This window comes from Phaseolus vulgaris, chromosome 8, assembly GCF_000499845.2.
Source record: "Phaseolus vulgaris cultivar G19833 chromosome 8, P. vulgaris v2.0, whole genome shotgun sequence".
NCBI lineage: Eukaryota > Viridiplantae > Streptophyta > Magnoliopsida > Fabales > Fabaceae > Phaseolus > Phaseolus vulgaris.
Window position 1 is genome coordinate 43232455 of NC_023752.2, and position 72089 is coordinate 43304543.

The following is a 72089-nucleotide window of genomic DNA, read 5'->3' on the forward strand; positions in this document are numbered from 1 at the left end:
AATCCAATCTTGAATCTATTCTTGCTTCTCAAAAATGTGTTTTTAGCAAGGCTGGGTTGGGGTTTAATCCAAACAGCAAGAACAGATCTGTTTCAAAACTATTTTCAAGTTTATTTGAAAAACAACTTGTTGTTTTGTACAAGTTGAAATTTGCTTTTACTACATGAAAAATGGTCATATTGTTAGATTTTGCAGAGTAAGAAGGTTTTCTATTCCCAAAGGTATTTTGAAATGGGTTCCTTGGGTTTTTAAGGTTCCTAAGCTTCCTACTAACATCATTGGACCCACATTCATAAGGGGACCAAATCTTGCTTCTTTACCTTTTCTTGTAGGTATCCTTGAAAGCCAAGAATTACATTGGGTGTAAGGAATGAAGTCTCAAGGGAAAAAGCCTTAAAGTCAGTTCTTGTCCCTGCACTTTTCAAATGTGTACATCTAGCAGGGTTCTTTGAATGTCAAGAGACATCCTTGACACATGCATAATGGTTCGTCAAAAGAGAAACTTCAAGAATAAAGAGAATATGTGTGTTTTCATTTCTCAATTTATGTAAGTGTGCCTTAAGACCATATAAACATCTCAAAGTCTTCTTTTTGGGTGAATCTATTGGGGTTCTATGTGCAAAGGTATGAAAAATTGCATACTACATTTTTAGTCAATTTAAAAGGTAATTTTTTCTTATGAAAAATGTTCTCTTTGCTGTTACAGTAAAACAACCGATTGTTTTTTCGAAACAACCGATTATTTTGCCTTTGACACCTCTGTATAATGCTGCCAAATTTGCTTATGCATGGATAAACCTATGATGTGAGTTGATTTTAAGAGTTTTCACTTAGGTGACACTTTAGATTTATGATTGAGATTGTTAAACAATTAATAGTGAAAATCTAAGGAAAATCCCCACTGGACATTAACTTAACCAAGTGGTTAGGTAGATGTGAAGGTTCATTTCACAAAGGCAAAAGGAAAAGGAAATTATAAGGTGAAGATGATGACAATTATGGTGCAGAATTTAAGCATGGAAAGGAAGAATGAAAGAAAAGACCGAATAGAAACAAAGGAAGAAAAACAAGAACATATTTATGAAAAGAATGGAATGATAATGGAAGGAAAAGATGAAGGAAAAGGAAGCTTATGAGAAATGAAGTTTGAGATGATGAACACGCCACTTGGCTGATGAAATGACTCCAAGACAAGTGTTGGAAGCCGCCACTTGAGAGCTCTCAAATTCTCACAAGATAAGACTAATGACTAAGAGGAACAAGCCTCACTAGCATCTCACACCAAATGTGCAGAGTAACTTTTCTCTATTTCATTCAACTTGCAAAATACACTAGGTACGCCCCCTATTTATAGGTGAAGGAGTCTTAGAGAACAAGCTAAAGAGGTAGGATGGGAAAAGGGAAAAATCGGCAGCCTTAGGGTTTGACTAAGTCAAACCTGCATCCTAGGCTTGTCCTTCTAGAAACTAGGTCAAAATGCCTCCCAAAAGGGCTAGGAACAAGCTAAAATGCTACCCACACCCCTATTATGCTAAAGGTACCTTATTCTAGCCTATATTTGCTACTTGGACCCCCAAAGTGATCCCAAATTATTTACATAACTTTTCTCTTGTGGAAAAGACCAGAAGAAAGAACTTCTTATATTCTGGTTTGTTAGAATGTATGGCTTTAAATTAGACGGGGGGTGAATGGTTTAAAAAGGGTTTTCGCAATTTTTTAAGTCTAGAATGAAATCACTTTGAGAAAACTTGAATCAGAATTCAGTTTGTTGAAAACACAAAGCAAATAAGCAAAACACCATAAAAACAATCGGTATAAAACTGAATTTAAAGAGTTCAAAGGATAGAGAGATTGAACACACAGGTTTATACTAGTTCACTCTTAACCAAGAGCTACATCCAGTCTTCCCAAAAACCACTGGGGAATCCACTAAGCAATCAACCCTAGATTACTTACAACACCACCAAAGAAGTGACCTTGATCCCCTCAAGACACACACTTCCTTTGGCTCAGCACAACACCACTAAGAATGTTGATCTTGACAACCTCAAGATCACACAACACTTCTCAGCTTCACACACAGAGTTTCTTCAAAGGTACAAAGGATTACACTTGTTACAGAAAAGATCTAAAATCAATACAAGATGAAAATCCTATATCACACTCTCTTTGATCCAAGCAATCTCAAAGCAATCTTCAACTCTTCAAAAGTAAAATCAGTTAAAAACTCAAATATGTTTTTCTTTGATTAAAACTAAGTTCTTGTTTGTTACATAATCTGAACAAACTATTTATTGCATTCAAAGACTGGTCAAAGCATTTAAAATTGGAGCGTATTCAGTTATAAAATCATTTAATGCTCAGTCAAAGCACAAAACAGTTTTCTGTTATGGTCCCAAAACAAACAATCGGTTGAATGCTCGAATCAATCGGTTGTTTTGGTTTGACAACAATTCAACCATCAAAAACAATTTTCAACCTTTCTAAAAACACTTAAGTATAAAACAATCGGTTGTTTCGACAAAACAAAAGGTTGTTTTTCACTTAGTTTGAAAAACACTTTTCTTTTAAAAGGTTTGAGAATGCTTAAGCTTTGGATTCAATCAAGAGTGGATTTAACACATAAAATCTACCCCAGATCCTATCTAAAGACAGCTCAGCAACAACAAGCACATCCAGCCTTCCATCAACCTTCAAAGGGTTTGGATTCTTCAAAGCTTGAACCCTATTTGATGAAGACAAATCCCTGGTTGCTTGTGTGGATTTGATTGAATCTGAAGCAGTTCCTGCAAGACAAAGTTTAACCAAAGCACCATATCTCTGATATAGGATTAGAGTAAAAGCAGAAAGTATACTAGCAGTTCTAAAACCAGCAAAAATAAGGCTTACTTAAACATCCATAAACCACATAGAGTTTTGCATAAATTTTAAAAGATAACGAAAGACAACACAACATAAATCTCCCCTATTTGTCTTCACAAATAGACAAAAAGAAGAGATAAAAAGATAATTGTTCCAGATCATACAGAAATTTAAAATAGAAGCAATTAAACTGTTACAAGACCAAAAACAATCGGTTGTTTCGTGAATTCAACCGGTTGTTTTTCCTTTAATCTTCCTTGCTATACTGGAGTTCAAAGATCTGATTCTGAACAACTTCTATCTGTTCATCCAAGGTCATGAACTGTGTATCCATGCTGTTGAACCTGTTGTCTATACTCTGGAAGTTGCTTATGTTGGGTCTATTAATGTCTAAGTTCAAGAGGGGAGGGGTGAATTGAACATATAAAATTTTCGCAAACACAAATTGTTTTCAGTATATCAGAGGTAAAAAAACAAATTGATTTTAGAATGAAAAGATTGATTCTTCATAACAGACTAACACAAACAGAACTACATCAGATTGGGATTAAGATCAAATAGTGAAAGATAGCTAAATCAGATTGGTTCACTTTTAACAGTTTTGAAGAACACACACTATACCAAAAGAACAATCAAATTTATTCAACACAAGGCTTTAAAGACAATGAATCTTTAACATGAATTTTATGAAGAAAACTATTAGTTCTTAATTCAATTACAAACTTATATTCAAAAGCTTTGTTTATGATTAGAGAACTTTTCCAGATTAAGAAGAACAGTTTTTATTAAGCCCAAAATTAACAGATTTGATTTCAAATGAACAGATTTCGTTCTTGACAGAATTAAGAAAAAACCAGAACAAGTGCAGGGATGAGAAGAAAAGTACAAGCAAGCTTTTATACTGGTTCACTCATAAAGAGCTACATCCAGTTTCACCTTACTCCAAGGTGGAATCCACTAAAACCAGTTTCAATCACTTACAAACACAACAGTTCTTGAACACTACAAGAACAATACAACCAATGCTGAAAAACCCTATTTCAGCACACCTTGCACTCCAAGAAACCCTATCAAGGAGTGACTAACACTTACACCTTTACAAACAAGAATAAAGGAAAGATAACACCTGAAAAGAAGATGCAAGAACTCAAAACCAGTAGTTCAATTTGCTGCAGAACTGCACCAACACCTTCACCGAGATCAAAGTTTTCCTAGAAAAAAGCACACTTGAAGATCCCTTTGGAAAACCTTTCAAAAACTCTTTTCAATCCTTCTCCTCACATAGAAAGTGTTTAATCTCTGTCAAAAACGTGATTGCTCAACAAACTTTCATGTGAGAGAAGCTTTTCTTTATATAGAAAACAGTTTCTAACTACTTTTCAAAAAACAGTTGAAAAGCTGTTATGAAAACAACAGATTCAGTTTAAAACTAAATAGATTTATTTTTAGGAAAACTGCCAACTCAGCTAACTGAAATAACTGACTGAGTTGTACCTTTGGTGCCCTAACCAACTTTCGAAAAGCCTTTTAGCAAACCAAAAATAAACCTATTCTTTTATAGAGAAACAAATTTATTTTTGTGCAGTATCCTGATTTTTTTGAGAAAACTCTAAAAAGCTTTTTGAAAAACCTTTAACCACTTCAAGTGCTTGATCTAACCTTGACTAGGCATCTAGGACAGGTCATGTAGCAAAAGGCAACCTTACACATACACAACCCTAAATACAAGATCATTTAAACCCATTATCCACTTCAAAGCAAACTAGTTATTTTCTACATCAAACACACTAAGACTAGGTTAAGAAGAAGCTTCATCCATCTTCAACAGCTTACACACAAATCATGAAGATTTCTTTGATTTTCAGCAAATCCATCAAACCTATTGACACGGTATCTTTCAAAAGAAGAAATGGATGGCATTTCATCTCCTTGATTCCCTGCACTAGTTCCAGCACCTAGATTGGTTTCAAGTTGCTCTTCTTGATGAAAATCCATGTCAGCAGCTTGATCTTCTTCATCAAAATCAGCAACTGCAGCACTTGATGAGGCACCATGATCACCATCTTTGCTCACCCATTTGCCACCTATTTTGGTGAATCCCATCTTGCTAAGAGAGCCATTGTTCATCTCTTGAGTTGACTTAACCAACTCAGATGTCTCATCTTCCAGATTCACTTCAAAATAAAGCAGAAATTTAGAGATCAAAACAACATAGGGATAGTGATAATCACTTAACCTCATGGCTTTTTGCATGTGTTCTTTGATGATGTGGATCCAATTGATTATGATCTTCTTCATGATGCAGTAGATGTACACTAGGTCCTCTTTTGTTAGGACAAAATGATTGCTCCCCCTTGGAGTAAGAATCCAAGTTACAATAAGAGCAAGCAACCTTTCATCTAGCTTTAAGCCTCCAACCGAACAAGTTCTCACTTGGGCATTTTGATTCTTCAAGCAACTCTTGTAGTATTGGACTTCGTTGAAATCCTCCACTACTCCAAGATTTCCCTTGTTGATTCTTAGGCCAGCATATTTCAAACAAGCAACAACATTCCACTCATCATAAGTGATCTCCATGTCAACTCCCTTCACATGAAAAACAAGGTTGTTTCCCTCAAAATTGAGATTGGTGTAGAACACCCGAATCAAGTCAGGGTAGATGTTTCCCTTCATCTCCAGGAATCTTCTTAGAGATTGATCTTTGAGTAGCTTCCTCACATTGTCTAGCTTTTGGCTTTTCAGCCAATCAAAGGAAACAACTTTGGGGTTGTTTATCACCTTTGTGCTAGTTTCAAACCTATACCTTTCAATGAGCTCATTGTCTCCAGAAAACCAGCTCTCTAATCTCCCTCCAGATCTCACTGCTCTGGTTTTCACCCTCTTTGATGTAGGAGGAGTTGATTCCATGACAGCAGAAAAAGGGGCAAAGAGGATTCACACAAGGAGAGCGAAAGTTGTTGCAAGAGATGGTTCAATTGTGAGAGTGAAAAACTGCAACAGAATTTAAAGAAACACTGTACCAAACTACATTCAATGACGTGAGTGGGTTTCATTTTTTCAGAGAGAAAAGACTTGACCAAGACCTGCACAGAAAACGTCAGAAAAAGCAGAAAATCACATGGTCATCACATGTGATCTTTGACTAGTCATAAAGGCTTTAAAATTTTCAAGATTTTGGAATATATTCCTTTATGACATGTTGTAACTTCCTTCAGAACATAAACAGGCTTTCAATACAGATTTATTGACCCAAATCTTTTCGTAATTGATATCTGCAACCGACAAAAATTAAAAAGAAATTAAATCCATTCTTTCACAGTGCTGTCAGATACAAAACAATCGGTTGTTTCGAGGAAACAATCGGTTGTTTTTTTTTGCAGCAAAACAGATTTTGAATTTTTAATCATGAGCAGAAAGGATTCAAACCAGATGTATTTGAACATTTTAAAGGAGATATTTAAGCATGAATATGAATTTAAAAAGGAATTAAAGATATAGATAAGGAAGGTCTTATCCTTTATGATGTTCCTTCAATGAGTCATATGCCTTTTGATCAAGAAGCCTCTTTTGACTTTTGAGAGCCTTGGACTGATACATAACATTGATTCAACTTCAATGTTAGTCTTTTTCTTCTAAGAACCTGATCAGATGACTTAGTTCCACATATTCCTCTAGACTCCCTACATAAACATGAATTCAAGCAACAAGGTTTGGTCCCCTTACAAATGTGGGTCCATTTGGTTTACTTTTGTCATTTGAAACCTCACAACCTTTAGGCATCCATTTCATAAAGCCTCTGGGAACAGAAAATTTTCTTATTTTGCAGGTCTTTCTTCATGCAATAAAAGCATGTAACAACCGGTTGTTTCGACTTAACAATCGGTTGTTTTACTGGCTGTTTTGGAAAATTCTTTGAAAACTTATCTTGCTTGTTTTTTGGATTAAAACCTAATCCAGCTCTTCCAAAAACACAGTTTTGAGATGCCAAGACATTCTCAAAGTTGAATTTTCCTTTTGAAAGCTTATTCACAGTACTTACAAGATAATGCACTTTCCTTTCAAGATTTTCACAATTTTCGCAAATGAGAGTGTCACACTTGCAAGAAGAGTTTTTGCAATGTGTTTCAAGATTTTCAAAATCCCTTTTTGATTTTTCCAACTCTTCTTCGAGTGCCTTAACTCTCTTTTCAAGCCAGCTGTTAAGATCTTTCAATCGTTTTGAAAGAACCATTTGATTAGCTTCATCATGTGTTTCTTGAAAAGCTTCAAGCAATTCACTATAATTTTCTTCATTTAAAGAAGCACATAAACTTACTTCACTTGAGCTGTGTATTCATCATCTCCTTCAGCAATCAAGCATATGTTTGCCCTTTCTTCTTCACTTGATGATGAGCTTGATGAGGAGACTCCATTCTCATCCCAAGCTATGTAGGCCCTTTTTGACTTTCCCTTATTTTCTTTGTAGCTTGACTTTTTCTCCTTGCTTTCTTTGTTTGGGCTATCTGCCTTTATGTGCCCTTGCTCACCACAACCAAAACAGGTATAGTTATTGGAATTAAAATCATTGGATTTTTTGTTTCCATACCTTTCTTTGTTGGTGTTTTTGTTGCGATTCCTTTTCAAGAATTTGCTAAACTTTCTAGATAGCAAACTAAGGTTCTCTTCATCACTTTTATCACTGGATTCTTGCTTGCTTTTGTGCTTGACAACTTTTAAGGCAATACTCCTTACATGCTTTTCTTCACTTTCTTAAACATTGAGTCGATTCATTTCTAACTCATGTTCCCTAAGCTTGCCAAACAAAGAAGCCATACTCAGTGATGTTAGATCTTTAGATTCAGATATAGTAGTTACCTTAGGTTTCCAAGACCTATCAAGACATTTGAGGATCTTGATGTTTAACTCTTCTTTTTCAAAGGTTTTGTCAAGGCTCATGAGATGATTGATGATGTGCGTGAAACTTTTCTGAACTTCAGCAATTGTCTCACCCTTGAGCATTTTGAACATTTCATACTCTTGGATTAGAGTATGCTTTCTAGCTCTTTTCACCTCATTGGTACCTTCATGAGTTACCTCCAAGGTGTCCCACATTTCCTTTGCTGATTTGCATTAAGAGACCCTGGAAAATTCATCTGAATTAAAGGCAGAGGCTATTATGTTTTTAACAATGCAATCAAATTTGGCCTTCTTGCTTTCAGAATCAGTCCATTGAGAATAAGGTTTTTCAATGGAAGATCCATCTTTTTCAAATTTTGGAACAAAGGGGTCATTTCCAATTGCATCCCAAATACCTTTGTCAAGTGATTCTAAAAAGATTTTCATTCTGACTTTCCAAAATTGGTAGTTCAAACCACAAAACAGAGGTGGTCTGTTGATTGAAGCACCTTCCCCAAAAGGTAGTCTATCAGCCATTTAAAAAACAGTTTTACGATCACACTTGAATAAATTTCAAGAACCAAGCTCTGATACCAATTGTTAGAATGTATGGCTTTAAACTAGAGGGGGGTGAATGGTTTAAAGAGGGTTTTCGCAAACTTTTAAGTCTAGAATGAAATCACTTCGAGAAAACTTGAATCAAAATTCATTTTGCTAAACACACAAAGCAAATAAGTACAGCACCAGAAAAACAATCGGTTGTTTCGCAGAAACAATCGGTTGTTTATATCAGTTCACAAATATAAAACTGAATTTAAAGAGTTCAAAGGATAGAGAGATTGAACACACAGGTTTATACTGGTTCACTCTTAACCAAGAGCTACATCCAGTCTTCCCAGAAACCACTGGGGAATCCACTAAGCAATCAACCCTAGATTACTTACAACACCACCAAAGAAGTGACCTTGATCCCCTCAAGACACACACTTCCTTTGGCTCAGCACAACACCACTAAGAATGTTGATCTTGACAACCTCAAGAACACACAACACTTCTCAGCTTCACATATAGAGTTTCTTCAAAGGTACAAAGGATTACACTTGTTAAAAAAAGATCTGAAATCAATACAAGATGAAAATCCTATATCACACTCTCTTTGATTCAAGCAATCTCAAAGCAATCTTCAACTCTTCAAAAGCAAAATCAGTGAAAAACTCAAATTTGTTTTTCTTTGATTAAAACTAAGTTCTTGTTTGTTACATAATCTGAACAACCTATTTATTGCATTCAAAGACAAAGCATTTAAAACTGGAGCGTATTCAGTTATAAAATCATTTAATGCTTAATCAAAGCACAAAACAATTTTCTGTTATGGTCCCAAAACAAACAATTGGTTGAATGCTCGAATCAATCGGTTGTTTTGGTTTGACAGCAAGTCAACCATCAAAAACAGTTTTCAACCTTTCTAAAAACACCTAAGTATAAAACAATCGGTTGTTTCGACAAAACAACAGGTTGTTTTTCACTTAGTTTGAAAAACACTTTTCTTTTAAAAGGTTTGAGAATGCTTAAGCTTTGGATTCAATCAAGAGTGGATTTAACACATAAAATCTACCCCACATCTTATCTAAAGACAGTTCAGCAACAATAAGCACATCCAGTCTTCCATCAACCTTCAAAGGGTTTGGATTCTTCAAAGCTTGAACACACTTTATTCAACATGGTTTATAGCTTCTTCTTCTGCTGATGTTTTCTCGAGGTTTCGTGGGGCCCGGTTTTGTATACTAAGATGACTGACCTTTCTGGGAGGTGCTTGATTTTTCCTTAGTCATCCGCTGGTTGCTTTGGTTTGTATCATGCCCCCCAGGTTGGAAAGAATTCGTCTGTGAATTTAGAACTCCTGCAAATAACATAGTTAGTTTGTTCCCAGAGAAGATATTTCTAAGTTTAGGATGTGAAACAAACTTATGTTCATGAAGCTTGGGGAGTTCACATGGGTGAATTCTAGATATAGGCCATGGTTGTAGAGAATGTTTGGGGAAGAGATGATTTGTTTGTAAAAATCCTCTTAGAAGTGGATAACCTTTAAGAGATTTTTGAAGATCATCCCTAAACTTCTTTAACAAAGAGGTCAAGTATTTAGAATTATTTGGGAATCAAAAAGAGAAAGAAGAAGTATACCTAGGAGGTGCAGTGATTTTCGGAGGAGTCAACAAGATGAGACCCACTTCACTTTCCTCTTCTTTTTCATTTTCTTTTTTGGCTTTTGTTTTAATTTGGTCTTGATTTACTTCTTGTAACATTGTGGTTCTTTTATTTGGACAATTGACAATTATGTGCCCAAAACCTAAACATTTAAAATATTTTGTGCTTGATGTTTTGGTGGGCGACTTAGGGGTAGAGGTGGAAGGATTGTGTTTAGAAACTTTTTTATGAGAAGTGGTTTCTTTTGAAAAATTGGAAGGAGAAGTTTTTGTAGAATTTTTGTTTGTATCCTTTCATGAAGATTTGTAGAAGCCATTATGAGTATTTTTGAAAGTTGTTTTCTTCAAAAGTTGTGATTCCACCTTGATGGCTAGGTGAACCACTTTCTTTAAAGAAGAGTACTCATATAATTCTACAATATCTTGAATTTCTCTCCTCAAACCACTCACAAACCTAATTATCTTTGACTATTCACAATCATGCATATTAATTTTAGTCAAAATTGTTTCTAAGTCTTCAAAATATTCCTTTATCGTCCTAGGTTCTTGATGAAGCCGTTGAAGCTTCAACAAGAGTTCTTTCCTATGAGAAGGAACAAATCGCGCGCGCATACATGCTTTCAAATCATACCAAGAGACCATGATTGGCCTCTTGTTTAGCCCAATGTCCATTACAGTTTATTGGCACCATTGGTTGGCATAGTCTAATAAAACTAGGGAAGCTAACCTAACCTTTTGGTCCTCGGTGACCTTATACACATTAAAGAGATGTTCAATTTTAGCTTCCCATTCTAAATACAAAGTAGGGTCATTGGACCCACTAAAACTAGGTAACTTTACAAAATCCAAAGAATGTTGTGGTTGTTGTTGGTGTTCATGGTGCCGTTTGTCAAATTTGTGCACTTGCCAATCATGTTCGTGACTCCCATAGTGCATGGAATGTCTAGTTGTTATTGGCTGCTCCCATCTCCTTTCTTGATTTTGCATTGCTTGAGCTTCTTCTAGCCTTTGCAATCTTTTCACTAGTTGGCTTATTTCCTCATCTTTATGGACCATTCGCTTCTTGACCTCCACAAGTTCTCCCAAAAGGTGGGCTTTGTGATGTGATTGCGGTTTTGAAGAGTCACCTAAAGACAAATGACCCATAATTTTTTTGCACAAAGGAACAAACAAATAGTGAAAATAAATTAGTAAAAACAAAGTGAATTCAAGGTTGCGGAAATTGAAGAAAAAATGCACTCTAAGTACTCAACAAACAAGATTTCCTCCCTTAACCAAGGTCTTTCTTGTGGTTGAAAAACTCTCAAGTGAAAAATGTCAAAGCCTCAACACTTTCTCAAGGTAAATTCACCACAAAACTTGAGGAAAGAAAGAAAAGACAAACAAGAAAAGCTTAAACAAGAAAAGACTAAACCAAATTTGAATCAAGAGAAGATGACAAAACTTTGAAAAAGATGACAAGCAAGAAAAAGGCACACAAAAAGACTCTAAGATACTTACTAAACTTTTAACTATGAAACTTTTCTTTTTAGAAAAATGCTAAAGCAAAAGGATAAAAAAAATCCACAAGGTTGAAAACAATTTTCCAATCAAGTTGAATCCATATTTTAGAAAATGATTTTCTTTGCTAAGTGATACCTAAATATGCGTTTTGAATTGTCTTTTGCTGTTCTTTTTTTATATACTAATTTGACTTATGGAAAGAATGTCCATAGTTTGCATCATGCATATTTTCAAGAACTTTCAATTTTCACAAAAAAATTTGTTGGGATTCAATATAATTGAACACTTGAAATCATGTGTTTGGAACTTTAAATCTACTTCTACTAAAAACAAGTTTCTAATTACTTTGCAAACTTCACAAATAAAAGCAAGTAAGTACAATCAAAACAAGGACACCTAGAACACTAATGAACGTAAGACTCAAAGTAAAAGGCAAGATCAATAAAAGACATAACAAGAAACATATTCAAAACGAAAAATGCTATGAATATTAAAAATGGCCAAAAAAAATTTGTGCAAGAAATAAAGGGCTGGAAAATAAAAAGCAAGAAAATAAAGACAAGAATGTAAAGGTACTTTAATTTAAAGACAAGAAAGTAAAGGTACTTGAATTTAAAGACAAGAATTAAAGGTGCTGGAATGTAAAGAAATTGTAAAGTGCCAAATCAACTCAAGCAAATTAAGCATAAGAACCTAAGCTCTAATACCACATGATGTGAGTTGATTTTAGGATTGTTCATTTAGGTGACACTTTAGATTTATGATTGAGATTTTTAAGCAATTAAGAGTTAAAACCTAAGGAAAATCCCCACTGGACATTAACTTAACCAAGTGGTTAAGTAGATGTGAAGGTTCATTTTACAAAGGCAAAAGGAAAAAGAAAATTATAATATGAAGATGATAACAATTATAGGTGCGAAATTAACAAGGAAAACAAGAACAAAATGTAAGAACCGAATAGACAAAAGGAAACCAAAAGAAGAACATATTTATGAATTGAATGGAATGACAATCGAAGGAAAAGATGAAGGAAAAGAAAGCTTATGAGAAATGGAGTTTGAGATGATGAGCACAACACTTGGATGATGAAATGACTCCAAGATAAGTGTTGGAAGCCGCCACTTGAGAGCTCTCAAATTCTCACAAGATAAGATTAAAGACTAAGAGGAACAAGCCTCACTAGCATCTCACACAAAATGTGCAGAGTAACTTTTCTGTATTTCATTCAACTTGTAAAATACACTAGGTAGGTCTCCTATTTATAGGTGAAGGAGCCTTGGAGAACAAGCAAAAGGGGCAGGATGGGAAAAGGAAAAAATGGGCAGCCTTAGGGTTTGACTAAGTCAAAGCCGCATCCTAGGCTTGTCCTTCTAGGAACTAGGTCAAAATGTCTTCCAAAAGGGCTAAGAACAAGCTAAAATGCTACCCACACCCCGTATTATGCTAAAGGTACCTTATTCTAGCCTATATTTGCTATTTGGACCCCCAAAGTGAGCCCAAAATTATTTACAACATTTTCTAATCATTAAGAAGACCAACAGGAAGAACTTTAGGTGCTCTGGTCTTTGTCCAATTCTCCCTCTGGTGAGGTCTCCACTTGTATGTTGAGATGACTTCTCATAATGTAATGGTTTGCATCAGTAGGGGTGACTGCATCATTCCATTATGATTTTTCCTAGGCTTTGGCATTTTTCTCATTACTATTTTTGTATTTTTTTCTCAATATTTTTTTTCCAGATAAATCCTTCTCCCTAAAAATTAAATTTCCATAATTGTGTACCTCAATCTCCTTGTTCCTTGTTTTCAGGACATTGCATTGTTCTTTGGGGTTCACCTGTGTGTTGGATGTGAATCTTTTGTCTTGATTTTCTTATAGTTGCTTTGCTAATGCCCCATATGAGTTTCCAGATTATTTATGGAAGCTTCAATATTCTTTTGATTTGTTCAGGAGGCCTGTATAAAATTATCCAGCGTATTCTCTAATTTTGATGTTCTTTCATGGAATGCAGGATAACATTGTTGTTGTTGTGGCTAATAGGTGTGTTGATTGTTGGAGGAAGTGTTTTGCTTCCAACTAAAACTTTGATTGGGATTGTTCCCCCAGCCTTGCCTTCCTTGATTATTCAAATATTAACTTTTGATGATGTATACTAATGTTTTGAAGTTTTCCTATGCTTCACATAAAGGGCTATATAGTCATTGCTTGAATATAGAGATATTAGATTTAGATTTGATAAGGTGAGAGAGTGAAAAAAACCTATTTAGAAACTTTTCTTCAACATCACTCCAGTTGGTTAAGCTGTGATTAGGGTAGGATTTAAGCCATTATTTTAATTTTCCAACCAGTGAGATAGGGAATAGTCTTAGATACACTAATTCTAGGTCCCTTTCTTCAAATCCCATGGTAGCTATCAATTCATAGAAAGTGGATAAATGAGTTTAGGATCCTCATGATCCATTCCTATGAATTGATGGTTGTTAATTATGTTAGAAAAGGTTGGCTTCATATCTAGTGATCTAGTTGCATTGGGCATAACTATGCTTGAAAATTATCTTGGTCCTTGTTGTATAGCATAGTCGCCTAATGTCCTTCTTCGAGAATTAACAATTCTTCCTCCTTTAGTGTTTCTATTTTCAACAATTTCTTCTCTTTGGTTTGTGTGAGATTGAAAGTTAGGTGAGCTAGGATTTGATTCTTTTTCTTAATCTCATTTGCTTTGTTTGAGGTTCTTTCATTCAAACCTCAAAAGTTTCTCAATATCCTACTCAAACAATAGATATTCTGAAAAGAACTTTCCCTTTTGTTAGCATGTAATGGCACTCAAAGGGATTCTTTTCTCAAAATAAAATTAAAGAAAACTAAAATCAAAGAAAAGCTAGTGGTTTAAAGTGTTAATCTAATATAAAATAAGTTCGATATCTATAGTTAGATGTTAGCTATACAAGATTTACAATATATACTTATTCAAAATAAAAGTAAAAAATACCTAATAATAATAAATTCCCTGGCAACGACACCATAAATCTTGGTGAGTGGTTTGTGTGAATCACTAGTAAGATGTCAAAAATCCTTGGTGTAAATCAATTAAGCTCAAATAATATACACTCTTTTACTCGACAAAAGGAATGGGTCAACTGTAGTACAACTGAGGGTTGTCGTATTCACAGGGAATTAATGATATCACAATATGTTTTATCTTTTACAATGAAGGATCTCATAAATTGGAGATGGTTGCATATATGATAATAGTAAGAGTAATGTTAATAATAATAATAATATCCTAATAAATATTTCAAGAGATGAACTATTAGATCAATCACTGAAGCAAATAAATGTCAATATAGCACAAAGGTTGGAATTGGAATAACCATGTGACTTTTCTTTGTTATTGTTATTCATAGATGCAATATTTTATTTAAAATATATGTTCCAATTTTGGCCAAACCAAGTCGATTCTTCGTGCAAGGTTATCTAGAGCAGTAAACCACTATTATTATCTTACCTTTACATTATTGTTGTAATAATATGTTCTCGTTCTTCGCTTTTTTCGTTGTGTTTGATCTCGGATTCCTCATTACCCTGCGTATGGTTATCCTTTTACAATATAGTGTTGGTGTAGGAACAACTTTTACCTACCCCACGGTGGGCGCCAATTTTCGATTTTACAAAATGATGATTTTGATATTAATAATTACTCAAGAAACACAAATCCAATCTACAAAAAATTTTATGGAAGCAAAGTTGTCACTCAATATATATATATATATATATATATATACCAACCTTATAAAATTGGTCCAACATACCCCTCTTATGCGACTCTCTAACTCGAGCATGAAATTATATATTTATGGATTGTCCTATAGTGGGTGGCTCGCCTGATAAGGCCAGTCAATTCTCGATTGAATAGACTTTAAATAGCTCTGATACCATATTAAGAAGTGGACTCTAAGTCTAACTCAACCTTATAAAACCGACTTATAAAGTAAGGTTTGCACCTACTTATTTTATTATGAAATGTTCTTATCTTTAGTGGAGGTAGGATCTCCAACAATATATTTGCACAATAAAAAAAAAATAACCTTTTTCTACTTGAAACAGACTTGTTATGTTCTCTCATCCATAACCATGAGCAATAGAACATTATCATATTGGTTTTTCGTTATATTTCTTTTATCGAGTCTATGACTTGGAAAAAATTGAATTAACTGCAAGCAGAGTAGATTTACATGGGAAATTTTTGAACAAAAGCATATGTAACCATTCTCCATTCAACTCACATTTATGTTTGTGGAGTTATTGTTGTTGCACAAAGCATTCACATGTCTAGATCAACTCGAGACATGATTATATGATGCAATCCTAGCTTGCATCTTCATTTGTAGATTTTCTTCTTCATTTTTTTTTATTTGAATATCTTCTACGGATGATGGAGACTATTGCAGAAGCATGAAGAATTGTAGAAATTTGAAAGAGATGAAAATTATGACAGTGAATCTAAGTGAGGTTAGGCCAACACTTAGTTTCTAAAGTGAGGTTAGGCTTACACTACTAGGAGGAGTCTATAAATTTGTCTAGAAAGAAAATAACTCTAGAGAGAACTTTGAACAAGTAAAAGTGTCTCAATTAGACAACATTTCATTACTTAAATGAAAGTTAAAAATCATGTACAATATGTTGAAGATGGTTGCTGCCCCTTCAAGATTGTGTTTGATGAAGACTTGTATGTTGTGTTTGATGAAGACATTTATGTACTTTCCATGTATTTGTGCTTTGCTTTAAGAATGTCTTAGTTAGTGCTTAGAGGTTGTCTAAGAGTAGCTTTTTGCTGAGTAACTCACCTCATAACCACTGGCCATGTGTTAAGAACAAGCATAAGTTTTCTAAAACTGTTTTTCACATGTTTTACACAAAAACACGTTTTACTGCATAAAAATAAATCTGTTCTTTTCTAAATAAACAGATTCATTTTCTTCACTGATGCCTTGGCTAAAAGTCTTGTAAAAATTTGATTTTGTGCATCGGGTATTTTGACTAAGTCTTCTTCTTTTCAAAACGACTTCAAATAGTTAAACTTCCTCTGTTTTCGTTTTGAAAAATAAATTTGTTCATCTGTAAATGAATAGATTCTTTTTTGCCTCTGGTGCCATATCATACTTAAACGTTTTTTCAGTTTTATCTCAGCACCAGAATGGTTGACTAAGTCTCCTCACTTAACAGATTCTCTAACTGCTTTTGAAAATAAATCAGTTTATTTTATTTTCAATCTGTTCATTTTATAACAGCTTTAACTGTTTTTCAAAATTCTGTTATAAGCTGGCTGTCTATAAAATGCAAACTTGTTTATGAGTTTAATAACGATTCAAACAGTTTATACATTTGCAAAAAAACAAGTTTTGACAGCAGAGAGTTAAGTGTTTTCAAGGATTAGCATTTGTTCTTCAAAGATTTCAAAAATCAAAAAGTGCTTGTTCTTGGTTTGGTTCCAAAAGCTTGGTGTGAGGTGCTGCTACTGTTCTAGCAATCTTGCCTACTGGTTTAAGGCAGATCTTTGTTACCTCAATCAGGTGTAGTCGTTTCACTTCTTATTACTTGTAAAAGTTTGGTTGAATCCTCTTCTTGATAGGTGTTCTTGGAGAGTGGATGTGTGTGTATGAGTGCTGAAATAGGTTTTTTCAGCAAGAGTACCTAAGTTCTTGTAGGTTTCAAGAACAGTGGGAAGTGTACTTGATTGTACTGTGTGTTAGTGAATTCCACCTGTTGTTGGTGAAGACTGGATGTAGCTCAGGTTGAGTGAACCAGTATAATTGTTTGTGTTCATTCTCTCCCTCACTCTGCAATTTCGTTTCTGTATAATTGATAAAACAGCAAAGAAATAAATCTGTTCAATTGAAAATAAATCTGTTCTTTCTGGGCACTGTGCATACTGTTCTTGATTTCTGAAAAAGCTATTGTAATCTGATAAGAACATACATAATCTGCTAAAACCATTGGAACAGATTGACTGTGATAGGCTGATCAAGAAACTGTCAATATCATTAATTGAACCTTAAACGAATTGCTAAAAGTTGAAGCTTGCTGTTCTGTGATTAAGTGTTCTTAATTTCTGGAAAATTGCTTAACATCAAGAAGAACATTCATAGTCTGTTAAAGGCCACTGGAACAGCTTGTGTGCAAAGATCACTCAATTAGCATGCTATCAATTGAACCTTAATCACTTGTTTGAAATTGAAGCTTGCAGTTTTGTGTTTCACTGTTTTTCAAATCTGATATTTGTGTGTGTGCTACTGAAAATTTTCATTACATAATCTTGTGATTAATCTTGCTGTATTAAAAGCTTTTCAAACAAAAACAGTGCTGAAATAAATCTGTTCATTTTTACATAAATCGATTTATTTTCTGTAAAACTGGGTTAAACACTGTTTCTGCGAAGAAGTTTTAAAAGGTCAATTCACCCCCCCTCTTGAACTTTGGCACTATTAAACCCAACACAATAGACTCCTATTTATAGAAGAAAGTCTCTCAAAACATCTCAAATGAAAGTGTGACAAGTGTTACCACCTTATTAATGCAAATCCTCTCCATTGAGGAGAAGATATGTGTAGTCTCATGCCTTTTTTGCCTGCATTTCTATTTGCACTCCTCTTTTACTATTTTACACTCTAGTTTCTTTTCTATTTACATCCTTCCCTACTTTGGCCCGAAATACAAAGCTCAAAACTTCCTAACTACTTTATACAATTTTTACAAGGCTAAGAAGAAGAAAAAGACTTTACAATTGTTTAGTAAGTCTCGATCATCGTCTATCTTCTTAGAGAGCATATGGTTTTCATCATTCCCTCTCTCTTGAAAAGGATTTGTCCTCAGATCTGAATGATGCTCAATGATAGCAGCCTCTGTTTATTTTTTTCCTCCTAGATCAAATGTCAATCTGTAATAGACATGAAACAAATATGAGATAATTTTCTTTATTAAAAGAAAAGAAAATATAACATAAATAAGGTCTTTTATTTTTATAATTTTTTTAAAGAAAAACATAAGGCATTTTCAAAAATATTTTTCATCACTTTGTGTTTTTTATTGCCCAAGCTAGGCAACAACATCACAAAGTGTGGTTTTTGAGATTTTTGTGAAGAAGAATTCAAAGTATTGTAATCCCCCTTTAAGGATTCTTTCTCAGTTATGCTTGCAGGGGGTGTCATAAAAGACTCTTCTTCTTTGTGGATTTCCTCTTCTTCTTCCTTTTCAATCAAACATTCATCTGTATTTTCTATGGATGAACAATTTATATCTATATCTGGTTCAGCTTCAGACATAGATTTTTCTTCCAGCACATCCTCGTAAGGTTTTGTAATTGAAGGGAAAATTTTATCAATATCTGATTCAGCTTCAGAAAAAGACTTTTCTATTTTTCTTTTCCTTTCATCCTATTGTGACCCTTCATACCTAGATTTGGAGGGGTAATCCTCCCTCTTAAACTCTCTCTTGGAATATGATGTATTAAGATAGTCTTCCCTAGAGGTAGTCCTTTTTGTAATTCGGTGTTCTATCCTAACACATTGTTGAACTATTTCGTCTAAATCTTTAAAGTAATTAAAAGGAAAAAGTTCAACCCTATCCCGGATTTCAAGGTTTAGACCACTTTTGAATCTATCAATGGTTTTTCTAGGCTCTTCTCTTAATCCTGCCCTCAACATAAGTAACCCTATTTTCTGTCTATATTCTTCTACAGTTCTACCTCTTTGTTGAAGTCTGTGAAGTTGATACAAAAACTCTCTCAGATTTCTCATAAAAGTCAGGATTTCTTCTACACCTATACTCCTTATGATGTTTGCTCCTAGATTTTTCTTCATTTTGCATGTATTGAGGCAAACATGGTTTTGAACTCTTACAAGAATGTTTCTTTAGCACTAATTTTATTTTTATTTGTTTGAAATCAACAATTTACAAGACGGTTGAAAGGTCAAAGTATTTTCAAGTTCACTCCTAGGAAAGAGAGGTGAGTCACTAAGACTACTTAAGTACCAAGTCTTTCCTAGCTAGAGTTCCCTCAGTTATTTTTCACCTGTCTTCCTTAATGGAAACTCCAATTATTTTTTCTTAAAAAGAAAGTTAAACTTCGAAAAGGCACTAAGACACTAATTCTAAGTGAGGCTTAAAAGCACTTGTGGACTTCTTAAGGCACACTCATTTTCTAAGCGTATCTATAAATAATACAAATGGAACCCACTCACAGGGTAACATTTGCCACGTGTCACTCACAGGAAAATCAGCCAAAAAATATTCAAAAACAGTTTACCAAATGTAGAAAATCTGAAGGAAGGAACCAATCAAACGCTGACAAATGGCGCAACCAAACGAAGCCACGTTTATGTGATATACACCCCCAATCCTCTTAACCTCTTCATTTCCTACGTCTCCAAAAGCATTCCCTTCTCCATTCCCTCCAAAAATCTCAACTTACTCTCCTTTACTTTCACCGATTTGGCCACTGCACAGCTTCTAGTCATTGCCTTACCAACACCGTAGATATCTACTTTTAGGTATGTTTCACTTGACGCAATTTTTGAATTTGAAAATGGCTTTCTAAGGTTATATAAGTTCTCATAAACAGAAACCATTTCATTTCTCATTTTGTCTTTCATTCTTCCGAATAAAAGGTTAGTTTGTCTTCTCTTTTCTTCGGGTTTCTGAGGAAAACTCACAACTTTTAACTTTTTCAAAGAACAAGTAATTATTAAATCATTTGTTTTAGATATTTTGCGTTTTCTGCAGTTATTTTAATGTTCTTCGTTTTCTGTTTCTTATCTTCTTCTCTATTCTTTGGGTTTCTGTGGAAAGCTTCCAACTTTAACTTTTTTAAAGAACATGTAATTATTTAATCATTATTTTAGATATTTTGTGTTTTCTGCAGTTATTTTGATGTTCTTCGTTTTTTGTTTCTTATCTTCTTCTCGGTTCTTCGAGTTTCTGAGGAGAGCTATCAACTTTTAACTTTTTCAAAGAAAAGCTAATTATTTAATCATTTTTTTAAGATATTTTGGTGCATCTATATCATACCTCTTCAGATTGTTTGGCAAATTTATTTTTATTTTTTTTGCATTTTCGCTATTGTTACAGTTTCTGAGCAAAGTTTTCAACTCTGGTCTTTTTGGAAGAACAGGTTATTATTCTACCATTTTTTTTTCAAGGTGCATCCATATCATTTTTTTATGTTCTTGGTTATCATGCCTAATCATATGAATCCATTTTTTGTAATGTTTTTTTTCTTCTTCAGAACATGCAGAATCAAATTTAGATTCAGATTGGGCTGAAATAATAAGAAGGCCAACCAAGGGATGTTTTTTCTCCATGAACATTTGCGATGACGTATGTTTTGTATAGGTTTTAAGTTAACTACCATTACTGTTCTTTGAAATATTTTCAGCATTAATCATAGACTTTTATTAATTTTTTTTAAGGATATTGCTTTTATGGATCGTGCTTTTGGCACAGAGTTTGCAACCCAACTTTGTGCGTTGTGAATTCTTCAAGACAGTAATGGCGCAGTACATTATGTCACCTACAACATGAATTTTTTGTGTCCGATTATTAGCGATGGGTGGTCAAATTTAGTACATTATTATGAATTTTAACATCATCATCGTATAATTTTTCATTATGTTGGTGGGAATTGCTTTCATATTACTGTTTACAAAGAAAATTTACACAATCTTTTGTTTTAGCTTTTATGAATGCCATTAATCGTGCTCTACCGCTATCTGACGGACCATTCCATCATTTCACAATAAACACCACTCTCTACCAATGCCATGGACCTTTCCTGGTGATAGTTATCTTGCTAACAAATTTCTGATATGGTTTATTTGCATCATGTTTATAACTTGGTCACTTTTTAATTAGAATTCTTTAATTGACAATCTGTGTAGGAACTTCCTCCTCCGTTTGGCACATTTATTTGCTCACGGGTGTTCAATACTGTTGTTCTGCATGGTCCTTTAAAGCAGTTCACATGCGATGTTTTAATCGATCAATGGGAAATGGGATGTGTAGAATTGGGTAGTGGTTGGAGGGAATTTTGTGCATTACATGTTCTTCGATAAGGTGACAAAATGTATTTTGAATGTGATACTGAGAAGCCCTCTAATCACATTCGAGTCATTGTGGTCAGGGACGAATCATATATATATTTGTGGTTATATTTAATTTTTACTTAAACAATGTTTTCCCTTATTTTTGGTTATTTACTGTATCAATTTTATTATAGTTTTTTTGTTGGTTTTATTGATTAATTTTAGATTTATCATTACTTGGCATAATTCGTTGTGTTCAACTCCATATGCATGTTTCCATATAGAAACACACATTATTATTTCAAATTGCATGTTAGCAGAATAAGCACCCCATCTTAGAGTATTGGCTTCGGCAAAGGAACAAACTCGGTTGCTGATAAGACTAGCTTTGTTTCATTTAGGATTTTTTTCATTCAAATGTACAATTCAAATGTTGCCGAATGGAAATATAAATTAAATCTAATGTAATTTTCATTTAATATGTAAGTTGTATTTTCTTATTTCTATTTTAATTTAATTTTAAAAGTGTTGTGAATTTATTTAAACTTTACTCACTCCTTTCCATTAAAAATTGGAGCCCTGAATATTCATACTAAATTTTAGTTAATAAATTAAAAACAAAAATACATATTACATATTAAAGGGGAGTAAACATCACAACTAAATGATAACGAAAATGCAGTTATTTCATTCATGAACAATTAATAAAATAGAATAATTTTTAATTTTAATTATAAATGAATAAATGAACTTTATACGACTTATACAAAATTATATTTTTTCGTAAAATTGTTAATAAATGACCACTTGAAAATTGTTAACAAATGAAGCCAAAATTAAAAAAGTTTCCTGTTTTACTATAAGTTTCTCATTCTCATTATTTTCATTATAATTGTCTCATTTTGAAGTTTATAATCACTACTCTTGCATAATACGACTTATACAAAATTATACTTTTTCGTAAAATTGTTAATAAATGACCACTTGAAAATTGTTAATAAATGAAGCCAAAATTTAAAAGTTTCCCGCTTTACTATAAGTTTTCCATTCTTATTATTTTCATTATAAGTGTCTCATTTTGAAGTTTATAATCACTACTCTTGCATAGCATTTGAAACCGTTTTTAAAGGCCCACTTTTGCAGAAAAACATTACCTATTATGTTCTTTTGTTGCATTTCTATTCTTTTTTGTTGTTGTGTTCTTCTTTTATGGAAAACCACCTCCAGTAATCCTGCTTTCGTCCAGAATCAAAGTCATGCAACGAAATAGGTTATATTTTGTTCCCTTTTTATTCTTTTATACTTCATCTTTTTCCATGATTCCTCCATTTACTCTTCAAGTAAAGTGCTTTATCATCCTTTTTGCACCTAAAGCAATTGTTGCATTCTTTTTTTATCTCTTCATCTTTTAATTTATGTTATTGGCTTTTTCACATTTCTCTTTCAAAGTAAAATTATCTCCTAAATTTGTAATTAGGGTTTGGGGTTTGTTTATTTAATACGCCAATAAAGTGTATTTTTTTTCCAACTGTATCATTTTGTTTTCCACATTCTTTTGATTTCTTTGATGTTCTCAAATACATTTTTATGGTTTCCATTGTGATATGTTTTTTTCTTTCATGCCATTTTAGTTTTGATCCAATTTTTAAAGACATTTTTGCTTTCCAACTCTTTTAAGGCATTTACTGAAATCAAAATATGTTGTTTGCGTAGATTTGTCCTCTTTTGTTATTTCCTTATTGGCATTTCTCTTTCAAAATAAAATTATTTTCTACATTTGTAATTAGTGTTTGTCATTTGTTCATTTAATACACCAATAAAGTGTATTTTTTTTCTATTTGTATTCTATCATTTTCTACATTCTTATTATTTCTTTGAAGTTCTGAAATACATTTTTTAAGTTTAGTGTGTGATATGTTTTCTTCTTTCATGTCATTTTACATTTTATCCAACTTTGAAACATTTTTTGTTTTCCATCTGTTTTAAGGTATTTTCTAAAGTGGCATGTTTTTCATTGTCCAAGAAAAAAGTCCTTTGACATATTTATATCTAGGATTCTCAATGGTATTCATTAATACAATATTTAATATTTAATATTTATTATGTATATATGTGTTAGTATTATTATATTATTGTTTATTACCATACCATTAATTACCATCTGACATACCTATACTCTCTCTCACATTTCCCATGCATTTTGACTTCGTCGTTTGCATTCTCCAAGAAAACTCCATTGACGTCTCTACATGCTCTTCATCATGAACTTATGCAGGCGTATTTCCTGTTTTATTTATTTTTAATTATGAACTTTCAATAATAATAATAATGGAGTTAAGAAATCATAATGTTTATTTTTGGTTTTCAATAATAGCAATAATATAATTATATTTATTATAATAGAATAATAAGTTAAGACTTAATACAATATTTAATATTTATTATGTATATTGGAGTATATTTGTTGCTTCCAGATTTGTTTCTCCTGAATATTAAATGTCTTTGTCATTTTCCATGCACTCTGACTTTGCCGTTTGCATTCTCCAAGAAAACTCCATTGACGTCTTCATAATAATATCCTAATCTGAATATCTTGATTTCTTTATTTTAAATTATCAACTATCAATAATAATAATAATAATAAGAAGAAAATATCTTTAATTATCAACTATAAACTATCTTGATTTCTATTATTATTATTATGTATTATATATATTATATCTATTATATATTATATATTATACATATATATTATCTCTTATGTATATATCTAGCATAGATATATCCATTATATTTATTATTATGATTTATCGTTTTCCTTTGTTATGCTTATGACTAATCTTTGGATAGTACCACAAATACCAAATTTGGATGAGATTTTAACAATGGAAACGAAGAGAAGTTTCCAGACCATGAGCCTTTTAAACGAGGTATGTTGTTTTCTATATTTGGTTTATTCAACATTATTATTTACCAAAATCTAACATGTTCTTTCTTTTGAAAAAGGATCATACTTTTGTTGATCGTGCTTTTGAGTTTGCCTCTGAACTTGGTCCAAATTGGTTCTTGGTGGATAACAAAGGTCATAGACATGTTAAATATAATATGGATTTGTGCATTCTGAGATATGTGGAGGATGGTTGAATTCTATGAATTTTATGGTCTTGAAGGCGATCATTTTGTATTTTTTCATTATGTAGGAAACAACTTTTTTAATATTACTTTGTTCAAGGGAAATCGGGCCCTTTATCTTATACAATTTTATGATAGTATCCAAAATCGGTGCCCTATCATTCATGGTCCGTATGTTCATTTCACTATCAAACTATCAAAATATTTGTGCCATTCAAGCCATCTGGTAATTTTTTAGGGCATTTTTTACACTATTTTATTAATTTATTTATACACTTATTTGTCTGTTTTTAGGATCTTCCTCTTGATTTTGCCAACTACATTCGGAGCAACAAGTTAAAGTATATTGTCCTTCATGGACATACGAGGCAAGTGAAGTGCAAAATTCTGATATGCCCACGTCCGAAAGCATTTGTTAAATTTGGTTGTGGATGAAAAGAATTTTGTGATTGCCATAAACTTCATGAAGGTAACAAATTAATTTTTTAGGCTCATATTGGGATGAGCCTGATTGATATGAGGGTTTTATTAGTGGTGTGAACAGTTAAGAAATGGTGGTTTGCGAAATACAATGTTATATTACCGTATTTAATTTAACAATTTTCTGCTTATTATAATAGTACAATAGTATGTGTTCATCATTCATTCATAACGTTTATTAGTATTTTGTTTTCCTTACATGTTTTGTAGAAAAAAGGTAAGGCGAGGTAGTATTTTGTAATTATGTTGCTTTTAATGTTGAAACCTCTTCTTTTTCATATAAATTCGTATACTCTGAATCCAACATTTGCTTTGTAAATATACCTATAATTGTCTTTAAAAAGGTTATAAGTCTGTAAGGCTACAAAAACTGTGTCTACTTTGGCGCGCCTGTAAAGCCTATGTTATAGGTTCTTATGTTTGACTTTGCTAAAACCCTGATAATAGATTTTGTAAGTCCTCCTCGCAATCTGAAAGCATAGAAAAGGGATTAATTTTTTAACACACTCACATGTGCAATGTTGTTTTTTTATAATATAATACAATACTTAGCAACAACAAGAATTATGTATCGTACCACACCTCAAAAAGGTAAATGACAGGTATTTTATTTTATTTATGATCTATTTATATTTGTTATTATTTATTATTTGTTATAAAATAATTAATAGATAATTTATTTATTTACCTCATTAATTAATATTTAGTTAAATATTCTAATTAATATTAAAATTCGTCTTCTGTTTTTTTTAATAATTTTCTGTTATTTATGTTATGCTTCATAAATACTCCTTTTATTATTTAAAATGCATTTTTCCTATTTTATGTAAATTTAGAGACGAGTGCAAAGTTGACTTTCAATGTTTCCAAAACTATGCTAAAACCAAGGATAACGTTTTGGTGAAAACATACTCTGCATATTAATATGTTGCACTATCAAAGATATTTTGCACACTATGCATTTAATTATTCAATTAATGTTTAAATTTAATTTAAATGTTAAAAATCTGTAATGTGAAATTTTAAACAAAATATTAAATGTTACTTATATATATATATATATGTTGATAGGTATGTTCATCCAACTTCAGATAATTTAGGAGTTATGGGTTTCTCTTGGGTGTATACTATAGTGTGGTATTTTCTGTTGTTTAATTTGTGGTCATATTCACATTGACATTTACATTGTGGTTCACGTAACAAAAGATCATGTCCAAATTGCAAGTTCATAATCAGATACATTCTGTTATCAATGTTACTCTTGCAAAAGACAATTGGAGCATCATTGTTAGAGTTATATGTTTGTGGTTTGTTACTGATCTTGCTAAATCCAAAATTCCATTTTCGATGGAGTTGATTTTGCAAGATAAAGAGGTTATACTACATTGACTTACAGTACTTTGTTCAATTACATTTTTCTTTTTGGTAGAACAGTATCCTTACATATTTGTTTTTTGTTATAATGATTTATGTTGTATTATATTCCAGGGTCTTAGAATACATGGATTGATTAGAAGAACACTTATCTATAAATTTCAAAGTCAGATTTTTTATGGCAGTGTGTATTATGTTCAATCATTCAGTGTTGCAGCCAACGGTGGTTCCTACAGAACCACACACCATCTGTATAAAATCAGTTTCTTGTTTGGAATAAAGATAATTTCAATTCCTGCACAGCTAGTACCAGAATCTCCTCCTGAATACATCCCTCTTTCTTTTATTTCTGCTCCTGGTTTTGATACTAACTACTTAGTGGGTTTGTTGAAAGTTTGACTTAACATTCCCATTGAAGTAATTGAACTCACTACATTCTTATAAGGATTTAATTTGTTATTACAATTTTTTCTACCATGTAGATATTATAGGAGTGTTGACAGGAGTTAGAACGGAAAGAGAGTTGCAAAAAGATGGACGGAAGACAAAACTAAATGTCATCTCCTTAGAGTGTGATGGCTAATTTTCTTTTTAAGTTTATTGTAAATTTTAATACTAAGAATTGCTTTTAAGTAGTGTGTAACTAATGTGTTTTGTAAATAGTTTCCGTATTGAATGCACGCTTTTTGGAAACTATGTGGACGAGTTGAATGTGTTTCTGTCATCTGGCGAAGTACAAAATGTTGTTGTAAGTATTGAGTTCGCCAAAGTCAAGGTTTTCAAGGTATACAAAGTAAATGATTGATATTTGATATGGATTTCTCAACATAAAGAATGTATTAGATATCATAATATTATATTTTATGTTTTCTTTGTTTTGTATGTTTAGATAAGGTTTATGCCCAAAACTGCATTGATTGTACCAAGGTACAATTTAATTTGAATACTGAAGTCGCACTTGCTTTGAAAAAAAGGTTGTCTCTTTACTTACGTGATATTTACAAATGTAGGACATGATGTTATGATCTTATTTAAGATTATAGGTAGAACTGATACCTATATTGTGTATGGTGCAGGATGTGTTCAAGTAGTGAATCACCTTCTCAGGGACTAAATCAGCTTTCTGAAGCTTCTAAACATAGTTTAGAAGATGAGTTCCTTCATCTCACTCCTAGGAACACGATCGAAGGGCTCAAGGAGTGCAGAGAGGTAATACTGTGAAAATTACTGTCATATATTTTACATTAAGTAATTAACCAATCTTTTACATAGACAAATGCTTACATAGTGTTAGGGATATGTTTGTTAACACATAACAATTGTTACAAGTAAACACATTCATTATATTGGGCACCATCAAGCATGTTGTCGACTACGATGACTGGTGGTACACTGACTGAGTTTGTAATAAGGCAGTGTACTCAGATTCAAAGATGTTCTTTTGTGGGAAGTGTAACAAGCATGTGATGAAGGTTTCTCTCAGGTAGTACTTATTTTCATAAATATTTTTTTTAGAGTTGTAAAATTGTTGTTGTAAGAGATCAAGTTCTAACATAAAAATCAAAATTATATTTATATGTATTTCAGGTATAAGATTAAACTACGTGTTGTTGATGAAACAGATTCAACCACGTTTATTCTTTTCGACAGGGAAGCAAACTCGCTCTTAAGCAACTCATGTGCTGAAATATTTGAAAGCCATGATAAGGTCTTAACTTTGAAAAGCACTTAACTTTGATATCATAATTTTATTTAATTATTTATGTTTATATTTATACCTATTTATAATATACATTTTAATTATATTATACATTAAAATTCTATTTTTTCTTTATTCAGACCGACAATCTTCCGAAAGAGTTTGTAGATCTGTTGGATAAATCATTTGTATTCAAGGTTGACTCAAGAAATGATCAAGACATTCGATTTGAGCAATCTTTTAGAGTTAACATGGTTTGTTTTGTAGATCAAATTATTCAGACTTTCATAGAAGGAGGCAGTAAGTCAATTGAAAGTATTTTATTATTTTGTATTTACATTTGTGTCAATTTACTTATACGTACACTTAGTTTTAATCCACATTTTCTGTTTTTGAAGGACTTATATGTACAAAATGGAAAACATTTCAAAGGAAAAAATCCTCTCAGTGATGGTACATGTGTGAAAATTACAGAGGTAAATCAGTTTAGATGCCAAAGAAGTTTGTTCCAACTTATTTACCATGTAATATATATATTTTTTTAAATTATTTGTGTAACAGGATTTGTTGACAATTTTCTACTGAATGTACCGATTCTGGATCTCAAACAATTGACCTTGGAAATGGTAGCGTAACTGTGACAACACATAAAACAGAATCCCCCAATATTGCAGATGAAAGAGGGTAATCTTCCTTTGAAGATTTTCAAAAAAAAAATATTAAGATTGAGAAATTAATTATTTTCTGATTTTGTGCTTTTTCATTAGACACTTTCTTCAATTTGTAATATGTAAAGACCATGGAATTTTATTACCGTAAGTTACCGGTGTTCTGTAATTTGGATTAAGGTTGTCGAATGGTTATGTTTGGTCGTAGGTCATGAACAATTATTTTTTTTGTCAAGTATAAGCATCACATTTTGTTTCTACATCTGCAGAATATTTGTATTTATTATATTTACATAATTGTTTCATTCTGTTCAGACTTCTGTGATATAATTGAATTGAGTAACTTGATTTGCAGGGAAGGCAGGAAAGTTAAGCATCAATATTAGAAACATACATTACATTGTTATATAGTTGAATTTAATAACTTGATTTGCAGGGAATGCAGGAAGAGTTAAGCATCATTTGCACTGTCAATGTATTCAATGAATTTTGTACTTCAGACAATTTAATATATAGTATTGTAACTTTATTGAGTGTTTAAATTATTTATATTGTAATAATATGATTGTAATATTGTAATTTGTACTTCAAACAATTTAGTGTATATTATTGTAGTTATAATAATGTAATTATATTGTAATATCGTAACGTAATGTAGTTTAGACTTTGATTTTGTACAATCCAGATGTTGCAATATCTTATGTTAAGTCTTTCTTTTATATCAATTAATAATAATAATATATATAATAACAATAATAATAATAAGTTTAATTATATATATAAATATATAGTATATATATATATATCAGTATATGTAAGTATATATAAATATAAGTATCGTAAATATTGGGAATCAATAATAATAATTAAATAAATAATAAATAATTAAATAAGGAATAAAAAATAATTATATTAAATAAGTGGTGTATGAATGCTTATTATGTGTATGGGAAATTTTGCAGTGTAAAATATAGAAACAAAGTTATTGGTGTATTCAAACATAGGGACTCTTTTGAAGATGAGTACGAGTATTCATTCTCTTAGTTTCTATCTTTTCTTCACTTTTCATGACATGCAACACATGATTCAAACTCGACAAGTCTTTATTATATTTGATGTTGAAGAAAAATTAGATATTGATGTGCAGGAAAAATGAGAGCTTTATAGTTCTGGTTTGGCGAACAACTCCTTACCATACTTTTTTCTTTTCCATGCACAATCTCGATCATTGTTATGGTTTGTTTCTCTTTTATGGTTGTATTTTCTTCATACATCTTGAATATGTTTACAACATTGAACTTAGCACGAAAAGGGGTTCTTGATTGGAAATAGAACTCCATAAGTTGATTTGTTGGTTCTAAAAATTTACATCTTTCGTTGTTTTGAAGAAAAGTTGGAGCACAATTTCATTTCTCGACAACTTATCAAAACAGAAGCAACATTATAATCAGTCCTTAACATTGTTGTTTTTTTTTTCCATCCTTGTGCTTCTTTGTGGTTTCCTTTTGAGGTCAATTTCATTCCAACTTTTTACCAACACCATCAAAAAGAACAAGGTATGTGAATATATTTTAAAACTTCTGAACAAAACCTAACAAATTGATTATATGATATTTCAAAAGTTCTTAACAAAATTTGTCAAATGTATTCTATTTCAGCTATTTCCGATATCCTCTAACAATAGTCAACCAAGCAAGACCAGTTTTTGTATGTTTGAAAATAGAAATTGATATGATAGTAGAGAATTGGTTTGGTATAACCTTTTGTGCTCTGTGTAAAGCAATTTCCTACATGTTTATCTCTGCACATGTATTTTGTCTTTCTTTTTTAATGAAACATTATAATACTAACCCTAAACCCTAACTTTAATTTTGGACAGAAAATGTAATAATTTTGGTTTTCTCTTCTAATGTACAATCATGACACTATAAATATAATATTACAAAGGAAATATCATTTTATTTTGCATTTCATTAATTTAGAATGGAATGAATACATTGTCTATCTTAAAGTGATATGATTTATTTTTGCTATTTTTAGGTTAGACACGGTGTGTTCTGCATTGTCCAATTTTTTACTTTTAAAAGAAGTAATATAAGCAATATAAGTAAATATAAATAATTTCTTAACTAAGCTATTTATAAAGTTCTCTTCAAAACTGGCGCCAATCGAAAACACAACATTGGCTCTTTGAACTTCATTTTGTGCAAACTAAACATTGAGGCAAAGACTTCATTCACTTTTTCCATCATAGATTAAGGTTGAGCAAAGGTATGGATGAAGACATAAAAAAATGCAAGGAACAAAATGGTTCTGAATTCCGAAAGAAATTCTAATACAAGCAATAATATATCATGTACAACAAACTATCCACCTCTCATTATTGATTTGTATTTGTATTTTTATATTTTGTATACATTTGTATATCATTTGAAATAAAATGTGAATGTAAAATCTTAATTCAAGTTCAAACAACGTCTGAGTGGAAAAATTACAGTTATGTTAAAAGGTGAATAAATTTTTTGTATGAGGTATTTTTTCTGACAATGTAGCACAGTGAGAATGATATATATATATATATATATATATTACTATATTAATATTTAAAAATGTAAAAAAATATGAAATATGAAATTAATATTAATATTAATTAATTTCGAAATGCTTTGAGTGAAACGTCAGAATGGATGGTGGCAGTTTGGAAAAGCCAAACGTATCACATTTTGGATATTAATATGTTATTTATTGGTGTGGTTTCTGAGATTATTGTATACCTATAATCCTATTTCATTGTTCCATATTCTTCTCTTCATTTCTTCCTTTCATTTACTATGAAGATAATAACGACAACTGCTGAGGAGATTATCAGACTGGATACCAAAGGCATGTTCTAGACAATGAGTGTTAAGGGTGATATATGTGTTTTCGTGGTTATGCTTTTATATTTGATTTTCCACAGTTCAATGAGTTCCTTCCAATTTTTATTTTTATTTTTAAATAGCAGTATGGTAATATTGATCGCGCATTTGCTCTAGAATTTCAAAATGAACTTGTGAACACTAGTTGCTAGCAGATAATCAGGGGAACACCCATGTTATAATGTACAACATGGATTTGTTGAACCCTGAAATAACCTAGATGGGGGGGTTACGTCATTTTTATGATCTTAAGGGGGAACACCATGTATTTTTCTGATACGTTGGTGATAACTACTTTCATATTAATGTGTACATGGTAGAGACTTCTCAAATGCTGGTATCTAAGTATTTTGCTGAAGCTCAACGTCGTCAACCACTCACCAATGGTCCTTTTCAACATTTCTCTATAACGTCTCTTCATTAGACCCAATCAAGTTATCTGGTGACATTTTACTTTTTTTTTTCTTTTTTAATATTTCAATCCTTATTTTGTATATTAAGTTGTTTACACATTGTTTTATTTTCTTGAAGTATCTACCTACTCCTTTTGCTAAATACATTCGTAGAGACAGATTCAAAAAATTTGTTCTTCATGGGCTTATAAAAGATGTTCAATGCAAGGTTTCATGGAAACCTTTACCTACAAAAAGTGTGAAGAGTGAAGATTGGATATGACTGGAAGAACTTCTGCCAAGTTCATTATTTTCGGGAAGGGGATAAAATAATATTTGAGTGTTTTAACAAGCCCGCATCGCATATCAGAGTTCTTGCCCTTATGCGTAGTTATTTTAATAGTCATTTAGGCTAACGGTTTTCCTATGCTGGAAACTTGAACAATTTATATTTTTGTTAAATTAGGGTTATAACTTTGGATGTTTAGTTTTATTTTTATCTTTTTTAATTCGGATGTTTTTTTATGACCCTCGATATTTATTTTTATTGTTATGTTTATATTTATTATACTGTTTTCTTTATGGTATTTGTTTTGTCCGTGTAATATACATAAATAATTGTTACATGGTCTAAACTTATCTGGTATATTTGTAATGTGTTGCCATAATTTAATGGGTTAAACACTTCAAGATTTGCGAGTATATGAAACTTCATAAAAATCAAATGCATAAACTTTTTCATTTCTTATTTTGCTGTAATATATTATTAATATTGATGATTGATGATTTATTCCTTTATTCTTTTGTAGGGAAAAATTCGTAAGCTAACATGTTTACGATTTCTATATGTTGTATAAATTTGTAAATATATTTTACTTCCATCGGTACTTTTGTTGTAGTTGAAAAGTTGAATAACTTATATGTCTTAGCCTTTATTTTTAATATTTTTAATTTATTTATAATTTATACGTTTATATCCAAAACGTGCTAGCATAATTTAATGTGCTATTCACCCAAATCCTGTTCCTGTGTAGAAACATACATTTTTGTAACTAATTTTATTTTGTACATTGATTACTTATCATAACATGATATTATAGTTAATATTTGAAGTTATTTTTCAGAGTTCACTTACAACATGGAGTTTGCTGAGTTGAAGACATGAAGTTTTTTTTTTATTATTGTAAATAGAAATTGAGAGAGTATGTAATTTAGAATTCTGTATTGTGTAATTTATTTATTAATTTATTTATAAACAATAAATATTTATGTATTATTATTAGGTATCATTAATCATTGTTTATTTATTTTTATTAGTTATTTATTATTTATTAGTTATTTGTTATGTAATATTTATTTATTTTATTTATTTTTATTTCATTTTGTATAATTATATAGTCATTTAAGTATTGCCATTTTTTTATAGAATACCCGTGTTGTGCAGGGGTACAAGGTTATTAAAGATGAAATTAAAAACTAGACGGTCCTTTGGTGAGACTCATTGACACCTATGGACCTTTGAGACACACTCACCGTGGATATACATTATTAATTTCACTATTAGTATCAAAGAGTTACAAGAGAATTAATATAAAAGGCAAAATTAAAAAAATTCTCCATGTTTAACTCTTGCTTTTGAACTTTTACTTGATTTTCTCAACAGTGATCATCCTTAGCTCTTCTTCTTCAATATGCTACCTAGCAATGTTAGTCAACCTTTTCCAAAGATCATACTAAGAAATAATTTCCATCTCAAGAGGTCAATAATACTCAAAATCAAGAAAAGCTCAAAATTAAGAAAGCTAAACTCGAGATTTGGAATTGTGACAAGACACAAAAATTATCCAAAAATTATGACAAACAAGAAATTAAGGGCTATCAAGAAATTAGACACTCAAAGGAAGCACCTAAAGAATGACACTAGAATTACAAAAAGAAAAATTAAAGAATATCAATTATTTTTTTAATGGTGCACAAGAACCAATTTTTTTCTGGCCCAATCTGTTTGACCCAAATGTAAAAAACTGCTATTCTACTTTTCGCACCTCCAAAATTACTGCATCAAAATTCTTCAATTATAATTTTGCAGCCCAATTAATAGTGCAGCACGATTTTTAGCCCAAAAATGCTTCACTTTAACAAGATTTCAATGCACCAAAAATCACAACAATACACATGACTTGACCCATCTATTCACGTGCCACAATTTTCCATTCATCAAAGGATTTCAACAAATCATGGGCCCCACACTAAAAATTCCTCAAACCAGAATCACACTTTACCACTTACTGTTTCCATGTACTCACTCCAATTTCTAGCGGATCCCCAGCATTTTTACTCAAAACAGTGAATTTTGGCACTGTTCTTTCTCACACCATGTTGGTTTCCTTAGGTGACCTAGGATTTACTTTTAAAAATTAGAAGCAAACCACACTTACGGTTTCAGGACAGCTTCTTCCTGCACCTCCATGATTTCTTCTGGCACCTCCATAAAATTTTAAAATACCAAAATTGTCCTTCAGTAAAAAGATAAAAATGAAAATGTTGTTTGTCTGCGAGTGAAAAAAAAATTACTTCGTGTGTGGTGGTGGGGTGCAACGCTCAAGTGGTGGTGGTCCTTGAAGTGGTGTTGGAGGTGGTAGTGGAGGTGGTGCTTGAGAAGGTGGTAATGATCGTGGTGGTGTAGGCATTGTCACCGTTGGTGAGCTTGTCATTGTCATTCTCCAGTAAGCTCTTTTGCCTTAAATAATTGTTTCTGAATTAGTTAATCCAGTGGATCAATGAATCACACAATCCGGTGGATCAACGAATCACACACAATCCGGTGCCTAACTAAAACGTTCTGGATCAGATAACTCGTATGTATACCAAATCCAGAACCTACCAAAGTCACACTTTCGGATTGTGTAATCCGGTACCAAATGAACTATGGATTACACAATCCGAAAGTGATTTTAGAACCTTAAATATACCTTACAGATTACGTAATCCGGTACTCATTTTGCTATATAATCCGGTACTACCGGATTACATAATCCAAAACATTAAGTAGACAATGTCCATACTGGATTATGTAATTCAGAACATGTTGTAAACCTAGACCAGATTAGGTAATCCGGAATTACTTAAATACCTAAACTGAATTAAGTAATCCAAAATTACTTAAATACCTAAACCGAATTACGTAATCCGGGATTACTTTAAATTCTGAATTGTATCGGATTACATAATTCGGTGCCTATTACAAAAGAACATCACAAATGCGAAGAATGAGTACCGGATTACATAAGACTAGCACAAATGTGAATAGTGAGTACTGGATTACATCAGACCAGCAACACAAACGCAGGTTTCAAATACTTAAGCAATAATTCAAAATCAATAAAATTAAACTTACTAACCTGTCAATGAAGAGGGCACTTGTGAATGTGTGAGTGATGGAGAAGGTGAGGTTTAGAAAAGATGAGAAATTTGAGAGATGAAGAGAAGGAAAAACCTTAGAAGGAGGTGAGAGAGGGTGGTGCGGCGCTAGAAGGGAAAGAGAAGAGGCACGGTGAAATTGAAGTTAGGTTAAATGTTAAAGTGGGTTAAAATATTATTTTAATTTTTTAATATTTTTACTGAAGGGTATACTAGTAAATGTGTTTTTAGTATGGGGGTGGGAGAAGAAGTGATGGAGGTGCAGGAAGAAGCTGTTCGGTTTCAGCTCAACAAAAGCAATACAAAAGTAATTCACTAGTACAAAAATAAGAAAAGAGCGCTCCTTATTTAATGCGGCTTAGCCCTTAAACGCATTCGTAAAAAACGCGGTGGCATTTTTGAAATTAATTTGATTTACAAATGCGGTTATTCAAATAGCCGCATTTATAAATCAAAAAGCTTGATTTACAAATGCGGTTTTTACGTTTAGCCGCATTTGTAAATTCTTTTTACCCTAAAAATTTTATGCGCTCAACAGTTTCGTAGTTCATTCTCGTTTGTGCTCATCTCTCTTCTTCGTTTTTCTCTCGTTTGCGAACTTCTGCATTTTCGAAGGTACGTTATATTTCGTTTCCATTGCGCCTCAACTGCATTGAACTTCATTAATGGCTTTCGCTTTCCATATTGCTGCATTTGATCGAAGGTACTGTTCCATTGGCTTGCCGCTCCATCACTACTTCCGCCGCCGCTGCCGCTGTTCCTCTTTCTCCCCTTCCACTCTTCACCAACAACGTACCCACAAGGTTGGTTTTTTAATTTTTTAATTTTTTTTTTTGCATTTTTTGGATTTTGTTTTATGTATTATAATTTATTGTGTATTTTAAATTTTATATTATTTAGTATTTATTATATTTCGAATTTGTATGTTTTTTTATGTATTATAATTTGTATTTTTCAAAATTTATATTATTATAATTTATAATTTGAATTTGTATGTTTTTTTTATGTATTATGTAATTTATATTAAAATTTATATTATTTAGTAGTTAGTTGTTATTATATGTTATATTTAGCAATAATACGTTCTAGTATTGAGTCCGAGGGTGTTCGACCCTCGGCAAACGCGTGAAATAGAACACTAATATAAAAATTCTAATTACTCCAGAATATATAATATGGATAGAAATTGGATGAATTTTGTTCTTATAAGTGAGGAGTATGAAAGAGGAGTAGAAGAATTTATACAATTTGCACAACATAACGCGATTAATAGTGGTCATGATGGAGCAAAGATCAGGTGTCCGTGCGTTAATTGTTTGAATGGAATGATACTGAATGTTAATATAATGAGGGAGCACCTGCTATGTGATGAGTTTCTTCGATCTTATATAACTTGGACATGGCATGGTGAATTATTAAATTTATCACGTGTTTCCGTAACTGAAGAATACGTGGGGTCCACCATGGATGAAGTAGTACACGATGATGTAGATGATGATCGATTGGAAGACATGATTCGTGATGTAGGAGCTGAGTCTTTTGCAAAAGCACATGGATATGAAAGTATGTCAAGCGATGCAGAGACTCCATTGTATCCTGGATCAACTAACTTCACACGGTTGTCGGCGGTGTTAAGATTGATGAATTTGAAGGCAATAAATGGATGGACTGATAAAAGCTTCACGGAATTGCTTCAGTTGTTGAAGGATATGCTTCCAGAGGGAAATACTCTACCTAATCGTAATTATGAGGCCAAAAAGATTCTTTGTCTAATGGGTATGGAGTATAAAAAGATACATGCATGTCCTAATGATTGTATATTATATCGGAAAAATTTTAAATTGTTGAAAAGTTGTCTGAGGTGTGGGTTATCACGTTATAAGTTGAAACAAAAAGATGATGATACTATTGAAGATATAGAAAAGCATGTACCCCCAATGAAGATTATGTGGTATCTTCCCATCATTCCAAGGATGAAGCGTTTGTTTGCAAACCCAAACGATGTTAAGAATCTTAGATGGCATGTAGATGAGAGGAAGTGTGATGGCATGTACCGACATCCAGCTAATTCTATTCAGTGGAAGAAATTTGATGATGAGTTTCCAGAGTTTGGTAAAGAATCAAGAAATATCCGACTTGGTTTAGCTACAGACGGAATGAATCTGTTTGGTAATATGAGTACAAATCACAGTTCATGGCCTGTTTTACTAGTTATTTACAACTTACCTCCTAGATTGTGCATGAAGCGAAAATACATGATGTTGTCTATGATGATATCCGGTCCGAAACAACCAGGGAATGATATTGATGTATATCTAAGTGCTCTAATTAAAGATTTGAAGTTAATGTGGGACCACGATGTTGAAGTATTTGACAAATTTGCTAATGAAACTTTCAAGCTTCATGCCATGTTATTTTGCACCATCAATGACTTTCCGGCATATGGTAACTTATCATGTTATAGTGTTAAGGGTCATAAAGCATGTCCAATATGCAAAGAAGACACTGCTGTTGGGTTTAATAGTGCCAAAGTTCAAGAGGGGGGGTGAATTGACCTTTTAAAACTTTCTCGCAGAAACAATGTTTAACCCAGTTTTACAGAAAATAAATCGATTTATGTGAAAATGAACAGATTTATTTCAGCACTGTTTTTGTTTGAAACGCTTTTAATACAGCAAGGTTAATCACAAGACTATGCAGATAGATTTTCCAGATGCACACACACAGATATCAGATTGAAAAACAGTGAAACACCAAAACAGCAAACTTCAGTTTCAAGCAAGTGATTAAGGTTCAATTGATAGCATGCTAGTTAATTGAGTGACCTTTGCAAACAACCTGTTCCAATGGCTTTTAACAGACTATGAGTGTTCTTCTTGATTTCAAGCAATTTTCAAGAAATTAAGAACAATGAATCACAGAATAGCAAGCTTTAACTTTAAGCAATTGTTTAAGGTTCAATTACTAGCATTGACAGTTTCTTGTGCAACCTATCACAGTCAATCTGTTCCAATGGCTTTTAGCAGATTTTATATGTTCTTATCAGATTAAAACAACTTTTTCAGAAATCAATAACAGTATGCACAGTGCCCAGAAAGAACAGATTTATTTTCAATTAAACAGATTTATTTCTTTGCTGTTTTATCAATTATGCAGAAACGAAATTGCAGAGAGTGAGAGAGAATGAACACAAGCAATTATACTGGTTCACTCAACCTGAGCTACATCCAGTCTTCACCAACAACAGGTGGAAATCACTAACACACAGTACAACCAAGTACAATTCCCACTGTTCTTGAAACCTACAAGAACTTAGGTACTCTTGCTGAAAAAACCTATTTCAGCATACACACACCCACTCTTCAAGAACACCTATCAAGAAGAGTGTTTAACCAAACTATTACAAGAAAGAGATGTGAAACGACTACACCTGATTGAGGATACACAGATCTGCCTTAAACCAGTAGGCAAGATTGCTAGAACAGTAGCTGCACCTCACACCAAGCTTTTGGAACCAAACCAAGAACAAGCACTTTGTGATTTTTGAAATCTTTGAAGAACAAATGCTAATCCTTTGAAAACACTTAACTCTCTGCTGTCAAAACTTGTTTTTGCAAATGTATGAATTGTTTGAATCGTTGTTAAACTCAGAAAACAAGTTTGCATTTTATAGAAAGCCAGCTTATAACAGAATTTTGAAAAACAATTAAAGCTGTTATAAAATGAACAGATTGAAAATAAAATAAACTGATTTATTTTCAAAAACAGTTAGAGAATCTGTTAAGTGGGGAGACTTAGTCAACCATTCTGGTGCTGAGATAAAATTGAAAAACGTTTAAGCTTGACATGGCACCAGAGGCAAAAAGAATCTATTCATTTACAGATGAACAGATTTATTTTTCAAAACGAAAACAGAGAAAGTTTAACTATTTGAAACTCAGTCGTTTTGAAAAGAAGAAGACTTAGTCAAAATACCTGATGCACAAAATCAAATTTTTACAAGACTTTAGCCAAGGCATCAGTGAAGAAAATGAATCTGTTTATTTAGAAAAGAACAGATTTATTTTTATGCAGTAAACGTGTTTTTGTGTAAAACATGTGAAAAACAGTTTAAGAAAACTTATGCTTGTTCTTAACACATGGCCAGTGGTTATGAGGTGAGTTACTCAGCAAAAAGCCCACTCTTAGACAACCTCTAAGCACTAACTAAGACATACTTAAAGCAAAGCAACAATACACATGAAATGTACATAAAAGTCTTCATCAAACACAACATATAGGTCTTCATCAAACACAATCTTGAAGGGGCAGCAACCATCTTCAACAACTGCTTCCCAACAATTTAAACATGCAAGGAAAACAGTATATCTTCGGCATCGGAGGTTTCTTAGAAGTCATCATCTTTACCGAAGGTTGAAAAAAGCCATTAATCGACACCAAGAGGGTAGTGGTCCACCAACTCCATTAACCGGTGTTGAGGTTTACGAAAAGGTAAATAACATAGACCACACCTTCGGTAAGTAAAAAGAAAAGTCATCTATGACAAATATTTGGAAGAAGAAATCAATCTTCTTTGATCTTCCGTACTGGTCGAGGTTAGAAGTCAGACATTGTATAGATGTAATGCATGTTGAGAAGAATGTGTGTGATAGCTTAATTGGTACACTTCTTAACATTAACGAGAAGACGAAGGATGGTTTAAATGCTCGTTTAGATTTGATTGAGATGAACATACGCGGCGAGTTGGCACCCATAGAAATGGGTAAGCGTACATATTTGCCCCCAGCCTGTTACACAATGTCAAAAGATGAAAATATTAGTTTTTGTCAATGTCTAAAGGGTGTGTGAAAGTGCCACAAGGACATTCCTCAAATGTGAAGAGCCTAGTGTCAATGCAAGATTTGAAGTTAATTGGGTTGAAGTCTCATGATTGTCACATCTTGATGCAACAGTTGTTGCCGGTAGCTATCCGTGGGATCTTACCAAAAAATGTTAGACATACCATAACCCGTTTGTGCTCATTCTTCTCTTCCATCTGTTGTAAAGTCATTGATCCCTTAAAACTAGATGAACTTCAAAATGAAATTGTTGTTATCTTGTGTGAATTGAAGATGTTTTTTCCTCTGTCTTTTTTGACATCATGGTTCATCTAGTGGTGCATCTGGTAAGAGAGGTTAGATTGTGTGGACCAGTGTACTTAAGATGGATGTATCCTGTTGAGCGGTATATGAAAATTTTGAAAGGTTATGTGAAAAATCATTATCGTCCAGAGGCTTCAATGATTGAAAGGTACATATCTGAAGAAAGTATTGAATTTTGTTCAGAGTACATGACAAAAGCAAATCCAATAGGTGTTCCAGCTAATTCATGGCACCACAGGCGTTCTACAAGTAAATGTTTACGTGGTGTGAATATTGTAAGCAAATCTCGATCAGAAGTCTTGCAAGCACATTTGTACATATTGAATAACACAGATGAAGTTATACCTTACATAGAAGCTCATAAAGCCATTGTGAAGGCAAATAACCCAAGACAAGTAGAGAAATGGGTCTTGATGGAACATAATAGAACTTTCATGCCTTGGTTTAAAGACGAGGTGTCCAAGGATTCAACGGCATCAGAGACCTTGACCTGGTTGGCTGCTGGATTGAAGTTTGATGTCATCTCATGTACAGCGTACAAAGTGAATAGTTGTATATTTTACATGAAGTCCATGGATGAAAATAGTACAGTTCAAAATTCTGGTGTTACTCTTGAAGCCGAGTCAATGCAGTTTTTGACTTCGAAAGATACAAATCCAGTACTTGGATCAATGGCATACTATGGGTTTATAGAAGAGATATGGGAGGTTGACTACACTAAGTTTTCCGTTCCAGTTTTCAAGTGTAAATGGGTTGACAATAAAAGTGGGGTTAAAATTGATGATTCAGGATTCACACTAGTGGACTTTCGAAAGATAGGGTATTGAGATGAGCCATTTATAATGGTTCAACAAGCATCTCAAGTTTTCCACGTGAAAGATCCTACGTCAGAACATTGGTATGTCGTTTTACACGGCAAAAAACAAAGGGAGGCCATAGATGATATTGAAAATGGTGACCCTCGTTCATTCACACCAATGATAATTAATAAAGATGACAATGTACTTGATAATGTACATGCAACCCGTAAAGACCACAATGAAGGAATTTACATATGAACTTTCAACCCCCATGCAACCTGTAAATAAGCATTTTAGATTTAGAATTTTATGTATTATTTTTATAAGATTTTAATTCGATGCAGATTAACTAATGTTTGTTACCTAATTTTTTTAACAGAGACATGGATGACGATCAAACCCCACTCAAACCTCGATCCGGACGAGGCAACAGAGGACCTACTAGATTGAAGCGTCTCGCATTGAGAGGTGCTGCTGGTGAGAAGACACGTGTTGACATTGACGTCAACACTGGAGTGGCTTTTGATCCTAAAGCATATGAGTTTATGAGCTATCTTGGAGTTGTTTCTCGTGAGAGGCTCTCCATTCTGATTAATTCATGGGATGAGGTGTCAGAGGTCGACCGGAACATGATCGGGGAGGATGTTCTGGTAAGCTTTACATTTTGATATAATGCTTTTTAATATTCATTGATTAATTTTAATTTGCTGATGTTATTTTGCAGGTAAACTTTGAAATTCCTGATGTGGAACCGCTTCGATCAAAGATTATATCCAATATCGGACTCAAATTTTGTACCTTTATGTCAAGACTGACTTCGAGATACGTTTTTGGCGACCTTAAAGACGAAAATCCATGTTTAAAGTACAAACATATTGATGAAGAGACATTGCGTCTTTTTAAAGAAAACCGTCAAAATGAGGCTTGGATGGTAAGAGAAGTAACTTAACTTTTTTTTGTTTATATAACATTAATAAGTTTATCTTATTTACTTCACTTTGTTTATTTCAATTATGACAGGATCTTCGGAAGAAAGCTTAAGAGATAGCTTTGAAGAATGTTACCCCGCACATTATGTCTCGTTCGGGGTATCGAAAACTTGAGCAAGCACTGATGGTGGAAAAGGAGCAATCTAAACAGGGGACGTTGTCTGAGAATGTGGAAACAGAGGTCACTTCTCCTCCATCACCACCTTTTTGCCATGTAAAATGGAAGAGTGCCCGAATTACAAAGTCGGGTGCACCAAGTTCTGAGCAATCCGGGGTTATCATCGAAAAAATTGTAAGCTATTTTTGTTATTTTCATTTATTTTAAAGCATTAATTATATTAAAAACTGATATTATTTTTGTCTCTTGCAGGATTCCTTGTAAATTTGTTGCTGAAGGTCGTCACGATATCCTGGTTGAAGCAATTGGACGACCTGAGCACTGTGGTCGTGTTCGTGCAGCTGGACAAGGGGTCGGAATTAAACTATATTTTGGAGTTTCATAACGAAAGTCATCCTCCTCCTCCAAAGAGAACGAAACTCAAATGAAGACTAAGATACGTGAAGAATTAATGGAGGAGATGAGAAAGGAGACTGATTTGATGTGGCTACAGATGAAAAGGGAGAATGATCGAATGCGACAAGAGTTTCTATCGCAACAACTTTGTGTTGAGCCGATTGAACCCCTTGTTAGTCCCACTCCCAAGAGCACAAAGGGGAGTTGTGCGACTCCTCCAACATCATGGGATGATATCAATGGGCAGACGAAGGATTGTGAGCTACTGGTAGTGGGCGGCAAACTTCCTCGGGTGGTGGCCCTTGGAAAAGTCTATCAAGACGCCACCACCTTACATAACGTTCCTCTCTCCCCTGATGTGGCGAAGGCAACAGTTGAAAAAGTACAATTTCCTGATGCTCGTGTTCCACTATCTTCAGATGAGGTAACCATTGTGGCCGATGCATTTCAGACATTCGTTGCCTGGCCCAGAGACCTCATTCGATTTATGCCCGAACCTCATGTAATAATTTCATTTCATTATATTATTTTTTATTTATATTTATATATTACATATAATTTAATACAAATGTTCTTTATCTTGTAGAAACCTTTTCGGCCACCAAGTCCGGAGAAGAAACGTGAGGTTCCAATTGACGATCCTATAGCTTCATTAGGTCTCATTGCTAGTCAGATTGGCAATGAAACTTTTCCAGTTCCGTGGGATGATACATTTTTTCAAATAAACACTGAACTGCCACTGATGATGTACAACACAGATTTATCAGAATTTATATCTGGGAATCAGGAGCTCAATATAAGTATAATTCAATTTTTTATGATGTAAGTATCTTTACCTATTATTCAATGTACTTTATGTTAAATTATTATTGATTATGCTTTAACTAAAAACTTGTAGGTTTTTGCATAGAGTCTGTATCACTGAGGGGAAGGAAAATATGTATGGATTCCTAGATCCTGTATATACTAATCCGGTTGGACCAAAGTCATCTGAGACTCAAGCATACATCACTAACACCCTGGAAAAAGAGGGAAAAAAAATTATTTATGCCCTTATATTAATGAGTAGGTTTAATTATATGTCATCAATTATTATTATTTCATGTTTTAAATATTTACTAACTCTTTTCATGGATGATATAGGCATCATTGGCATTTACTTGTCTTATCAATGGTTGATAAGACTGTTGTGTGGTTCTGTTCCCTACACAAGAAGATTCCCACAAAATTTAAGGATATCAATGATACGTAAGTACATTATAAACTTAACTTTGTATATGTTACTAATTAACCATAGTTCATGGCGTGGATATAACATCCTAAAAGGTCGATCCAGTTCAAATAATTTGAACTAGATAAGAATAAAGATTTGTAATTTTTTTCTTTCTCTATTATCATTGTTTATCAATATACTAACATATTACTTTTTATTGAATTATAGTGTAATAAACAACCAGGAAGCTGTGAGTGTGGCTATTACATTATGCAATGGATGATTACCATTATAAGACTAGGTGTTAAAATTGGTTGGAAAGAGGTAATAACATGATATGTTAAATCATTTTTATAATTCTTGAACATATATATATATATATATATATATATATATATATATATATATATATATAGAGAGAGAGAGAGAGAGAGAGAGAGATAAACTAATTTATGTCAACTATATTTTGCAATGCAGTTATTCACGGACGAAACACCAATGAATTCGGAAGGCATTTCATGTCAGAGATTCTTGGTCCACATATTTCATAAATTTTTATAACTCTAGGATAGCTGATCAATAGTGTAGGTTTTATATGTAATTTGATTACTATTGTAAATGTACATTTTGATTCTCTCAATTTATCTCTATATTTTTGTATTTGTCTGGCTGGGTTTGATCATTATGCAGGTTAATTTATATGGTTTAGGGACAATACGAATTGAACTTTAAAAAAAAAACACTATATACAAATGCGGTTATTTACCAAATTCACATTTGTAAATCAAAAAACAAGATTTACGAATGCGGCTTTGGTAAATAACCGCATTTGTAAATGTGATTTACGAATGCGACTATTTACCAAAGTCGCATTCGTAAATCTTAAACCCCTAAAACCCCAGCTCATTCAGAAGAATATACGAATGCGGTTATTTCAAATAACCGCATTCGTAAATCGCATTTACAAATGCGGCTCTATAGCCGCATTTGTATTTCTCTTATTTACGACTGCGTGTTGATCAAATGCGGTTCTATAGCCGCATTTGATTATCCTTTTTGCGCTAGTGATTGTTGGCACCATGGATCCCAATGTCAAACTTCTACCAAATTAGGGGGAGCCTCTTTCAGATCTTGAGAAGTACAAAAGATTAGTTGGAAAATTGAACTATCTCACGGTTACTCGTCCTAATGTTTCCTTTACACTCAGTGTGGTGAGTCAATTTCTTAATTCTCCATGTGAAGACCATTAGAATGTAGTCATTCGTATACTGAAGTACATTAAAGGCTCTCTAGGAAAAGGTTTTTTTATATGGTCACAATAACCATACTAAAGTCGTTTGTTATTCAGTTGCTGATTGGGCAGGATCTCCATCTGATAAAAGATCAACTTCCGGTTATTGTGTCTCTATTGGTGATAACTTAATCTCTTGGAAGAGCAAGAAACAAAGTGTTGTGGTGAGATCTAGTGCAGAAGCATAATTAGACATATTTTTATACACCGCTTCAACAAAAGATTTTGCTCCCACATCACGAATCATGTCCTCTAATATGTCATCCATTGCCAAATCAACAAACTCCTCGATTCAACGCACACTTGGCAAGTGTAACAATTCACCATGTCAAGACTATGTTGTATAATTTTTAAAAAATCCATCACATAAAAGATGTTCTCTAATTTCAGAAACATTCAATATCATTCCATTCAAACAATTAACACAAGGACATCTCATTCTTATTTTGTTATGATTATTATCGAAATTACGTTGTGCAAATTTATGAATTCTTCCATGCCTCTCTTGTATGCATCACTTATACGTGATAAATTAATCCAACTCCGATCCATTTAAGTAGTAGATCTTTAAGTGAACAAATATAATAACCAAATTGAGAAAAACATAACATAAAATGGTAATTTCATAAAATCTATAAAAAAAATTGTCGAAGGTCTGATACCCCCAGACTCAGTCTCAACGTGTTCAATATATACAAATACACACATATTTATTTTCAAATTAATTAAATAAAACAACAAAGTAAAAAGTAATTTTAAAAAACTATCTTTAAAAATATAACCTTAAAACTAACCTTAAGGAGGAGAGAGGAGGCAGTGATGCGGTGTGGTGACTTGGTGCAGTGCGACAACGACAGTGGAGGTGCGTAGTGCAGGCTGGCCAATGTGGTCGTGGTAGGTGCGATCATGGCAAGGAGCACGGAGGTCGCGGTAGGGAGCATGGAGGTCATCGTAGAGAGGGGGTTTCGCGCATCGAGAGAGGTTTTTGTGCAGAAAGGTCACCGCAGAGGTGGTGCTGGGTGGCGTGGAGCCGGCGGGTTGGGTAGCCCGCAATCAGCTAGGCTGTTTGAGCGGCGTTGGATGGTGAGAGTGAGAGTGAAAAAACACTGAAGTGAGGTCTCATGGGAACAAAATCTATAATAAATGACTTTTTAACGATGTTCCCGCCTAACTGTCGTTATTTCCCACTTTACACACTTTTAACGACGATTCATTGGACATCATCATAGTTTACACAGGTTTTTAACGACAGTTCTTTTATAAACTGTCATGCAATCTTTATTTGTAACTTTTAACGACGATGGTGACCGTCATTAAAAGGATTCAAATAATTACAAAAATTATTACCGCTTTTTTTTCCATAAGGATTTGTTAAAAATATTGTTATTTAGGATTGTCGTTGGCATATTTTGTACTACTATAAAATATTCCAACATTTCTAAGTCTTGATGGATCATATTAATTTTTTCACAATCTTCAAGGGAATAATTGGATTCATGCTTGAACCATACATCCAACACAAATCATGGAGCTAGTTGAAAATAAAATAGTTAGGTATGACGTGTGGATATAGTATATAATGTATTTTACAATGGCCTATTTAGGGTTTTAGAATGAGGCAACTTTAATTGCAAGCGCTGTTTGTGACGGGAAAGGTTTAGAACATTTTGTATTTATTTATTTTTCTACCCAGAGATCGATTTTTAATGTTTGGATTGGAAACTGTAATAAATAAACTGCCACCGACTTGAGTATCCGATGTATTTAACATCTAAAATACAGGACAAAGACTTAAAGACAGTAATATATTTATGTATTCGTTTTTTAAGCTAGTGTTAGAATTTTAGTTCTATGAATTTTGTATTAAAATATTTTATTAACTATACCATATTACTAAAGCAAAATTTAACTTCTAATGTTAGAACAGTAATTACATGCATGTCTAAGTTTTTATCGTAAATAATATTAAACCAAAAAGGGGAATGATGATAGCTGTAAATTAATTAAATATTTTTGAGTCGAAAGAACAAATTGAATTCTTAGAAGCTCGGCACAGTGTTTGATTACAGGTAGAATCACATGCCATATACGCAGAAAGACACAGATGAACAGTTAAACTAAGTAAAACTTACTGTAATTAGTTAATGAAAATAAAGAAAATTAACTAAAACTGCTAGTGACTAATAATTAAATGGATTTTCCCCATGTTCTCTATTATTAATGCAACGTACAAACAAGCACTAAAAAGGGGAAGGGTGAGGTCTGATGGTCGTTCTGGAGTCTGGAAGCGATGTTTGGCAGAATGTTTGCTGGATTTGTTGAGCGAGTTCTTCGGCACTGAGTTGGCATTCAATTCCAATCTACAAAGGACAGATTTAAGAAACTATAGTTATTAATGGACCACAGTTAGCACGTAAATAGCATGCATACATAATCAGTTATTTAGCTATCATGAAATTAATAATTTCATTGGGTAGGTCCCTATTTAAAACCACTGACAATAAAATATTTTTTTTTCTCCAAAATAAAGAAAATGCCTGCCAGATGCCATGATACATCACACGTCCCTGGCGTCTCAAACAAATCCAGAGAAAATGGTACTGGATGTACTGCGTATCATTGTTTATTACAGATCACAGTAGTTATGTACTTCACTGTAGAGTACTAACCAAAAACATAATTACTATATCATCATGCTAATATTTTTTAGATTTTTCTATAGGGGGTAGGCTTATGCCAGTGTAGCTTCTATCTATCACTCTCGGCGTGAGGGGTGTGTTGGAAATCCCACATCGACTAGAGATTAGAGCCTTTCATTGTATATATGTGGGTGCAATCCTCACTCCATCGAGCCGGTTTTATGGGGTTGAGTTAGGCTTAAAGTCCACTTCGTAATAAGTGGGTTACTTGATTTGGCATGCTTTGTGAGATTTCAAATAGTTAGAACTACAAATCTAAACCGTCTAAATCAAGAACCAAGATGTGGGTTCAGGGAACAAAAACATCACTGAGACGCTGTCAAAACCTATCCTCATCTGTGAAAAAGGACTTAAAGAAAGAGACAGGGTTTAATAATCTCAAGCAACAACAAAGTCAGGCAAAAATAGTTAATTAAATTTGAGCCAATGCTTGGTAGCTAGCTTTCAAAGATAGCAAAATTTTGGACATCTATACAAAATAAAAGAAAGAAAGAAGAAAAAAACTTCATGCATGGCATTTCATCTTCTTCTTTTTTTTTCTCTAAATTATGTTCATTAGTTTATATTGGATTTAGTCTACTTTTTAAAAAAATAATTACTTCTTTTAATCAGTTTTACAAAGGCCGGAACATTAAAAAAAATCTAGAAAGAATATATCTATACTGGGTAAACTCAACTTATATTTCGTACAAATGATAAAAACTGTTTTGTGGAATATTAATCCTAGTAGATATGTAGTGCTTAAAGAAACTACCATACAATTTGTTGTTAGTATAAGCATTAGGCATAATATTAACTTAAGATATCAATAAAACAGTAGGCACCATCTATGTACATATCACAGTTACCTTAATAGTGAATGAGTTGATCATGGTTTCATCAGCAATGCTGATATTCACATGGAGGATTTCGAGTGGTAGGTCTTCAAGAGCTGATATTATTCTCAGAGCCTGTCCAGGAATTGGTGGTGAAACTGTCTTCAGAAGAACATGTGGACCTGAAAACTTGACCTCGACATCGGCAATAACAGACTTGGAGTTTGCAACAAGCTCGTTGATATTGTCGTTGATGGAAGAAGAAGCTGAAGAAGTGGGAGAGTTGGCTATAGTTGGGGAGAGGTAACCTGGTTGCAACCTGGGCTTGTAAGGGCTGCCAGGCTGTGGAGTCCTTGGACTAATGGGCAGGTTTATTCTAGGGCTCAAGGGTGGTTTTCTAGGACTTAGTGGTGAAGGCCTTGTGCTTGAAATTAGCCTAGGGCTTAGTACATCACTGTAAAGTTTTCTTTGTTTCTTTGCGTCTAGGCATTGCTGCAGCTGTTGCAACTCCTTGATGTAATCAACCACACCTTCAATTATTGATGCTTGGTCTCCCTATATCATATTGGAACTTCAAGTTACAGTACATGAAATCACAATGTACACAAGCTAACAAGGATAAAATTTTCAATATACGTATCTAAGCATACCGTACACCAACGCCTACTATTCCTTTCTATCTTTCTCTTCCTACCGTGAAACGTTAAAAAAAATATACACTCACTACACAACCCAAAATATTCTTATTTTAAATTTTTTTTATATTTTAATATAAATTATAAATATATTATTATATTATTATATTATTAAAATAGATTGCAAGGTGGGAGTGTTTTGTTTTATATGGTATTAAATTAAACTTTTCCTTATAGTATCTACACTTCTCTCTCTTTCTTTAGGAAAAAGTTATACTTTTATCCACTTTTAACAAAAAAGAATGTAATAAAAAGTAATTTGTAATTAAATAATATAAAAATAATTAAAATAATAGTATTAGGAGTTGTTGATGAATGTAGAAAAAGAATGGATTGTCTGCTTTTAGTTGTCATGTAGTGTTGGGTGTCATATTGATTATTCCGTGTATTACTTTTGGATACACTACTAGCGGATGAAACAAGTCTTTTTGTAACTTCTCTTACACTTTAGTAATATATTTATAGATGATGATTGCTTATAAAAAAAGTTGAATTAAAAAAAATACAAGAGATAAAGAACGAAACATTCACAGTTACCGTGGGTCACCCTGTCAACATTTGCATAATACAAAATCCTAAAAAATACATAGGTAGTTAGTTCAGTTAGTTAATGTTGTCTATGTCAAGGAGATTTCGTGTAAAACAAAGTCCGGAATGCAAACTTATGAACTAAATTAAGGTTATAAATGGATTATTATCATTCATATAAAATCGACGGAAGTTTCTAGAATTTGAATATGTGAGTGATGTATAAATAATTAAGCGATAATTAAGACTTAATTACCCGTTTGACATAGAAGGAAGGCACAAGTGACCTCAATACGGAGAAGTTCTCATTCATTTGCTTCCTGCGGTTGCGCTCCACTGTTATATGAGACACCTTCGGTGGTTCCTCTAGCAAGGTGGGGTGAAGCTTTTTTGTCTTGCTTTTGGGTGAGATTTCAGGCTCTGTTTCAGAATGTTGTGGAGCACTTAAAGATATGGAGACCTTTTGGGACTCCATAGTTGAGTTTTGCTCGTTTTCTTTTGAAGTTGGGAAAACAACAGCTTCATTGTTGATGGGGGGGAAATGTTTCAAGTCTTGTAGGCTCTCCAAAATGGAAAGGAGGTCCCATCCATCAAAGTCAGTGTCCCGAAACTCCGTTTCTTGGAAAATATCAAATAAGCTGTCATCTATTAATGGACTTTTCTGTGATTCCATTTCTCGTAATTTGAAGAGTAACGGGATATGAAGTACGAGAAAATGGAATGAGTGGGGGAAGAGAAAATTTCTGAAGTTTTGGATTAAGAAAACGTTGGAAAGCAATAGATAAAGAGGAAAGGGTAGATACTAGTTATGGTGTGAGGTTGAAAAGCGAGTAAAACGAGAGGTACCTTGGTAGTGATGTGAAAGAGACTAAAGCCTCACCATCAAGGTGTCAACTACTACTCTACCAGTACTACTGAATGAATATATGGTTTTGTAAATGGTGAGAGATAGGATCTCAAGGCAGTGTTGTGGTGCACTGAATCTTATGGCAGCAGGCAGTGCAGAAATGGAGTACCAGACGAAAGCGGTTTTCAAAACTTAAAATTACAATTAATATTGAGAGACGTTAGAAGGAAAGAGGGGAATGGAGATACATTGCAGAAATATAAGGGTTTCATATAGTGCTAGCTGTAATGCTGGAAATATTAAAACTGCCTGCAAAATTAAAATAGATCTTGTCCTTGGGTTACAACTATTTCTTTTAGAATTTTGTTAAAAATGTATTGCTTTTACTGAAAGTTATAGCTAAAAATTCATTACCAATATTTTATATTATGTTTATTATACAAAATTATGCTTTAAATTCTTTTTAATGATATATATATATATATATATATAATTAGCACTGTGATGAACTAGTTATTTTAGCCTGCAGAAAAGGACTGCTAGAGGGAAGAGATAAGAAGGGCATAAATCGCCAATAAATGTACCGTTTTACAATTAGCAGCAAAGGAGGCAGAGGGCGAGGATCATAGCGTATCATTAAAACTGCCATCCATAAATACTTCTACTACCATTCATTAATACTGCAGGAACTGTTTAAACTTTTTTTGAAATGTTCTGTTATTCGATGTTTAAAACTTGTTTATAAAATTTTATCTTGGATGTATGATATATATATATATATATATATATATATATATATATATATATATATATATAATTTTGGACCAAAAGGCGGGTCATGAACTCGGTTCGGATAGTCGTAGTCAGCTTGAAAAAGATAATTAAAATGGGATACTATGATTGGTTATAATACATATGTTTATTAAAAAAAATTGTTGGATATAAAGTAGTTTAACACCTGAGAATAAAGGTGCATGTAAACAGAATGTTCTACTGTTGTTAGCACCTGAGAATAAAGGTGCACGTAAGCATAATTTTTTTTGTTATATATGATTAATTATATGCTTTTGTTGAGATTATGCTCTCATTAGTGAAAACTGTTGAAGGGATATCTATAAAAGGAGCTTGAGACCCCAAGTAAAGGTACGCTATTTTTGAATACTTGAGACTAAAACTGATTTGATATTTTAAATGCTCTTACTGACTTGATTGTTGGTGTGTGATCAACACGTAAATTCCCCTTGGTCCCAGTGGATCAGCATCTCGGATCACTAATTAGAGACAAGTTAGAAGAGAAGCTCACCCATTCAGTCCGTTCGAGGTCAGTAGGAGAGAACAATTGGCACCCGTCGTGGGGCCTGATAAAACCTTATCCCATCCACATTTACCACCGAGCCTTCCGTCGTGATGAGAAACACAAGGCAAGGCCTGTTGGGATCGAAAGGAAGCGATGCCCATGCCTTACAACAACTCATGTAAGCCATGAGGACCCTCCAAGAGGTGAACGAAGAATATCGACGAGAGCAAGAGCGAATCCAAGAAGAAACCAAGGTCGAGCAGGAGGCTACGAGCAGAAGCCCAAGCTGAGCAAGAACTCCTGCAAGATCGTATGATGACAGAAATCGAGGCCTCTCGGATAGCTACGGAGGAACACTCGCAAACCTATGAGGAGTTGCCCAAAACCAATAAGGAATTGCGAAAGAGCCTGCATCGACATGGCCGACATTGCACTAGGGGACGATCTCTGAATTTGTCATCAAGAGATGACCCAAGCCATTCTCGCAGGAAATCATGGATCACACCAAAAATCGCCTTTTTCTTAGGAGTAGAAGACCCTGAAAATCATCTCACGGCAATCAAGGCTCAAATTATCATCTCTAGAGGATCAGATGTCATCCGACGTAAGATGCTCACGGGTACTTTTACAGGTACAACCCTACAATGGCTCAGTGAAATTTCATATGGTCACGTCACCTCTTTCCCTCAGTTCTCTAGGATGTTTAAAAAACAGTTATCGGCCAACAAGGTCAAACACCCGAGGTTGTACAATCTTTTCAACATTAGACAAAGGGAGGGAAAGGCATTGAAAGATTATCTAAATAGGTTTTGTGCGATCACGGTAAGGCTTCAAACACATGATGAAGAAATGATGGTCGTTGCCTTCATACAAGGGATGACAACAAAACCGTTCAGCGATTTGTTAATCAGGAATCCAACGGAGACACTCTCCGAAGTACATGAATGAGTCATCACCCACATCGAGGCGGAAGAGGCCGTACTCAGGAGGAATGGCAGCTCGCGCTCAAAGCAGCCTAGGCTTAAGGAGAGCAACCGAGATTGGTCCCTAAGGGTCAATGAAACCTCTACCAAGAAGAGAACAGACTCGAGGTATGTCCCATATCTAGCCAAGAGAGATGAATCCAAGACGAAGGTCGGTGAAGGGTCAGCAACCAAACCCAAATTTCGAGTATCCTATAAAGAGCTCTTGAGCATGCTAGGGATAGCAGATAAGCTCCCAGAAGACAAATCGGTTATTGGGATCGCGAAGAGATGCTTGGTGCGAATTCCACTGAGCATTTGGGCACAATGTCGAACGATGCATAACCTTAGGTTTCCAACTGGCTAGCCAGGTCAAATAACGTTGTGCAAGATACACGTTGGTCGCCCAAAAGCTTTTCAGAAAAGGAAATCATGAAGGCATATGCTAGAACCATTCAGAAGCCAGAACGATGCCAACAAAGGTCCTTAGAGCCGGATACTATTGGTCAACCATACAAAGTGACTTGTCGGTTATGTCAAAAATGTCTCAAGTCTCAAGAGCATGACACACTATCACTCCTCAAGCTGGGGACGCTACATACGTAATGTCCCCATGGTCATTCGTCATATGAGGAATGTTCATAGTTGGTCCATTCAGCCCAGGCAAGGGGCAATCCAAGTTTTTGTTGGTGGGAGTCGGCAACTTCACAACATGGATCGAGGTCGAGCCTCTTACATCAATCTCCACCAAAAATGTGCAAAAATCCCCACACAATCATATCTGACAATGGGCGGCAATTCATCGAGCGAGGGTTGAATACTTTTTATGAAGGGCTTGACATAAAATCAATAACCAGCTTGGTGGAGCACCCACAAACGAACAGACAACCAAAGGCGGCCAACAACGTCATACTGAATGAACTCAAGAAATGACTCAAGTCAGCCAAGGGGCAGTGGATCGTAGAATTGTTGGAGGTCCTTTGGGCATAACCAAGCACGCAAGAAACCACGTATAACCTGACGTACATGACCAAGGCAATGATCTCGTACGAAATAGGGGAACCTTCCTTATGAAGGCAAATTTTTGACCTAAACTTATCCTTGAGGAGGGTTTTTAGTCGATAAGGTTTTAAAGAGACATTTATCAAATACCGTTATTTCAACTAAATTTAAATTAAAGCTAAACACTGGAAACTATCACCATCAGGTTCAGCTCGATCAAGGAAGCTTTGCCTTAACATGGCAATCCCTCTCGATGCCCCAGAATCGGCTCGGTCAAGGAAGTTTTGTCTTAACACAACAATCCCTCCTGATGCCCCCAGAATCGACTCAGCCAAATGTGTATCAACTTGGTCGGTAAACTATTACCACGATGTTATTAGTAACATTTCCACCCAATACTTATTCATTTAATATTTGATAGTTAACCGACCAAATGCCATTTATTATATAATTGTCTACTCGACGTAATGTTCGACAAAATAAGTACTTGTGCAAAACCAAAAGATGGATGAAAAAACATGTTATATTGCCAAAAAGAAGGAAGGGGCCACATCTTAGCCCTAAGGAGAAGCAAAATAAAAGATGTTGAAGCCTAAGACCTAATTATCTTCATCTTCAACAACTTCGATGTTGATGCTTGCAACGACCCCGACCAAGGGAATCTCTTTGAAGAGGACCTGTTGGCACTCATTGACGTCTTTATTCACGTCAAACTCACCCTTAAAGGCGGGATCATGATAGAGAACTTAGGCTTGTCAAACGGTTTGCTGAAAGCTCCACTCATACAAGCCAAGAATATTGTTCTAAATATTGGTGAGCACCGCCTCGATCGATGCCTTCTCGATCTCAACAGTCGCCTTCTTAGACACAACCCCGTCCTAGCTTAGCTTTAAGGCGCTCAACTGGGCCTCACACTCCTTTAATTCGATAGCCCAACATTGCTCCTTCTCCTCGAGGTAAGCACACCCCGACTTTGTCTGACACAACTTGACGTCGTACTTGTTTATCTTTGCTTCAAAGCCTAAGTTGGCCTCTAGTGCCAACTTCAGTGAGCTAGTAGTTTGTGAGATCGTGCTCGAGTTGAGAGATCTCCTCGACAGCCTGTTGATCGAGCTCATCACCAACCAACCTTGTCAGCACCAAGGCCCGAGCTTGCAACTAAATGCAAGTCGATTTCAAATCGTGGCAAGGTGTCGATTGTACCACATTCTTCTTGTTTGGTGTTAAGCCAATTTGCACACCTTTAGCAAAATGAAAACCTCCACCCAGCAGCGGAGTGGGGTCTTCAACAGTAGTGACTAGCGATATAGAGCTTAGTCGGATTGGAGATGGAGGAGGTGGAGGTGCACGCCTCGGGGTACCATGAGGAGACCGGGTGGTGGCTCCCGACTTCCTCTTTTCATTCATTCGGCTACTATCGCCTGAAGGTTGTGCCAAGTCAGCCGCCCTGATAGGTGTGGGGTTCCCAGCTACCAGCTCGAGGTTGTTGCTCGACCGAAAGGCAATTACAGCTTGACTAGCATGGCGTTAGTGTTAGGGTTAGATCGAGTCATTATACCTAAAACAAAGAGCATAGATTAGTAAAGGCCAAACCGACTGAGATGAAAAATGTTGTCACATACCATGAAAGTTCGTCAACTGATGGGATGACCTATACACAACCAAGATCTTTCTATTAGGAAGTCTTCTTGGCAACTTAAAAAAAAATGGAGAAGACCTCCAAGTCCTCAGTGCTCAAAGAAGAACGAGGCCAATGTTAATACCGAGGGGGAGATTTCATTTAGTAAAAAGGTAATTTGGATCGACCATCTCGGTCATAGAAAAACTCCCTACCCAAGCTCAATACAGACCTTAAAATATTTTCCTTTAAAGCTTTTATACGAGGAAGTATAAGGTACAAATAGAATATTGCTCGGTCGACTAGTAAGTGATAACCAACTTACAGGGTCGGTCGGGTGGGAAATATAGCAATGTAAGAAAGTTTGAGGAGATAGACAAAGACGAAACATATCGCATACAAGTCGAAAGGGGTTTCGCATCTGGACTGACAGTGGCAAACATTATCGGCCGAGTGACAATAGTCAACAACTATAATGTCGTCCACCGCATCCGACTTTAACAAACACACTCTCCATGAAGGTAGAGATAGAGGAGGAGTCATGAAACTAAGTAAAGTACTCAATGATCTTGTGATCAACCCAACCAAACTCTTCTCGGTGGCTTGGCTCGCTTACTACAACATGGGTTGATCAGTCGAGAGCCATTGTTGGATCATTAACTCGAACTGGGTTAATGTCCAATGGCACACCATCGCTAGGTTTGGATGAAAACTTGGTCGCCCCCACTAGGTTGTCAACTCGAAATGAGCTAACACCAGGTGGCATAACCTAGATCATTCTGACAGTTAGGGTTTCTGAGGAGGAAGAATCAGAAGAAGAAAAAGAAGAAGAGGACAAAGTATAGACTCGAAAGAGCTACAACAAGACATTAGTAACCTCTCGAAGAAAATGGAAAACACCTCGCCTCAATGAAGGATTCAGAAGTCATAGTAGAAGAAGTGAAGAACGAGTGGTGGGGCACCATTATACACAGGCCACCAAACGTCAGGGGCAACAAAATCTTACTTCCTTTTGACCCATTAGATCGTTTTGAATCTAACAGTCCTCGTCTCAACGTACAATTTCCCACCCGAAAACCCTGTCATCAAGAGGTACGTCCCATCGAGCACCAGCGTCGCAGTACGTCACATCCAACCTCGGGAAACAAAATAATCACATATAGACTCTTCGAGGAGAAATATCTCTTGAGCCTGGGGGCAAGTGTACCAGTCGGAACCAGACGATTCCCAAAAGCCTCAATACCCAGTTCTGATTGACCGACATGTTTAAAATGCATTTAGGACAAGAGATGATTAACAAGTTTAAACCGTACGGAGAATTAGGTAATACACTCTTATAATCATGATCCATACGCTAATCTCGGCCCAACAGTAACAAGACTCATCACAGACATATAAATAAGTACAACTTCCAAGAAAAATGTATGTCATTATTACGTATTTATTGCACCGAATACTTGAGTGTCGGAACACCTTTTACATGTGTCCTTCTGACCGAGAGCGAGCGAAGGAGGAGGAACTTGATTGAAGGTAGTGAATGAGAGTTGATGAAGAAAGAGTAGCCCAACTAAACCTAAGGAGTAGAAGAAAGATTGTGCTAACCAACCGATGTAAAGAAGATAATTGATAGTGAGTGATCCCTCTTGTACAGGAACAATACCAATAAAACAACAGTGATTATTGACTAATCAATATATAACATCTTTGATTTTGCGGAACTAAGAAATAAAAATACAAAAGTTACCTTGTTTTGCATTCTTTTATTACTAGCAACATATTGATATAAAAAATTAGGACCAAAGTACTATATTTTGGTAAAGTAAAAAAATGAGCCATTTTCCATTTCTTAAATTGCATAAGCGTGGTTCAAATTATTTTTTGTAGTTCGTAAGAATTGAATACGTGTCAGAGGCTTCGTTGGTCTGTATATACTTCTTTGCAGTGTTATTCATGCGGATAACCCGGCCGCAAAAGCCACTCCAGTGGATGGTAACCAGGCTGACCCAGATATAAACTGGGCCACCGTGAACCTATTTGCCTCCACAGCAGAGGTAATGACCCGGTACCCAGGCCATTTGACCCGTTGGCCCACACCTGCACCGGGCCCATAATTCATGTACTCACCATAATACAATGTGTCCAAAGCAAAGTCTCCATTCCATTCCAACCATCCACGGGAATGTATGTGGTCACCCATGTAGGATAACATGAACACTGTTCTGGAGAACTGCTTCCATGGACGGCCCAAATAGGTGGGGAAGCTGCCCTTAACCGGCACAAGATCCGGAGCGGGTTGGATCCGACAATTGTGCATGGATATGCCCGTATTCTGATTCGGGTCCTTTCTATTTTGGGCTGTAATGGTGTTCTTCTGCTGGGCCATGGGCTTACGAGCATATATGTTGCACTTCTGGAACACGACCGCAGCATTGCCGAATATGAAGTCTACAGTACCGTAAATGTCACATTCACGAAAAAATTGACGATTAGAGTGGACGTAGCATGAGTCTTGGTACCCCACAATGTTGCACCGATACACCACCGCGTGGTCGGCTCCGACACGGAGCGCCACCGCTTGGTGCTTCGCCGGTCCAGCATAGTTCTCGAACGTGATGTCTCGTGCAATGAATCCAGCACCACTTGCAGCTGCCATAATTCATATTCTAAATTAGGAATATGAACTAAATGGAATAAACTGGCAAGGCATTACCTCCATTTTCATTCATAAGTAAAAAACAAAAACAAACTTCACATAGTAAACAAATATCACTAAATAAAAATAGTTAAAATTTAATTATATTTAAAAATATTATAAATAAGAACTGTAGTACCTAATTTAATTTAATTTGGGACACACTGATTGATATATTTTGTCTTGTATTGCAAGACCAGCCAACAACCAATAATTCAATTTTAGTCATTTAAGTAGGCGCAGTAATTTAAGTTTGGGTTTATTTAATTCTACGTTGCTATATGAGGATAATAAAGCTGTCCACCAATGTAAAGGATATGTTACAACTAGTAATTATGATAATGGAATGGAGACTATTATTAAAAGTTAAGAAAGGAGTAATGATTTTCTTTGACAAAGGCAAGATAATGCTTAAGGTTTATGCAACGTGATACTGTTTAGTAGAGCCAGGTTTCTTTAAACTCCAACAACCAACTACCACTTCTATTATCATGGATTTTTCAAACATCAATAAAATAGGTCCCAAGTTAGTTAGTGAGGTGATGTTATTTTGATGTGGCATGAACTGTAGTTAACTTCAATCAATTAAATTTTTCACCAAGCTTTTGGGATTAGATTGTGCAATTACTTTTCACTTTTCGAATGAAATTCACCAATAAAAAATTAGTTTTGACTTCAAGAATAAAGCTTATAAAAAACGGATTTTACGGACACTAACTTTACCTATACCACGATCAGATGGTATTTTTTGTTTCTAAAAAGTACTACGAGACACGGAGGTTTATTAAAAAAAATATAATTTTACATTGAGTTCAAGAAAAAATAAAATTATTTTTTTTCAAATGATTAATAATTTCTCTAGTATATATTTTTTAACTATAGCATACTTTATTTATAATTTATAAAAAAAATCACTTTTTTTATTTTTTAAAAAATCATGCTAATTAGCTGGTCATTATCGAACTTTCCTAGTAAATACATAGGTGCCAGTGGGGGTAATATTGCCCAAGTGGACTTTAACTTGGAAGGAAAAGACATGCAACTAGACAGCTACGAATATAAGCATTAACAACTGAACGACATGGGCCACGTGCAAGTTTGGGGTGTTCATTTATCGTGCATGTTATTGGTTCACATTTTTTCATCCATACTTTTCTAACAGTGCAAAAGATAAGCAAATTTTGTATAATTAATCAGCAAGCTGATGAAAAAGGAATGTACCGAAGGATGCTGTGTGGAATGTGGTCATGCCGTCTATCACATTCCTTTTCCCTGTAATGACAGTTTTGCCCTTCCCATCTCCTATGAACATCACATTCGTTTTCTTTCTGCCCACCTTTAAATTATTCTCCTCATACCTGAAAATTCCATCATATCCAAATTAAAGTAACCCCACAAATGCATACCTTTTATCCATTGCAATTATAAAACACAAGTAAAACTCAGTACAAAAAATTAACATAAAACCAGCTTTGAGTCAACAGATTTGATTTAACATCCTTTGAGAAAACAGCATTATTAATTGAATATGTTTCCTCCTCCTTTGAGTCAACAAATTTGATTTAACATCAACCTAAATAAACGGAAATTGAGGCGTAAACATTGTTAGAAATTATAATAATACCTTCGCAGACAACTGTGAGGAGTGCATGCGAAAAGTGTTTTTCAAACCATAGTAACTCGTCACCGACCATGTTTGGCTTTTATTCAGTACATTTCTTTTCACGTCCAATAATGAAAACAGTTATGTGAAAACGAAAATAATGAAAAAAGTGTAATGTTCGTTATCTCGAAAAGCGTATACTTTTCAGAAAGATAGAAAGCAGGCATATTGTTTGCATTCAACAATAAATAAATAAATATATATTCAGGTGATATTTGTTAATTACCTTCCTGCCCTCACGTAAATGATGAACCGGCGACTGCTGTGTTCCGGCGCTTTCTTAATAGCCTCCGCAATTGTCTTCACTGTTCCTTCACCATTCTTAGACACCACTATATCCGCTTGAATTGCTGACGTTGCTAAATTCAATAATCTTCTATCACGTTTATTCAACCATCTCGGGAATTTCCCCGATATATTCGCTTCATCATCTTCCTCTCCCATTAATCGTCTCTTATTCTGAATCGGCACCCCCGAGAAATCGCCACTTCCACTCCCAGAAAATATCGCGAGACAATTACTCACCAGTTCAGACAAGTCCTTCAAGTTATTAACCATCTGGTTCTTCACGCTCCCGCTCGACTCCTCGAACCCCTCCGCACACGTGTCATGATTAGTGAGAGCGGCGCTGAGCCACGTTATCACATCTTCGGTAGATCCATCAGAGCCAGATCTCAATCCGCCGCCGTTAGATATAGCCGAAGGCGAGAGGATGGAGTCCAGGGATCGGGAAAGAGAGTCCATGGACTCCTCCAATAACTCGAGGCAATCTTCGTACGCAGCCCGAACTTTGGGTTCGGTGGCCGCGAAGGAGAGGCCAGAGGAGGCGAAGAACGCTCTGCTGACGTGTCGTAGGGTCATGTTGAATGAGATGTGGACGAGGTCTTGCTCCGAGGCAGTGGTGGAGCCGGGAAAGTCAAGAAGGGAGTTGACACATAAGGTGGGGAAACGTGTCTTGCTGCAGGTTCGGGAAATTGCCTGCAATTGCCGAATTTGATTGTTTTAATTGGGTCATGCAATAAAAGGAAATCAATAACTGATACTGAGTTTGGAAATACCAAATCCAATCTTATAAAACACGAGTCAATTTAGTTATGGGTTCATCTTAGTTGATTGGTGCATGAAAATGTTTAGGAGTATTAAGTAAAATTGGGCCTCTCTAAATAGATTCTATCTTAGTTTAGTATTTGAGTTGTTTAAACTTTTTACATTCAATTTCTAAGGATAAAATAAAAACGGGTCTTGCCTGAGTAGGCTTGCGGGATAGGCTGGGCCCGTTTTGGTTACTGGAGGCGCGGGAGCGGACCACTGTAACAAGGACGGCGGAGATGGCAGCGGCGACGATTAAGGCGGTTGCGAGAAGAGAGAGCATGATGAGTTTTCTTTTGGTGGTTGCGGAGGATGAAGAGGGGGTTGGTTTGGTAAGAGGAGTGGTGGAGCGGCGGGAGGAGCCACCTGGGTCGGCGGGGCCCAATTTGCCATATTCCATTGGGTTAGTGAAGTGGGGTGTGGGAAAGGGGGTGAATGAATCAGTTAGTGGTTTTTGGTTGAAGTGGGAAGGTGTGCTTTTTATAAATGGCGGTGCTGTGAGGATTGAGTGAGTGTTACACTGTTAATGTAAAAATTGGAAGGTTGGTGTGAAGTCGACGTCGTAGGAATTAGAATTAGCTTAGCTGGCTGCTACTTCCAGCGTTGTCCACTGGATGTGAATGGATAGTAGAGATAGAGAGCTTTCTTTGCCTTTTTTCCCTACCTCTTGCCTTCCTCGTTCTTATTCTATATTATTATACATATTATTGTTCTATGTTTGATCGTGTTTCTGCTGAGTTGGAATTCTTCTACGTAAACCACTCATGTCATTGCTACTAATTCAATTATAAAATGTTATAAGGTGGTTGTTGCGTTAATTTATCACTTATCAAGTGGGATTCCTGTAACTTCTCCTATGTTTTCACTCCTGTTTCTATTTGTACATAGAGGAGTTTATGTAAAAAGTGCTATAATGTTCAACTTAAGTTATAATGATGTATGTAGATTCAATGAATAGTAAATTTAATATCGAATCTTAATTTTTTTATATCAGTATAAAAAACCACTTATTTGATAATTTAAAATAATAATATTCTATTTATTTTACTTTTTAATTTAAAATTTTGATATGTATTATTATATTATATTAAAGTTGGTTGTAAGTGGATGTATGTTTTTTTGTCAAAGTATTATTATATATATATATATATTATTGAATTTTCTCGAATAGATTTTTTACCTGGATATCTAATACCTTAAATACAGTTTATCTATAATTATTTCTGTTTATTATAATGTTTCTGATTCTCAGCAGGCATACTCTATTGCATTACTTATTAAGATAGCGAAATGTCTCTAAGGTCTATTTCACATAATTTACATAAGGAAAAGAGGTATTTTTTATGAGCCACGGAACATAGAAATGGATAATTGAAAAAATGAGACTTCAATGGAGTGTTTTGATTATTTCGGTGACTAAAAAATAACGTTTTTTTTTTAAAGATATGACGACAGTTTAATTCTTAAATATTTGAATTTTTTATTTGGTCGTGTAATGTAATGGATGGTCCACGAATGAAATCTTTACTACTTTATCTTTATGACATGGTGAAAAAGGGACATGCATGTATTTCTTAACTATTAAGCTAAATCTTCAATAACACCGTTGTCGTGTCCGATTTCTAATGTAGTTTATTGCTTCTCCTTTCCACTGTTAATCATGTCCAAAAGTTGCCACTAATTCTCCTTATTATATTGTTGTCAATTTTACAAGCTATCATTCCCACTTTTCGCTATCTTTTCAACTTTATTAGAAACTTCGTAGCTTAGGAAAATGGTTTTTATTACACTTTATAAGAAAAATGTGTGCTTTAAAAAGTGCGCATTTATTATTTCTCAAAGAAATAGGACATTTGATAGTGTGAACTAGCTACTTCAAACGAATACTTAAGAATTAAAAACTAGGATAAAAGTTTTTTCTATTTTTATTTCTAAAATATATCACTTAGATAGGTGATGTTTTAGGGCTTATATAAGCCCTATTACATTATGTAGTCATCCATTCATATATAGGTTGTTTCTGTTGTCTACTAGCGCTCCCTGTGGCACTGGGCTTTCTCTAACAATGTCATTTGCTAGAAATTTCACTTTGTCCTCAATGTGTGAAGATGCAATGTTGTTAATTGGGTTTGTGAGATTTGGGCTGCAATTAAGGTTTGTGTGTTCATCACAGGTGGGTAGATGTTTCTAGAGGCTAGGTAACGTGTGGGGTGCAACAGTCGCGGGTAGGAGAGGCACGTGACTCCTCAAAACTGCTTGACCATATGACGTTTTCTGATTGGGGGACTCGTACGATGGTGTCACTAGGTTTGATGGATTAGGGTTTTTGGGAGGTGGTAAGTTCATAAGTGGCGTGTTGGGTGTAGTTGAGTTAGATACATTCTCTAGGGTATCCCTTTAAATTGGCGAGTAGTGAGATGTGAAACACTAGCTGGATTCATGATGACGCTCGATCCGATAAGGGTTGGAATAGCATGGGGAAAGCTTGGGTGAGAGATGACACTTGACGAAGTGTTGTTGGTGAGGTTGAAGACGAAGCCACACCCAATCTCTGAGGCGAAGGAGCAGTCGGTGCGATGGTTATCTATTTAAGCTCGCATGCATGCGTTGGCGGTTGCGATTGAGGTTCTGCTTCAAGTGGTGAATGACGAGGGTGTGCTTCTATAAGAGTTCCGAAATCGTGGTGCCCGTTCGTGGTGTGTAGAGCATGTCTATGGTGGTGAGCAGTGGTCATCCGTACAAGGTGTAGAAGGAAGAGGTTCCAATGGAGGAGTGGTACGATGTGTTGTACCATAACTCTGTGAGATGGAGAAATTTATGCCATGAATGGGGGTGGTTACTAGCGAAACAAAGGAGGTAAGCTTCTAATACCCTATTCAAAACCTCTGTTTGACCATCGATTTGAGGGTGGTATGATGAATTGAAATGCAGTTTTGTTCATTGGTCTTTGAACGGGTTGCACCAGAAAGTGCTAGTGAAGATTAGGTCTCAATTCAAAACAATGGTTGTGGGGAGTCCGTGAAGACAACAAATTTCTGTGGAGAACCTGTGTGCGAGACTCTAAACTGTGTAATGGGTGGGTAAGGCCAAGAATTTGGGGTATTTGGAAAGACGATCACAAATCATAGTATGACTAACAAACGCTAGTAAGTGAGTAATAAAATCCATATAAATGTCTTCCCACACTTAATCGGGTATAGGAAGGGGTTGGAGTAATCCGTGTGGTTTCTTTGGCATGTATTTATTTTTTGGCAAACAAAGCAATTTTGGATGAACTCTTTGGTATCTCGAGTCAAACCTGGCTAGTAGAAGAACACGACTACCTTGGTCATGGTGGGTTTCAAGCCAAAGTATTTTCCTGTTGGGGAGTCATGAAATTCGTTGATGATGCGATTGCGGAAATCGTGAGCTTGGGGAAGAAAAATTCGGTGGCGGAAGAAGAGCAATCCTTGTCTTGTGGAGAATTGATTAGCCAATGGTTGGTTGTAGGTGTACGACTGGTGTCCTTTTGTGGTGGTGAAGTATTGTTGCAATTCCTTGAAAATGGTGGGAAGCGGGGAGGAGATGACTAACAACAATGATAGAGGCAACGGTTCTTAGCGGGAGAGTGAATCAACGACCATATTATTTTTTCTAGGTTTGTAAATCATTTGAAAATCGTATCCTTGAAGCTTTGTTGTCCATTTTTGTTGTTCTAGTGTTTGAATTTTTTGTCATAGTAGTGTGTTTATGGCTCTTTTGATTTGTGTAAATTTTGAAATGGTTTCGTAACAAGCACTAACGCCATTTTTTTATTGCTTCTGTGATTGCATACATATCTCTCACATATACTGAGGCTGATTTGAGGTGGGGGCACATCTCTTTACAGAAAAAGGCGATTGGGTGATTGGCCTTGCTGAGTATTGCTCCTTCAACGACTATGGATGCATTGTTGTCGACAATAAATGGTTGGTTGAAATCAGGAAGACGTAGATTAGGAACATTTGTTATTTCTGCTTTCAATGTTGTAAATGCTTGTTTTTGGGTTGGACTCACTTCCTATGTGGAGGCCCAGTCCAATATTAATCACCTTTAGAGTTTTTTTGAACAGAGAGAGCCGTCAGCAAAGACAGAGAGAAAAGAGTGAAGAGAGGAAGTTTCGTTCAGAAACTTTCAGCCACCTCCGACATTTCGTCCACCGTTGGATCGGGTTGAAACTTTGTCATCAGGTTCATAACTTGTGGTACTTCAATCTAACCATTTAGATCTTTGAGAAGTTATTTTAGCAGTGAGAAATTTGTCTCACACTGCAACATTGTTTTCATCGTTTTTTGAGGACGAAAACTTTTTGGATCGTCGCTTCTGCTTCATCCACCGTTGTATCAGGCTGAAATTTCGTCAGCATGTTTATAACTCGTGGTGCTTCAATTGGACCGTTCGGATTGTTTAAAAGTCATTGGAACAGTGACCTATAGGCCGCATACAGTAGCTGTTGTTTGGTGAATTTTTTGATTTATTGTTCTCTAATTCATCTCTGTTGTCTTGCTATTTGACTGATTATTGAGCACAATTTGTGTTGTGATTTGAGACTCTCTTGTAACTTAATTTTGATCATAATGGAGCTTGATTGACTGGCTTGTGCCTGTGGTTTTTACTTCTCACATTGAGAAGATTTTCCACGTTAAAATTTTTGTGTTTTTGTTGCTGCCATTATTTGTTATTGCTCCTCACAGATTCTTGCAAGTTGGGGAAATTATTATCCGCTGCTTATTGCTCTTGTTGAGTTATTATTTTACTGTGTTGAACTTTCCATCAGAGTGGTATCAGAGCTCCTTGGTTGGAGTGATTTGACTGCTTGAATGATGGAGGCAAATACAAATAAGATGGTCTGTTTGAACGACACTAATTATCACTTATGGAAGGAAAAAATGAAGGATATGTTATTTGTGAAGAAATTGCATCTTATTGTGTTTGCTACTAAAAAGCCAAAAGACAAGACTGGTGAGGAATGGAAGTTTGAGCATCAACAGGTTTGTGGTTTTATTCATCAGTATGTTGAAGATAATGTTTATAATCACATTGCTAATGAGGAAGATGCAAAATCCTTGTGGAAGAAGATTGAGACTTTGTATGCTTCTAGTACAAGAAACAATAAATTGTATTTGTTGAATTTTTTTATGAATTTGAGGTACAAGGAGGGGATTTCAATTTCAGATCACTTAAATGATTTTCAGGGGCTCCGATATCAATTGTCAGAAATCGACATCAAGTTTGATGATGAAGTGTTGGGATTATATGGCTACTGAATACTCTGCCAGATTCTTGGGAAACATTTTGGGTTTCAATTACAAACTCATCCCCTGTTGGTGTTGTCTTCTTGGAAAATTTCAAGAGTGTTGTCTTAATGAGGAGATGAGAAGGAAGGCCCATGGTACTTCATCTCATTCTGAGGTACTTGTCTTTGAAAATAGGGGGAGAATTCAGAAAAAGGAACTGAAAGGGAGTAGACAGAATAGCATAAGTAAGTCCAAGTCTAGATACAAATAAAGATGGCAGTGAATATCCTAGTCGCAAAGCACTTAGCCACTGAATATTAAATCAGTCGCCATTTTAGCCACCAAAAATTCGGTCGCTATTTCGTCGCATACTACACAACGGAAATTGTTGTAAACAAGTTAAAATAGTCAAATGTATTATACAATTGAGCATACAACTAATCTTCTTCTACACTATCATATGTAATGTGATCTCCTTTATGATGTCCACTGATAGTAGGATCTGAAGGGCTTGACATGGAATTATTCATTTGACTATGTTGTAAGATAAGTTGCATTTCCTCATCTTATTTGCACAGCTGCTCATCTTATTGGCATATGCATTCCTAATTACTAATAATACAATAATATAATAATGAAAACTTAGCACCAAGAGTATTATAATACATAACAATCGAAGAAGTAATAGTAAATCAATTGAGAAGGATTTAAAATTATATAATTGCAATATATAAGTAACTTAATTTGCTTAATTAAAACTTGAAAAACCAAGCTAGCAAAAATATTTCTTCTAAAACAATTAGCACTTGCATTTTTTATTAATTATTTATTCTAAAACAATTGGATTTGCACAATGGCAAAGCAAAGCATAAGGCCATGAAATCGATTTCTAGCTTGTCAGTCCTGATTTAAGACCTTACTTTAATAACTCAGGGAAAAATTATAATTTTGATAATAATAAAAAAATACCTCTAATATTTATCTAAATTTCCTCTTTTATTTAATACAATTTCTAACAAGAAGTAATGGACCATTAGGAAGCATTCAATATATTATGAATCTTAATTTTTCTACGATCCATGTTGCTAAGTAATGATGTAACAACATTACAAAAGAAATTATTTTTAACAGGGTTATTTTTTATGTTTCCGACGGTTTTAACCTCTGTACCGCCCTGGTGGTCGGGTATGATGACGTGGCACCTTGCTACAGTGTAGGCGTGTTGACAAGGCGCCAGGTTGGCAGTTAAGAAGGAAGTCAGGAGGCACGTGTAGTCGCCGATTGTTAAGTTGGCGTGTTCCGACTTCCAGTTTACCAGAATAGGCGATCGCCAGGTTGAGGATGGAGTCGCCAGATGCAGACTCAGGCGACCAAGCAGTCGGAGATCGCCAAAACAAGCACATCGCCGAAGATGAAGGAGAAGCAGATTATGAAGGCGGCCGGCGAGACCACAGGGAAGGTGTATGAAGGCCCTAACTTGCCAGTTTCAGTAGAGATCGCACTCCTAAGTTAGCTATGCACTGGGCAGTACCATGCATAGGTAACTTAGCCAAAATGAGAGTAGAAGCAGCGCCAAGTCAGGGAGCCTCCAGATGATGGCACGTGTACAGTTGGATACGAGCCACGTGTCCAAGTCTGTAACTACCAGGAGAGAGAAAATCACCAGGTATATAAGAGCTCTTAACGGACTTTCTGAGGTACGCACGTTCAGTTCATACACTTTACGCACGTTCAGTTCATACACTTTACGCTTGCAAGTGACAGAGCTGTTGTGAGAGAGAGTTTTTGCACGGTTCTAGTTCTTAGTATTTGGTGATACCGTCACTGACTTGAGCGTCGGAGTGCGATCGGCCGCAGCGGCGCCGTGTCGTTTCTTTGCAGGTTCTTGAAGTAGATCCAGAGGAGGAACGAAGGTGATAAGCGGTGCGCACGTCGATCCTTTGACGAGGCATTCTCCAGCGCTCCGGTCAACAGGCAGGATCATCAGGCGCCCACCGTGGGGCCGTGTAAAACGTGCTCCCATCCACAGCGTGAGTTCGTGGAAGTTTTCGAGGTTTTCTGCGCGGTTGTGTGCTGGTGCAACCGTCGTTTGCAGTTTCTTTGAGTTTTGTTCGGTGACGTTTGCGTTTTGAACCGTTCGTTTGACTTTCAATCGGTGGAGTGAGGTCTTTTGTTGCTTGCACGCAATCTGTTTGGTGGAAGTTCGGGTCCTCTTGTGGTTTTCTTCGAAGGTTTGCGGTGTTCTTGAGTTCTTGCGCAGTTTCTTGAGTTTCTCCGATTGATCGCTGTTTCGATCGTGGTTGAGGTGTTGTTTGCTGTATTCCTATGGTTCGCTGAAGTTAATGAGAAAGATGAGAAGCAATCGTTCCAGTCCCGTGGCTTCCGTCGCTGCTGAAGGCGACGCTGCCATGACCATGGCGCAAATGGCAGAGATGATGCGCTCGTTGCAGGCAACCGTGGAAGCCTCGCGCGTAGAGCAGGCAAGGATACATGAGGATCTGGTCGCCTCTCGCGCCAGGAACGAGGAGCTCAGCAAGGTAGCTGAGGAGCTGCGTCGAGCTCTTCAGGAGCAGCAGGGATGTTCTTCTGCTGAAGAGGTGGCACCGTCGACGCCACCTCGTGTGTTCCCAATGCCTTTTGTTCAGGCGATTACCGACACGCCAATTCCCACGAGCGTGGTTCCGGTTAAAGCTATTTTTACCGGCGTGGAGGATCCAGAGGCTCATCTGACCACGTTCCACACGCAGATGATGCTGTCGGGAGGGTCAGACGCCGTCTACTGCAAGATGTTCGTGAGTACGCTCCAAGGAACGGCGATGGAGTGGTTTGTGAGCCTGCCTAATGGCCACATAACCAATTTTCAACAATTCTCGAAAATCTTTGTCGAGCAGTACATTGTGAATAAGGCACCACCCAGGGTGTCCTATGATCTGTTTGATATAAGGCAGTACCATGGGGAGTCCCTCAGAGACTACCTCAATCGCTTCGGAGCGCAGATGGTCAGATCGCCGGCCAAGGATGAAGAAATGCTGGTCTTTGCCTTCAAGAAGGGCGTGCAGCCAGGGCCATTCTGCGAGGCCTTGATCAGGGCTCATCCAGCGACGTTCGCTGAAGTCAGGCGACTTGCGGTGGCCCACATCGCCGACGAGAGTGAAGTCGCCGAGAAGAGAGGCAGCGTGGCTCCCGCCAGGCCACGCGCCCAGACCAGGATCCAGCCACAGAGGGTGCTGGAAACGGCGGCGGCGGCCAGAAAAGACCAAAGGACTCGCTATCCTTACGATAGGAGAAATAAGGGAAGAAGCCAAGCACGCCAACCACCAGCGCGCCAACAACCAGCACGCCGGGAATACAATCGCCCGCCTAAGCACAAATTCGTCATGGGACTGGCGGACCTGATCGCTATCCCTAACATATCTGCTAGGTTGAAGGCGCCCGAGAAGGTGGGCGACAAGGTGCTGGGGTCAAAACCGGACGCCTGGTGCGAGTTCCACCAGTGTTTTGGCCACAACCTGGACTCGTGTTTGTCTTTAGGATACCAGCTCGACGATCTGGTTAAGAGCGGATTCCTAAATGACTATCTGCTGGATAGAAGGACGGGGGGAGCGTCGAGTTCCCAGCCAGCAGGTGGAGAAGCCCAACAACACGAGATGCCTATCCATGGGGAGATCCACACCATTGCCGGGGGTTTCTCAGGTGGTGGATGCACCGCATCGCAGAGGAAAAAGTACGCGCGATCGGTGATGTCAGTGAACATGTTTGAAGATCACTCGCCGGAAGTGGACATTACGTTCACCAAGCAGGATCTTCGGGACGTCGTGCCTCATGACAACGATCCCATTGTTATTTCGTTGATCACGGCGGGAAGGAAGGTCCACAGAGTTCTGGTGGACCAAGGAAGCTCGGCAGACGTGATGTTCTGGCCGACTTTCACGCAGCTGGAATTGCCCCTTGACCAGCTAAGGCCCTATGGAGGGTGCTTGTATGGGTTCGCTGGCGACCAGGTGGAGGTCAGGGGGTACATTGAGCTGAGAACCACGTTTACAGACGAGGCTGGGTCGAGGACGGAGAAAATCAAGTACCTCATCGTAAACGCCCCCTCAGCGTATAACATCCTGTTGGGTAGGCCCACTTTTAACAGGATAGGCGCCATTCCATCGACTCGGCACATGAAGGTGAAGCTGCCGTCAATGGAAGGGGTGGTGATCACGATAAAGTCTGATCAGAAAGAAGCGAAAAGGTGCTATGAGAATAGCCTGAAAAATAAAAGATCAGTGAGCTATGTTACAACCACCCCACCTCCCGTTGTGAAGCCCAGACCGCCGGTAACAGAGGAGGCCGCCGGAAGGGATGTAGAGATGATAGACGCAGAGCTGGGGGAGAGGAATGCTGGCCTGGAGGAGGAAGAGGCGCGGAATCGCCCCGAGGAAGCGAGAGAACTGGGAATCGCCAAGGCGGTGATCGCCAGAGAATCCAGGCCCAAACCTGTCGAGCAGTGGCTCGAAAAGGAGATCGGAGGGAAAATCTTCAAGCTGGGAAGATCTCTGGAAGTCGATCTCCAAGACCAGATCGCCAAGGTGATTGAGCGGCATCTGGACGCGTTTGCATGGTCCGCCTCGGACATGCCCGGGATTGATCCCGACTTTCTGTGCCATCATCTGGCGATGGACAACATGGTGAGACCAGTGCGACAAAGGAGAAGGAAGTTCAACGAGGAAAGGAGGCAGGCGATCAGGGACGAAACCCAGAAACTCCTCGCTGCAGGCCACATCAGGGAAGTCCAGTACCCTGAATGGTTGGCGAACGTCGTACTGGTGAAGAAGAGTAACGGGAAATGGCGCATGTGCGTCGATTTCACCGATCTGAATAAAGCTTGCCCGAAGGATTCGTATCCTTTACCAAGCATTGATGCCCTGGTTGACAGTGCTGCAGGGTGCAAGCTGCTGAGCTTCCTGGATGCCTTCTCGGGCTATAATCAGATCAAGATGCATCCCATGGATGAAGAGAAAACAGCCTTCATGACGGAGAGGTCGTGCTACTGCTATAAGGTGATGCCCTTTGGGCTGAAGAACGCGGGGGCCACGTACCAGAGGCTGATGGATCGAGTACTTGCACCAATGCTGGGAAGGAACGTGCAAGCTTACGTCGATGACATGATCGTGACCTCGCAGGAGAAAAGCAAGCACGTTGCAGACTTGGAAGAATTGTTCACGACGATCGCCAAGTTCAAGTTGAAGCTCAACCCGGAGAAATGCATTTTCGGCGTGGAGGCTGGAAAATTTTTGGGTTTTCTCTTGACTGAAAGAGGAATAGAAGCTAACCCGGACAAGTGTGCTGCCATCTTGGCGATGAGAAGCCCGGCTACGGTGAAAGAAGTCCAG

The 72089-nt window shown here is 35.6% G+C and overlaps 3 protein-coding genes across 3 annotated transcripts; 1 reads left to right on the top strand and 2 right to left on the bottom strand.

Annotated features, from left to right (window-relative positions):
- The first annotated feature begins 5671 nt into the window (after nucleotides 1-5671).
- On the top strand, nucleotides 5672-29244 carry LOC137825183 (replication protein A 70 kDa DNA-binding subunit D-like). The gene is made up of 12 exons (XM_068630858.1): nucleotides 5672-5839; nucleotides 26337-26504; nucleotides 26619-26886; nucleotides 26987-27074; nucleotides 27168-27288; nucleotides 27394-27431; nucleotides 27581-27713; nucleotides 27917-27987; nucleotides 28092-28212; nucleotides 28344-28457; nucleotides 28602-28679; nucleotides 29227-29244. Exons 1-12 carry the CDS (start codon nucleotides 5672-5674, stop codon nucleotides 29242-29244), a joined length of 1386 nt encoding a protein of 461 aa, XP_068486959.1.
- Nucleotides 29245-47718: 18474 nt separating this feature from the next.
- LOC137826027 (transcription factor SPEECHLESS-like) lies at nucleotides 47719-50959 on the bottom strand. The gene is made up of 3 exons (XM_068631870.1): nucleotides 50543-50959; nucleotides 49097-49618; nucleotides 47719-47909 (listed from the first exon to the last, which is right to left on the bottom strand). Exons 1-3 carry the CDS (start codon nucleotides 50957-50959, stop codon nucleotides 47790-47792), a joined length of 1059 nt encoding a protein of 352 aa, XP_068487971.1. The 3' UTR covers nucleotides 47719-47789.
- Nucleotides 50960-57619: 6660 nt separating this feature from the next.
- LOC137824268 (probable pectinesterase/pectinesterase inhibitor 61) lies at nucleotides 57620-61950 on the bottom strand. The gene is made up of 4 exons (XM_068629830.1): nucleotides 61614-61950; nucleotides 60594-61345; nucleotides 59926-60062; nucleotides 57620-58658 (listed from the first exon to the last, which is right to left on the bottom strand). The coding sequence occupies exons 1-4, from the start codon at nucleotides 61854-61856 to the stop codon at nucleotides 57961-57963; spliced, it is 1830 nt and encodes a 609-aa protein (XP_068485931.1). The 5' UTR covers nucleotides 61857-61950; the 3' UTR covers nucleotides 57620-57960.
- Nucleotides 61951-72089: the final 10139 nt, after the last annotated feature.

What these genes read in the sequence shown, in the direction of transcription:
- LOC137826027 (XM_068631870.1), bottom strand. Translation starts at nt 50,959, where the DNA reads ATGGAATCACAGAAAAGTCCATTAATAGATGACAGCTTATTTGATATT. An exon ending in CTTCCTTCTATGTCAAACGG is followed by an intron (nt 49,619 to 50,542) that starts GTAATTAAGTCT and finishes AATATGATATAG; the next exon opens with GGAGACCAAGCATCAATAAT. An exon ending in TCAACTCATTCACTATTAAG is followed by an intron (nt 47,910 to 49,096) that starts GTAACTGTGATA and finishes TGTCCTTTGTAG; the next exon opens with ATTGGAATTGAATGCCAACT.
- LOC137824268 (XM_068629830.1), bottom strand. Translation starts at nt 61,856, where the DNA reads ATGGAATATGGCAAATTGGGCCCCGCCGACCCAGGTGGCTCCTCCCGC. An exon ending in ATTTACGTGAGGGCAGGAAG is followed by an intron (nt 60,063 to 60,593) that starts GTAATTAACAAA and finishes TGGAATTTTCAG; the next exon opens with GTATGAGGAGAATAATTTAA. An exon ending in ATTCCACACAGCATCCTTCG is followed by an intron (nt 58,659 to 59,925) that starts GTACATTCCTTT and finishes GAATTATGGCAG; the next exon opens with CTGCAAGTGGTGCTGGATTC.
- LOC137825183 (XM_068630858.1), top strand. Translation starts at nt 5,672, where the DNA reads ATGAGCTCATTGTCTCCAGAAAACCAGCTCTCTAATCTCCCTCCAGAT. An exon ending in CTAAATGTCATCTCCTTAGA is followed by an intron (nt 27,075 to 27,167) that starts GTGTGATGGCTA and finishes TTTTGTAAATAG; the next exon opens with TTTCCGTATTGAATGCACGC. An exon ending in AATCTTTTAGAGTTAACATG is followed by an intron (nt 28,458 to 28,601) that starts GTTTGTTTTGTA and finishes CTGTTTTTGAAG; the next exon opens with GACTTATATGTACAAAATGG.